Consider the following 60,948-nt stretch of genomic DNA (forward strand, 5'->3'; position numbering starts at 1 on the left):
TTTTTATTGCGATATTTTTGTAACCCATCCTAGGGCCATGCACTGAAGGGCAGGCTGTAACTACAAATCATAAATGAATTGAGAGGACTCGGTGGGCTAGCCATGTAGGAAGCTACTCATCTAGCCCCAGACTGGATTATCTCGAGGAGGAGGAGGAGGCGGCGACGAGGAGGGTTAATGTGCTTCCCACACAATGCCTGGCAGAATTTTTGAAGGCTGGGGATGGAATTGCCTGCGTGTTGCTTTGGCAACTCTCAGAACCCAAGAACCACACTGGATTAGACCAATATCTGACTGGTAGGTATCTATCTGGTGGGGCGGAGCTATTCTTCAGACACTGGTGTCACTGCAGCTTTTTTAGGTGGGGGGAAGGAGATGGAACAGGTTTGCTCAAACCAGTGCGCTCATACAGCCCTGAAGAAGAAGAATAAGAATAAGAAGAATAAGAAGACACTGGTGTCACTGCAGCTTTTTTAGGTGGGGGGAAGGAGATGGAACAGGTTTGCTCAAACCAGTGCGCTCATACAGCCCTGAAGAAGAAGAATAAGAATAAGAAGAAGAAGAAGAAGAAGAAGAGTTTGGATTTGATATCCCGCCTTTCACTCCTCTTCAGGAGTCTCAAAGTAGGCTAACAATCTCCTTTCCCTTCCTCCCCCACAACAAACACTCTGTGAGGTGAGTGGGGCTGAGAGACTTCAAAGAAGCGTGACTAGCCCAAGGTCACCCAGCAGCTGCATGTGGAGGAGCGGAGACACGAACCCGGTTCCCCAGATTACGAGTCTACCGCTCTTAACCACTACACCACATTGACCTTACTGCTCCCTCCCCACAGTTCATCTGGGTAACTTGCAGCGATGTCAATGTCAGGAGAGTGGCTCCACCACACCATACACGCTGCTACTGGTAATGGTTTATCTAGCCCAGCATCTTCTCCCAGAAGACCAGAAGTAGGAGGTGGAGGCCATAGCCCTACTACTGCAGCCCAGCAGATGGTACTCAGTGTTCTACAGCCTCTAAACCCAAAGATGCCACAATGATCATGATTTGTAGCCACTTGTAGACCTCTATCTTCCTTGAATTCATCGGATGCCCTTCTGGAGCCATCTAAGCTTGTGACCAGCACTGCATCTTGTGCAGCAGCAAGGTTCATCAATCCATCATGTGCTACATGAAGCACATCAGCTGGTTTCTTATAGGCAAATTGTTGGATCCATCCAACAACCTCTGATGGGTTATTTAGGAGGGTTGGGTCCGGCATCACTTTCACGGTTCATGTGTGCCAGTATCCATACTCAGCAGTTACATCTAAACACAGCTCCTTTCGTGGAAGCGTCTTTGGGGTTGAAGGTACACACAGTAGGCAATAAACACTCATGGACGCCATAAAGATTCAGTCAAGTGTAGAAGTTTTACTTGACAGGCATAAAAGCATATTGGTAGCGAATATATACAGACATTCACCACTGCAGTGATCAAGGCATGCTTAGAGTCCAACGAGAGACGAAGACTCTCTCTCTGCTTCTCTCACCACAAGGCGCAAGCAAGAGAGAGAGTCTCCTACTCTTGTCGGACTCTAAGCATGCCTTGATCCCAGCAGTGGTGAATGTCTATATATATTTGCTACTACAACACCAAGGAAACACCATACTAGACACTGACTCCCAGTCAGGCAAGTTGGACCAGTCACTATATACAAGCAGTGCTTGCAAAAAAGGTTGTGTGTGTTCACCTCTACATTTATCTGCATATGTAGGTAAAAAAGTAAATGACCCCTGGACGGTTACATCCAGTCAAAGGCGACTGTGGGGTTGCTCATCTCGCTTCCAGGCCAAGAGAGCCGGAGTTTGTCCAGAGACAGCTTTCCAGGTCATGTGGCCAGCATGACTAAACCGCTTCTGGTGCAATGGAACACCATGATGGAAACCAGAGCACATGGAAATGGCGTTTACCTTCCTGCCGCAGTGGTACCTATTTATCTACTTGCACTGGCGTGTTTTCCAACTGCTAGGTTGGCAGAAGCTGGGGCAGAATAATGGGAGCTCACCCCATCATGGGGATTCGAACCACCAACTTTCTGATCGGCAAGTCCAAGAGGCTCAGTGGTTTAGACCACAGCACCACCCGCATATGTAGAGGATTTTTTTCAGTATGCTGAATTCCTGCCTTGTCTCTTGGTGGCCCCCTAACATTAGCCCGGGCTGCCACAGTGGAAACTGCAAGAAGCGAGAATGCTGTTGGGCTCAAGTCCTGTTTGGGGGTTTCCCAGAGACATCTGGTTGGGCACCGTTGTAGCAAGATGTTGGACTAGATGGGCCATTGGCCTGATCCAACAGGTTCTCATGTTCTTATGCCCATTTGCTGTTAGAGCAGGGAACTAGCCATCTCCTTGGGGGCTAATGTGGTCCTCCAAGGAAATTTTTCCAGGTCCCAGTGAATTTGCTTGCGGCAGCAAAAAAAAGACAGCACCCCTTCTTAGCGGGCCTGCATGTGTTGTGGGTGGGTGCATGTGAGAGGGTGGTGTGGCAATAGCCACAACTTATATGTGGCCCCTGGATGATTGGCAAAGGCTGAATGTGGCTCCTGGGCCAAAATAGTTTAGCCAGCCCTGGCCTCAAAGGAAGGGTAGCGGTTGCCAGTTAGGGATTGCAGAGGGATTGCCAATCATCCATGTCTTAAGACCCACCAACAAACTTAGCCAGGTTGACCAGTAGAAAACAGGACACATTGCGAAAGAAACAGAGTTCAGGACAAGAAACAGAGTTAATTCAGAGCCCTTTGCACTAACAAAGCAACCGGCATTATCTTCCCTTTTGGACAACTCTTGGAGAGAGATGCCATAAAGGATGGAGATATTAGCCTCCCACTCCACTGAGTGCAATATATGAAAGGCGTAATACGAATCTATTCAAGCAAAGACCTTCATATGCTTCACAGTTCTGAAAATTTGTGATTTTAATGCTTTTTTCAAAAAAAAATGGCTATAAAACACACCCACACAAGCAATATAAGATTATCAGGGCCAAAATTCTGATTACAGCTTTGGGAGGCTGAAAAGGCAAATTACTTTCCCCTCTAAAAATAAAGTGCATTTGGCAGCTCACTCTGGCTGTTTTTCAAACTTCCTGTCCTTAAAGCTCAATAAATATTGATTTCAGAGGCTTCTCAGTAGACTGGGTTTTTAATTTGTTCCCTTAAGGTTTACTGTAGATAAATGTAGACATTTGCTTTCCAGTAGTTCTGTAGTCTTGACTCTGCTTTTGTCTTGTTATTGCTCTGTTGAGGCCAGTCATTTCAACACATGCATTCCACACAAACACAAATGCAGTAGTATTTATACAAGGCTTGTGGTAAACGGATCAGATACATCACACCTGTAAATGTGATGCTACGCTAATGGTAACTCACTCATGCTACCACCCAGGCGATTAATACCTTGAAAGCTAACTGAAATTTCATTTCTACCTACCTAATGCTTTTGCCATCGATTTTGTTTTATTACACAAACTATATAAAATTACTGTTTAGAAACCGAATAACAACACATATCCATCATAATGCATAGAGAGGTACACCCACCCCAATTAAATTAACTTGTCTATTAGTGTGTTGAGGAAAACCTGCCATAGCTTGGAAACTTGAAAGAATAAAAATCCCTGACCTGATACGCTGAGGTGTCAGTCATCTTGGTAAGCTAACCAATTATCTTCCAGCAAAGGCACCCCACACTCCAATAACTAACCAGTAAATATTGAAGAACTTAAGAAGAGCCCTGCTCTTTCAAGCTGACTGCTCAGCTATAGTCCAACCTCCTGTTCTCACAGTAGCCAGCCAAGATGCCCATGGGAAGCTGACAAGGATGACCTGGGCTCAACAGCTCTCTCACGGTTTGTGATAGACAGCAACTGGCATTCAGAAGCAAAATGCCTCCAACACTGGAGGCATCATCATGATGAGTAGCCACTGGTAGCCTAATCCTCTTTGAATTTGCCTGATCCTCTTTAAAGCCATCCAAGTTGGCAGCTTTCACTACATCTTCTGGGAGCTAATTCCTTAGTTTAACTCTGTTCTGGAGGTAGATCATAGCTAGTGTGGCTAGTAGCTAGCAGTGGCATGTGGTGAGTGGACTAGCGGGACTAAGCTAGTCCCCTAAATGTTCCATTGGCTCCTCCTGGGAAGCTTCTACCCAAGTTAGGGAAGGAGGCACAATGCACATTTGTGAGATATCAGGACCTTGTGATGTCACATGAGCAATGTTTCCCCCCCCCGCCGCCCCCGCCCCCGCCGCGGCCCATCGCCCTCGCCTCTGGCCCTATCTGCTCCCCTATGAACAATTTCATTGCACAATACTGGGTATTAATACCAATAATTTGCAAAGCTTGTGTTTATATTTTTCAGCGGCTACATTGCAGCTCATTCTTAAGCTCTAGTTATGTCCCGCTTGGACTACTGCAATGTGCTCTACGTGGGGCTACCTTTGAAGGTGACCCGGAAACTACAACTAATCCAGATTGCGGCAGCTAGACTGGTGACTGGGAGTGGCTGCCAAGACCACATAACACCAGTCTTGAAAGACCTACATTGGCTCCCAGTACGTTTCCGAGCACAATTCAAAGTGTTGGTGCTGACCTTTAAAGCCCTAAACGACCTCGGTCCAGTATACCTGAAAGAGCGTCTCCACCCCCATCATTCTGCCCGGACACTGAGGTCCAGCGCTAAGGGCCTTCTGGCAGTTCCCTCACTGTGAGAAGCGAAGTTACAGGGAACCAGGCAGAGGGCCTTTTCAGTAGTGGCACCCGCCCTGTGGAACGCCCTCCCACCAGATGTCAAAGGAAAAAACAACTCTCAGACTTTTAGAAGACATCTGAAGGCAGCTCTGTTTAGGGAAGCTTTTAATATCTGAAGGACTATTGCATTTTAATATTTTGTTGGAAGCTGCCCAGAGTGGCTGGGGAAACCCACCAGATGGGCGGGGTATAAATAATAAATTGTTGTTGTTGTTGTTGTTGTTGTTATCGCTTAGGTGCACCGATTGCTGCAAAACTCTTCTAGTCAACTACTAAGGCATGAGGTGAAGGAAGCTTGGCTAAAACTCTGAATTCCTGTTTGCAGCTGAGGACGTGGGACAATGTTCTGATGCAGGCACTGCATATTAAGAAGCTAACATTATTTACCACACCTCTGCCACAGCACCATTCTGAAAAGTAGTGTTGGTATTTCCCTTGAAGGCCAGAGGAAATGAGCTCCAAATGCAATAGCAGCTAGAGGGAGACACAAAGCACTGCAAAGAATTTGCTTCCTGCACAAAAGTTTTTTTAAAAATAAATAAATAAATAAGTGCAAATATTTGCTATCATGCAAATCCAGTCCATTAAGTCACACAAGTCATCTCATTAACTTCTGTGTGCTAGTGCAAGCCTCTACCTAGAACCTTTAAGAAGATTCCTCCTGGATCAAACCAATGGCCCATCTAGTCCAGCTTCCTGTTCTCACAGTGGCGATCAAGATGCCTGTGGGAAGCCTGCAAGCAGGACCTGGGTACAACTCTGCACTTGTGATTCCCAGCAACTGGAATCCAGAAGAATGCTGCCTCCAACAGTGGAGGCAGAATTTAGCCATCATAGCTAAGAGCCATTGGTAGCCATATCCTCACTGACAATTTCATTTCCCAGAAGGTGGAAGAAGCAACAAGGGGATCATCTGTCTTGGACCTAGTCCTCACCAACAGGGAAAAGGTGGTCAATGAAGCAAAAGTACTGTGAACCTTAGGAGGAAGTGATCATGTCCTCTTGGGTTTCATGATTCAGAGGCAAGGGAAAGCTGATTGTGGTCGGACATGCACTCTGGACTTTAAGAAGGCTGATTTCAAAAAGCTTGAGGAACTACTGGGTGAGATCCCATACTCAATGAGAAGGAAGCCCAAGATGGATGGGAGCTTCTTAATGGTGAAATACTGAAGACACCAATTCCAACAAGAAATAAGAGTAGGAGGCATAAGGCGCTTCAAATATCTCAAGGGCTGTCACATGAGAAGATGGAGCAACCTTGTTTTCTCCTGCCCTGGAGGGTAGGGGTCAAACCAATGGCTTCAAGTTACAAGAAAGGAGATTCCAACTAAACATCAGAAAGAACTTTCTGACAGTAAGAGCTGTTCGACAGCAGAACAGACTTCCTCAGAAGGCTGTGGACTCTCCTTTATTGGAGGTTTTTAAGCTGAGGTTAGATGGCCATCTGCCATGGATACTTTAGTTGAGATTCCTGCATTGCAGGGGGTTGGACAAGACGGACCTCGGGGTCTCTTCCAACTCTTCAATTCTATTATTCCCCCACAGATATGACTTGTCTCCTTTTAAAGCCACCCAAGCTGGTGGCCATCACTTCATACTGTGAGAGCAAATTCCATACTTTAGCTACACGTGTGCTGTGTGAAGGTATCGGGTGCCTTCTGCTTTGATTATGGTTGCTTTATTAAACACGCAGCTGGGAGGAGTAGTGATGACATTAACTCAGGACATGAAAGCAATACCAGATATATACGAAGAGTGAGGCGGGCTTGAGGGTCACTCCGAGCTTGGAGACCAATGGAACATGGCGGTACCCTAGAAACAAACCAAGAAGGAAGAAGATTTTTTTTCCCAAAAAATGTGCTAAATATAAAATACACATCCAATAATATATGATGAAGGAAGAAGGAGCTTAAAAAAAAAATACCATGCCAATGTTTTTTAAAGTAAATCCACGCATGTGATGCATACAGACCATGCTTTTAAAGCACATTGCTTCCTTTCCCCCAAATCCCCAGTTCTGTGGTTTGTTAAGGATGGAAGGAATCGTAATCCTGGGAGGGTTAAACTACAGTTCTCAGGATTCTTGGGGAAGGGGCAGTTATGCGCTTTCAATGTGTTTCAAATGCATGTTGTGGTTGCAGCCATGTTCATACAATCCTTGGGGAACTACCTACGTGGAAAAGCAAGAGACCAGGTTCTTCCAGAGAGTTAATGCAGCCTGCTCAAAGAAATTGGGTATGCCCAGTGGAGAATTTGCTTTTTTTCTTTCTGCCAACCCATGGCATGCCCCATTTTCTGGCCCTGTGGATCACTGCCAGATGAGAAATGTCAGTGGAGAGCTCTGAGAGGCCTCCATGTACGGGCCTCCTACTCTGCCACACTAGAGAGGCCTCCACCCATGGACCTCCTGCTCTGCCCGTGGCAGGGGTGTGGACCCTCAGCATCCTACAGCCCCTTGGCCTATGCTCTACGTGGGGCTACCTTTGAAGGTGACTCGGAAACTGCAATTAATGCAGAATGCAGCAGCTAGACTGTTGAGTAGGAGTGGCTGCCGAGACCATATAACACCGGTCCTGAAAGATCTTCATTGGCTCCCGGTATGTTTCTGAGCACGATTCAAAGTGTTGGTGCTGAGCTTTAAAGCCCTAAATGGCCTCAGCCCAGTATACCTGAAGGAGCATCTCCACCCCCATCATTCTGCCCGGACACTGAGGTCCAGTGCCGAGGGCCTTCTGGTAGTTCCCTCACTGCAAGAAGTGAGGTTACAAGGAACTAGGCAGAGGGCCTTCTCGGTAGTGGCGCCTGCCCTGTGGAACGCCCTCCCAGCAGATGTCAAGGCAATAAACAACTATTTTACTTTTAAAAGACCCTGTTTAGGAAAGTCTATAATGTCTGACACCGTATTGTTTTTGATATTTGGTTGGAAGCCACCCAGAGTGGCCGGGGAGACCCAGTCAGATGGACGGGGTATAAATAATAAATTATTATTATTCTTATTGGCCACCCTCCCAGCAACTATGATTGCTCCTTAAGAGACCTATGTGTCCCCTGCAGAACACACAGAGTATTGCATAATATGGAGATCTGGCCCTCCAATTCTCCCCAGGCCACACACGCTCTGCAGATACAGCTCCTAGTGGCCCTGTTTTGTAACCCCATTGAATGGTTGAAATGTATCTTCTGAAGGTGCCTTCTGCTTGCCTGAGTGAAGGAGAGAGAGAGAGGTGAGTGTATGGTTCTGGGGTGGGGAACATCACAAGGGCCAAAGCTGACCCTCCAGGTCTCTCTGTCTGGTCCTCGGGACTCTCCCCAATCCACACCTCTAATAATAATAATAATAATAATAATAATAATAATAATAATAATAATAATAACAACAACAACAACAACAACAACAACAACAATAATTTATTATTTATACCCCGCCCATCTGGCTGGGCTTCCCCAGCCACTCTGGGCGGCTTCCAAAAAAATATTAAAATACTATAATACATCAAACATTAAAAGCTTCCCTAAACAGGGCTGCCTTCAGACGTCTTCTAAAAGTGCCTCCCAGGTGCTTTTGCCTGGCTGCAATGTGTTCTTAAACACTCACAATGCCTCTTGCTTGTCTGAATGGACAAGGTCCATTGTAGAAATTAGCTGACCATATAAGGTAAAATTTGCATCCATGTGGCCCCTGGAAGGTTGCCCAGGAGGGAATATGGCCCTCAAGATGAAAAATGTTCACTGCTTCTGTCATAGAAGGAAAATTTGTTTTGATCTTGCAAAATAAAAAAGAAAGTTGTCTATTTTGCTTCTTCGTTTCTTTTGGCACTCTTGACAGTAGAAATTTACTTTAGCTTTCCCAGAAAATCATACTTGTATGCCATTTAAAGTAATAATCTCTCTTTATTTTGTACTGCTAACTTCATACTGGTAGATTTGAATGCATTTTTATTTGTGGTTTTCCTGTGCCTTGATATTGATAAATAGACCTCTTCCACTTCCATAATAGCATTGCTAGATTGAGTCTGACAGCACATAGACTTTGTTGTCTTGTCAGAGACTAAATATTTCAAGACGGTTCATGTAGCCTGAAATACAGCTTAATAATTCTATGGATATTTCATTGGGTTGTGGATATAATATTAAACTCAAAGAAATATTTTATAAACTGATTTTATGTGGGAATTTTTTAAATAAATAAATATTGTAGCTACAAAACAAGTATGAACCAGTTTGATGGATTTCTATCGCACAAACTTTTAGATTCTCCTAAAATGACTATATTGATTTAAAGGCTGCCTTTGTCTATGGCTGATTTGGCTAATTTAATTCCTCTGTAGAAGACTGTAATCAAGTTATTTCGCCACAATCTAGCGCTCTGCAGGCACTACAGCAATAGGGCAGCTGTATCAGCGCAGAGGGACCACATGTGCAAAATTGTCTCAAACTCCACAATGAACAGGGAGACCCATGCATGCACAAATATTGTGTGTGTGCATACTGACTCCTCCCATCCCTGCTTAATCTTACCTTTATTCAGGCTCATAACTGGCAAAGTAAATTGACCGAGGAAGTCATTTGCAGTTAGTGCCATCTGATCTTCTAAAACAAAGCGTATTAAGGCAAGATCGGGAACATTGATGTTAAACGTGAATGTTTCGTTCCATCTAGGATTCAAAGCTGCAAGAAACAGGAGGGGAAATCTAGTTGTTGGACATGCGTTTTTGAACAGAGCTCCGCTGAACATCTTACCCAAGTTCATGGTGTGTTAGACTTACCATTGTTCTTTATGACAGAAGTCTGCTGTTTATTCATATCTCCAGGAACTCCATGAATCTCTATCTTGACTACAGGATCAGCCTTGTTACTCTTGGATAGGTTGCTTGGTGGCAGCTGGCAACCACTGATAATCTGCATAAAGGAAATCAACCACCAGCATGAATGAATTGCTCAAATTACAGAGAGACGTTCCCACAAGAATCCACTTTGAGACTTCTCCTTTCACTGTTGGAAGATCTGAAGTGGCGCTGGTGCCTCTGGAGATGCTGAACTCAAGGTGCCTGCTTGTCTGCCCACTCCCCTTTTTCTGTCTACACATGTTCACTCCACACACTTAAAGAGAACTAGTGTGGAATGGCAGCACGCTCCGTGTCGTCTGAATAAAAGATGACACGGTCCAGGCTGCTAGGGCTTTGGTGGTGAGCACCAGGGCTAGGCGTCCCCACCCCCCCAAAAAAAAACCCACGGGCGAGTGGGGACTCCAGGGATTGCCAATCAGAAGGTCAGCAGTTCGAATCCCCATGACGGGGTGAGCTCCCGTTGATGGGTCCCAGCTCCTGCCCACCTAGCAGTTCGAAAGCACATCAAAGGGCAAGTAGATAAATAGGTACCGCTCCGGCGGGAAGGTAAACGGCATTTCCGTGCACTGCTCTGGTTCTCCAGAAGTGGCTTAGTCATGCTGGCCACATGACCCGGAAGCTGTCTGCGGACAAACGCCGGCTCCCTCGGCCTATAGAGTGAGATGAGCGTGCAACCTCAGAGTCATCTGCGACTGGACCTAACAGTCAGTGGTACCTTTATCTTTACCTTTTACTGCGCTGAAATTGATTCACTCTACCTTTTTCTGTTTTTGCTCTTGTTGCAACAACAACATGGGATTGTATCCAGGTAAGAATTACTCAGAATAACTCTTTTTTTAAAAAAAAAAAAATATTAAAGTTTTAAGGGGTACAAAAAGAAAAAGTAAAAAAACATCATTTTAAACAAAAAACAATACAACACATCACAATAAGGTAAAGAAAAAAGGATAAAATACAAAGAAAAAAAACAGAAAAATAAAATCCATTAAACAATAAAGAAAAAACAAAGAAAAATACAACAAATCTTCCCATTACTTATCTTTCATTAGCTTATTTCCTTGACCTCCTCACACCTCCCTTTTTTGTATTCTAGATCGATTATCTATTTCAGCAAATCCTTTCCATCTTTTCAAATTTTAGTCCTGTAATTTATCTTAGTATAATGTAGCTTTACTTTCCCTCCTTTCACCAATTAACAGTCAGTTTTTCCCAAATCCTTTATATTCTTCCTGCTAAAGTCACATAACATCATTCCAACGTCCTTCTAACATTCATTAATTTTACAATGTTTCTGTAAATAGTCTTTAAATTTATTCCAATCTTCCTCCACCGACTCTTCTCCTTGGTCTCGGATTCTGCCAGTCATTTCCGCCAGTTCCATGTAGTCCATCACCTGCATCTGCCATTCTTCCCGGGTGGGTAGATCTTGTGTCTTCCAGTACTTTGCAATAAGTATTCTTGCTGCTGTTGTGGCATACATAAAGAAAGTTCTGTCCTTCTTTGGCACCAATTGGCCGACCATGCCCAGGAGAAAGGCCTCTGGTTTCTTCAGAAAGGTATATTTAAATACATTTTTCATTTCATTATAGATCATCTCCCAGAAAGTCTTAATCCTTGGGCATGTCCACCAAAGGTGAAAGAATGTACCTTCGGTCTCTTTACATTTCCAACATTTGTTATCGGGCAAATGATAGATTTTTGCAAGCTTGACTGGTGTCATGTACCACCTGTATATCATTTTCATTATATTCTCTCTTAAGGCATTGCATGCCGTGAACTTCATACCTGTGGTCCATAACTGTTCCCAGTCAACCATCATAATATTATGTCCAACATCTTGTGCCCATTTTATCATAGCAGATTTCACCGTTTCATCCTGAGTATTCCATTTCAACAGCAAGTTATACATTCTTGACAAATTCTTAATTTTAGGATCTAGCAGTTCTGTTTCCAATTTTGATTTTTCCACCTGGAAGCCAATTTTTTTATCCAAGTTATATGCCTCCATTATCTGGTAATAATGAAGCCAATCTCACACTCTATTTTTTAATTTTTCAAAACTCTGCAGTTTTAATCTGTCTCCCTCTTGTTCCAAAATTTCCCAATATTTTGGCCATTTGGCCTCCATATTGAGCTTTTTCTGAGCCTTCACTTCCATTGGTGACAACCACCTTGGGGTTTTATTTTCAAGCAAGTCTTTATATCTTATCCAAACATTAAACAGTGCTTTTCTGACAATATGGTTTTAAAACGCTTTATGTGCTTTGACCTTATCATACCACAAATATGCATGCCATCCAAAATCATTGTTGAAGCCTTCTAAATCCAGCACGTCAGTGTTCTCAAGAAGCATCCATTCTCTCAGCCAGCAAAAAGCGGCTGATTCATAATAAAGTTTTAAGTCTGGCAGGGCAAATCCACCTCTTTCTTTAGCATCAGTTAATATCTTGAATTTTATTCGAGGCTTCTTGCCCTGCCAGACAAATCTAGAAATATCTCTCTGCCACTTCTTGAAACACTCCATTTTATCCAAAATTTGCAATGTTTGAAACAAAAACAGCATCCTTGGCAATACATTCATTTTTATCGCAGCAATTCGGCCTAGCAATGATAGCTTCAGGTTTGACCATATTCCTAAATCCTTTTTCACTTCCATCCAACATTTTTCATAGTTATCCTTAAATAAATTCACATTCTTAGCAGTCATGTTAACCCCTAGGTATTTCACTTTCTTAACCAGTGTTAATCCTGTCTCCTTCTGAAACCTTTCTCTCTCCGTCACTGTTAATTTTTTCTCTAAAACCTTAGTTTTCATCTTATTCAACTTAAATCCCGCTACTTGTCCAAATTCTTGGATCAGTTCTAGTACTCTTTTGGTACTAGATTCTGGCTCCTGTAATGTCAATACCAAATCGTCAGCAAATGCTTTCAGTTTGTACTGTTTAGCTCCAACTTGAATACCTTTAACTGTTTGGTCCCTTCTAATCATGTTTAAAAGAACCTCCAGGACCGATATAGAAAGCAATGGAGAGATTGGGCAACCTTGTCGTGTTCCTTTCTCTATCTTAAATTCTTCCATCACTACATTGTTCACAATTAATTTAGCCTTTTGTTCTGAATAAATTGCACCTATACCATTTTCAAAACCTTGACCAACCCCCATCCCCTGTAAATTTTTCTTCATAAAACTCCAAGAAATATTGTCAAAGGCTTTCTCCGCGTCCACAAATATCAAAACTGCTTTAGTATTAATATTCACTTGTAACTTTTCTAGAATGTTAATTGTGTTCCTTGTGTTGTCAGAGAAGTGTCTGCCCCGGAGAAAACCAGCTTGGTCTTTATGAATTTATTCTACTAATACCTTTTTAAATCTTTTAGCCAAAATGTCTGCAAAAATTTTGTAGTCCACATTAAGCAGAGATATGGGGCGGTAATTCTTAAGCTGTGTCTTCTCAGATTTTCGGTATAAGTGTAATATAAGCTTCTTTCCACGACTCTGGTGCCCTTTTTCCTTCCAATATCCCATTACAAACTTCCTTTAATGGCTGTATTATCCATTCTTTCAGGGATCTATAGTATCTTGAAGTCAAACCATCCGGTCCTGGAGATTTACCCAATTGCATATTCTGGATGGCCCCTTCTATCTCTTGCTCCATTATTTTGTAATTCAACATTAGCTTATTTTCTTGAGAGATTTTTTGTAATCCATTTGTTTTCAAGAAACGATCAATGTCCATTTGTTTCTGGGTTTCCTGTGTATATAGTTGTTTAAAATACCTCTGAAAACACTTTCTAATCTCCACTGGATTCTGTATATTTTTTCCTTCTACTTCCAAATTTGTGATAGTGTTAAGTTTTTGTCTTTTTTTCATTTGCCAAGCCAGCAGTTTTCCACATTTATTTGCCGATTCAAATGTCTTTTGTCTCATCTGTTTAATTTTCCATTCTATTTCCTGGTTCATCATTTTCATATACTGTACTTGATGTAATTTTATCTCTTTCAGAATCTCCTGCATCTTTGGTTTCACTCTCAGTTTCTTCTCTCCTTCCTTTATTTTCTCCAATATCTTATCTTTTTTCTCATTTTGGACTCTCTTTTGAATCGCATTCTGTTGTATCAAAAATCCTCTCATAACCGCTTTGCTTGCGTCCCAAATTACTCTTTTTTCTACAGTGGTGTTCATATTTATCTCAAAATAGTCTCTCAGAGTTTTTTTGGCCTTCTTAGTCACTTCTTCATTCCTAAACAATGTGTCATTCATCCTCCATCTGAAGGAGCCAGTTGGTGTTAGTTTCAATTCCATCTTTACAGCATTATGGTCGGAGCAGGTTTTAGGGCATATTTCCACCTTTCTAGTCTTCGGAGCCAGCCCTCTAGTTACCCAAATTTGGTCAATTCTTGTCCATGTCATTTTGGCCTCAGAGAAGAAGGTTCCCTCTCTTCCCAGAGGGTTTTTTATTCTCCAAATGTCAACTAAATCCATATTGTCAGACATATCAAAGAAAGTCTTTGGTAGTCTGCCATCCTTAGCGACTACCTGTCTCTGTGCCTTGTCCATATTTGTAGACACCACTCCATTCATATCCCCCATCAAAATCATATTATAATCCATATAGTCCATCAGAGTCTCATGTAACTTCTTGAAAAATTCCGATTTTCCCTCATTTGGTGCGTAAATGCCTAATATCAAACATTTCTCTCCTTGTGATTGGATTTCAATTGCCACAAATCTTCCTTGGTCATCTTTGAAAAGAAATTTCGGTGATAGGCTCTCCTTTGCGTAAAGTACTACTCCTCTTTTTTAAACTTTGTCTGATGAAATAAATTCATGTCCCAATCTTTTATTTGTCAATATTTTCCTATGTAGCCTTATCACATGTGACTTCCACAGTAGCAACTTTTTCCTTGGTTTCCTCTGCAATCTGACAGGTCGAAGCAGATTCCTGTATCAATTTCTGTATGGCTTCTATGTTGGTATTCACCTTTTGTCCCAAACTATTTATACTTTCTGTATTTATATCAATTTTGGTATTTGCAGCGTCCACCTTCGCATTTGACGCATCCACTTTTACATTTGTCGCATCTACCTTCCTGCTAAGTTTTTCCAAAGATTCATTTATCTTACCTAATGCAATCGCTAAAGCTTCTTCTGATGACATTCCTCTTGGTTTAGGTTGTGTTGGTACAGCTGCAGGTGAGGCAGAAGGACCAGATGCTGACGCTCTTCGCTGCCAAGACTTCCCAGATCTTGTTGTATTTTCTGGGAGTGACGAATCTACTTTTTCTTTCCCATCTGCCATAACACTCAGAAAGTCCAAGGTCAATCCCACAGTCAGGCAGTTTTATCTTTCTAGTGGAAAATTCCCCTGATCCAGCTCTTATAACAATTTCCAAAACTTCCTCTAGGGGGAAACAGTTACAATCCGTGCTTGTATTGATCCAAAATAACTTCTTTTAAAACATAACTCAAGCAGGAAATTTAGTTTCAATTTTCAGTTACTTTTTTCTCCCTTTTAAAGTCAGAGGGGGACAGTTAAAAACAGTTAAAAACAATGTATCTCTCTTTGACAGCTAGCAGTCAGAGCGCGTTTCAGATACGGCAGCCTTATTGTCCTATTTGCAGCCCATTCCCAGGTTCTGAGCAATGGAATTTTAGCTTCCTTCCCTCTCTCTCGCAGGTATATATAGTCCAACCCCCCCCCTTTCTCCTGCTTCCCAGGGGGGGAATTACTATTTTTTGAGGTTGAAATTAATCCTTTCCAATCGGCTTTCCAAGACTCTAGCTTGCAGCCTCTTTGCTTTGTTCTATTTACAAAAGCGGAAGGCGGACTTCCTGTTTATGCCTCCCCGCTACAATTCCGAATTGAATCTTTCTTCTTTTGTAAGTTTCCAATTTGTTCTACTCACGGGTAGTATCTTTTAGAGTCCAATTGTTCACAGGAAAAAGTCAGCGCTCTCCGGCAACGGCTGTGCGGCTTCACTCCGTGGAAAAAGCAGTCGATTCACAGCACCGCGCTGCTCACCCCACTTCGCTCCGGAGCCCCGAAAACGGGTTTCCCCGTGAGTAGGGGAGGCGCAAAGGGTGCCCGCCGAATCCCACGTTCACAGGCTTCACCCGCCTGTGATTTCTAAAGGGTCTCTGCCTTCGCCGTGACGGCTAGACCCGATTTTCAAGGAGTAAATTCCTCTTAGTCAGAGAAATTCCTCCATTACCGATGGCGCCAACCCGGAAGTCCAGAATTACTCAGAATAACTCTAAGTAGGTCTACTCTAAGTAGGACGAGCATGGGAGACAACCCATCATCATTATTTTATAACAACAATATTGCTAGTGTGGTTATAGTATGAGGGTAGACAGCCCCAGCATCAAATGATGGAGGGCACTCTGAATTTCTGAATTTACAAATTTCACATGATACAACCCCAGCCAACATGGCCAATGGTCAGAAGTGATGGGAGTTGTAGTCCAGCAACCTCTGGACTACAAACGGTGAAATTTCACAGTCCAATTCAACCCTGGGATGAGAGCTTTGAAAATGCCACATAAATAAATACTACAGCACTCCACGGTGTCATCCTCTTTAAGTCTCTTGAGATTTTCAGAATTACAACCATTAGCCCTACTAAGAAGATTGCTATAGCATGGATCCCTATATAGTGTTCAATCTTTCTCCCACTGTCAACAACAGGAGTCATCCATTATCTGCTGCGGAAGGAGGAAAAACATCCATAAGTATATATGATTTAAATGCTTTAGAAAAGATTCACTTTACCATAAATATAGAAATAAGATATTATAAAATCAGCAGAACACAGAGTCGTCCAGGACCAATATTGTATAACACAAAATGTATAGGCATAGACCCCCCCAGAGTGCTTGGGTGATACCTATATCTCAAACACTTTCTTGTTTCATATGATTTACTAACTTTCAAATTATACTTTGGAAAACTTCGGGAGTTTCTCAGAAGCTTGTCAGGGGTTTCTTAATCAGATGAATCATAATGGCAGATAAGCTTTCATTACCAAAACCTCAAAGTTTTTTTGTTTTTTTTAAAAAAAACAAACTATGATGCAATAATTCATTAATCCAATGAAGCTGAATGTTGGAAAATTCAGAATAGATAAAAGGAAGTGCTTTTTCACACAGTGTATAGTTAAACTGTGAAACTCAATCACACAGGAGGCACTGTAGGACACCAAATTGGCTGGCTTTAAAAGAGGCTTAGACAAATTCATGGAGGGCAAGGCTATTGATGTCTATCTTGTACTTCTACTTGTCAGGTGTATTATGCCTCTTAATGCATTAGGGTTGTCCTGCCTTTGAATATGGAGGTTCTTTTTCACCAATACTCTTTGATAGACCAATTCTCCACAAATTAGTCCAACCTCTTCTTACAAATCTCCAAGGAAGGAAAGTCCACCGTCTCTCGTGGAAGACTGTTCCACTGCTGAATCCTTCTTACTGTCGGAAAGGTCTTCCTGCTATTTAGTCAGAATCTCCTAACTTGAATTCATTGGTTGGGGCCCTAGCCTCTGGAGCAGGAGAAAACAAGCTTGCTTCATCCTCCATGTGACAGCCCTTGAGATGTTTGAAGATGGCTATCACATCTTCTCTTTACCCAGGCTAAACATACCAATTCCCTCAACCATTCCTTATGAAGGAGGGAGAAAAATATCTGGCCTTGTTTAACATGCATTTTTTAAAAAAATAACGGTGAACAAAATCTTTGTTAAAGGTTGGCAAGATGGGAAGAGAATGCTTATTCTGTAGCCAGACCACACACACCCCCCCCAAAAAACCCCACACACTGTACACCGCTGGTATTTAATAACCTGTCAAATGTCTTTGATAACTATTTGCAGCTTGCTGGCCACAGAATTTATAGTATTTGAGGTATTTTCAACAACAAGCATAGGAGAGTACCAGGAAATATTACAGATAATAAATCAAACCTGTTTGATTTATTTTTGTTCAAACAGGCAATTTTCCAGAACCATCTCTGTACATGAATATCACAGCTTGCCCTGAAAGGTTTAATTCAATTTGCCTCTCTCTATTTTCAACATGCTACAGTAATGTTCTAAATTGCAGCTGAAGAATGACCTAGGTGTACTGAGAACGAGATCCTTGTAAATAACAGTATTTAATGAGGCTGCCTTGTAAGCAGAATGCCAGAATTTTTGGAAAGTTCAGTTTCGTTCTTGGATGCTGCAAATTAGATTTAATCCCAATCCGGGGATATATTGTAGCTAGGGGGCTAGAGAGGGTAAACTGTAACTATACCCCTGCATTCCTATCCTAGCCCTATTGAATTCGGTGGGACTTACTTCAGAGTTGGGATCTAATAAGGTATCATTTTCCATGCTGCTCTGAGTTCTTTGCATGCGGAATTGTTTCTGTTCTGCTGCAGTCGGTTTTCTGCCAAAAACTACATTATTTGTCTCGCTATGCATGGTGGCAAAATTTACATAAGTTACGTAATTAATTAGATAAATCGCATCAGTTATGTTGATGTTATTCCGCCCCCTTCATTTCCGTGCAAAGGAAATACAAAACCGATGGGGGGAACATAAGCAATTGTGTATCATTTACAGACTGGCAGCAAAAACAGCAGCTAATACCAATTGTACTTGCTGAATTGGTTTCTCTTCCAGACATGGAATAAGTAAGTGAACAATGGTCATTTCTGCTCCTGTTTCTGAATTCTCTGACATCCCTCGTTTTGAGTAGGCATGATTAGGGTTGCCCACAGAAAACTCTGCCTCCAGGAAGGGTTTCCCAGTTCAGAACTACCCTGCTGGATCAGACCAAAGATCCATCTAGCATTCTGCTTCCAAACATGGCCAACTGCATGTTTCTGTGAAGATCACAAGTTGGCCGTGAAGCGAGTGCTGGGTCATGGGCAACAGCCTGGAGAAATTCAGGAGCTGGGAAATGAGAGGCTGGAGTAAAAATCTGCAACAGAGCAGAGGGCCAAAGAACAAGCTAGGAGACCAAAGAATTATCAGGATGCAAGAGAAAGAATTCTGAAGGCAGGGATCCAGATGAAGAGGGATACAGGTGGTGCTCAGGCAGATCTTGTTGCTCAAGCAAGGTTTAGCTTGAGGAAAGAGGCTCTCTAAACTCTCTTCTGTTCAGAAAGATCTAGCGATCAGCCTGGGTGGGCAGAGTCAACCCAGAAGGTCAATCTGAGATGGTTGCCAACTGCAGTTCAACAGTTCACCACATGGGGCAGCCACATGGATTCCAGCAGTTCCTGGCATTGTACCGCCATCACCTTTTTTTGGTTTCAGTCTCTGGTACATACCCTGAACATAAAGTCTGCACTTTAGCTGTCATGATTAAGGCTGTTCCTAACATTTATTGCATTCTTCTTAGTTCAAAGTCTGCTGTTTAAATCCATGGGTTGTGTTACTCTTATTACTATTACTGTTACTCATGAGTATACCCATTGAAATTAATGGATACAACTAATTTAGGTCTATTAATTTCAGTGGATCTGTTCTGAGCATAGATGGAAGGATCTGTCAATTCTGGTTTTCCCCATTTGTAACTGTACCAGTCTTACATTCAGTTCTCCACATTTCTACAGCAATCAGGGGAAATTCATCTGCTTTTTTCTCCCCGTAAACACAGTTTTGTATGCAGTTTTGCAAGCAATTTCCCCTAATACGGTGTGTTTTGTATGTTATTCTCCCTAATGTGTTTATTTTCATGCACATTCTCCCCAAATATGTGAATTCTGTACACATTGTCTGATTGCACAACTACACTGAAAATTGAGATAAGTGACAATTTTGAGGAATAGGTTTGCATCTTTAGGAAGGGCTGGGAAAATCTGTCTGAAACTCTGGATGCTATCAGTGCAGACCTTGCATGGGGAACCTGTGGCCTTCCAAATGTTGCTGGCCTACAACTGTCATCAACCTTGATGAACTGGGGCCATAGGCACCAACTTCAGGGGGCCTTGGGGGCCTGGGCACCCACAAAAAAACCCCTGTGGTTGCATGGCCCTGTCCCTGCCACCACTGAACCACCCACTGCCTGCCACTGAACAGGACTGAGCCAATGGGGAAGTCCAATGTGAGCTGTCCAGGGTGCTGATCACTGCTTAGAAAGAGATGCATTGCACTGCCTTTGCTAGTTGGATTTGAAAGGACTTAACCATGCTTGACTAGACTTACGCAGCTTCCCTCAGCAGGACAGGGTAGGGATTTTACCCATGGGCATGTGGGCCAAGAGTCACCAGAGATATACAACTGAAATGTTTAACCAATAATGAATTTCTGAATATATGTGTGTGTGTCCTTGCTTAGGAGAAGTAAGGTAAAGGTAAAAGATAAAGGACTCCTGTACGGTTAAGTCCAGTCAAAGGCGACTATGAGGTTGCGGTGCTCATCTCGCTTTTAGGCCAAGGGAGCCGACGTTTGTCCACAGGCAGCTTTCCAGGTCATGTGGCCAGCATGACTAAACCACTTCTGGCACAACAGGACACTGTGATGGAAACTAGAAATGCCATTTACCTTCCCGCTGCAGCAGTACCCATTTATCTGCTTGCTCTGGTATGCTTTCTTTTATTATTATTTTTTATTAATAGTAATATTTTTATTAAAGTTTTATAATTACAAATATCATGTACCATAATCCAGTCCTACCCTTACAAACCCCACCCTCCCCCTGGTGTCCCTCATTTTCCTCCTCTGGTTTGTTACATTGTTTGTTGTATTCTACATGTATATATACTATTAAATGTTGTTACATTGTCATCCTCCATTTTGAAATTCAATAAAGTTGTGAAAGTTTATTCAAATCTTGACATTGAGTGCATTTCTTTTTGTTATTTCTGCAAATATCTTGTAAAAAAATTCCCATTCCTTTTTAAAGTCACTGTTGTCTTTTTCGCTCTGGTATGCTTTCGAACTGCCAGGTGGGCAGAAGCTGGGACAGAGCAATGGGAGCTCACCCCATCTCACAGATTCAAACTGCTAACCTTCCGATCAGCAAGCCCAAGAGGCTCAGTGGTTTATAAAACATAGCATAAGTATCATATATGAATGATAAGTAAAAGGTGGAATGAAACCTTCTTACCCTTACTGTAAGTGTAAGCGCTCTGAATTTCATGTTTACGTCATGTGGGTTGTAGTCTGTGTCTCTCTTTCTCAGGAATTCTGGTTTTAAGATATAACCAGAGCCACCATTGTCCAAATACTTTCCATTCAGTAGATCCATCTGTACTCCGGGTGTCTGGAAGTTTAAGGCCACTGCAAGCGGGGAAGAGATATTTTCAGTTGCATACAAGGTATTGGGTGAGCAGTTGTTGTTTTTAAATGCAACTGAAGTAATGACTGATTTTCAGAAATATTTTCCCCCTAGACACACACACACACACACACACACACACACACACACCAGGATCTGATGAAACACACACATACAGAGACATTGAAAAAACAAATGGGAGTGATGAAACTGCAAGGGCTGGGCCTCTGAATTTCTGGTGCATGCAATGATCACATACCACAACACTTGCACATTTTGCTCTATGCACCTATATCAGCACGTGCTTGTAACCTCTTCTCCTGCCAGCTGAGGTGTGGGACTCTGGCTCCTGTGCACATCTCATGGGGATCGTGGGATACCATACCTCCCCACTCTTTAAAATGCAGTTCAGAAAACCTCTTGGTGGTTTTATAATCTATCCTATGCAACTGCTCCATGGGGCACAGAGCTAGGGACAGCTTCCTAGAGGCTAGAAGGGTGTTTGCATGTGTATCCAGAGCACTGTGGGAGTTGCTGTAAGTGCATGTTTTTGTCAATAAAGAATTAACTATCAGATGTGTACCTTCCTTGGCTGGGGGTGTCTAGGGCAGAACGGGGTGGAGCAACAATTCTAAATTTCATCTTTGTAAATTTCTAAATTTCTACACATGTGGATGGCTCAGTTGGTTAGAGCGTGATGCTGATAATGCCAAAGTTGCAGGTTTGATCCCTGTCTGGGACAGCTGCATATTCCTGCATTGCAGGGTGTTGGACTAGATTAGCCTCAGATGAACCCTGCAATTCTATGAGCCTATGATTCCTCTCTAACCTCCATCCAGAGAACCAAGTGTCATTATCAGTGTTCAAGGGCATGTTCCTGCAAGGCACTTGGAGTGTGAAGCAGGGCTGGCGTGGGATAGGGTCAGGGGAGGGTTTTGAGGACCAGATAATGGAGAACCATATTTGGCCCCTGGGCATGAGGCTACCCATCCCTGTCCATTAGTTTGGCAGCCACTGCAGAAAGAGCATTCCTAGTGGTACCACCTGGACTAGGTAACACCTTAAGTCGGAAGATTGACCCTTTCAAATGGGATTTAAAGACCTGTTGTGCTCAAAAGGTGCACAGAAGCAGCCTTGTGCCAAGTCAAACCATTTGTCCATCTAGCCTAGTACCGTCCATTTTTTCTGCCCTCGGCAGTCCAATATCTTAAGCAGAGAAAGCTATTTTCCATTGCCTGCTATAAGAACCTTTTAGCTGGAGATGCCAAAGTTGGAACCTAAAGATTTTCTGTCTGTTTAGACAATCGTCTGATCTTTAATTTGCCTAATTGATTTCATCTAGATTTACTGACTGCTGTTTAGCTTCTCTCTGCTTGGCATTCTTTTTGGTAGTTTTATTGTTCTGTTTAGGTTGTGTTTCGTTTCATTGGGTGTTCTGTTGCTGGAGAACACTTCAAAGCGAGGTCATGAATTAAATAAAACTAGATAGGTAAGGTAGATATTTCCACCACAACCTCCTCATCTATCCTGTAAATCAGTCTTCACTAACCTGACGCTCTCCAGCTGTTTTGGATTGCAACTCATTTCAACCTCAGCCAGCATGACCATGCAGGCTGAAGCTGATGGGAGTTCAAGTTGAAAACATCTGGTGGGCACCAGGTGGGTAAAACTTTCATCTGTTAGGCATTTAAATGGAACAGAGATTATAATAAATACAGGTGACAGTTTGATAAGGAAGCCTGTAGACCTTAAGGCTGCAGTCTTGTTGCAGTTTTGCTTGGGAGGAAGATCACATCTATGCTATGCATTTAAAGAACACTTAACACACATGGCTTCCTCCAGTAATCCCAGGAACAGTTGTTTATCCCCTCACAGAGATACTATTGCCAAACATCTTACAAACCTACAGTTTCCATGGGGTTGTTTTTTCAGCCATGTGCTTCAATTGTGTTTTAGACAGCAGGTGTAGATGCGGCCAAAGTCTCATTGAGCTTGATGGAACATACTTCCAACTCAACATACATGCATAGCTTCAACATTCACAAGGGACTGACACTCTCTCTCTCTCTCTCTCTCTGAGACTGTATTGCTATTCCCATCATACAAATCTGATGATTGGCAGCATGCGGACAAGCTCAAAATAGTTATATCTCAAAGGGCAAAACTCTTTGGTTCAGAACCTGTTTAATTTCATAGAAATGAAGTCACTCCTTCCTCATGTCACCCATTCAGTTCTGGGTGCTGCAGTGACATTTACAAATCATCCAATTTCCTGCAATGCAGGCTGCCTGAGTCCTGAGTGGCACTCAATAAATGATCCTTTCATGCCAGGAAACTGTCCACTGCCAACAATGCACCCAGTCAAAGCTTTTAGAGGCAAGGAGTTAATATCACCAAAGAGATCACTTTATCTTTTGTTTTGCATTACACACATGCCATTAAAGAGGAGCGAAAAATGAAAGCAATGAGCAGGAAGAGATGTAATTAGTATTTTTGTTCTTCCCCCCAACTGCCGCAGGATGAAACAAAGTACAAGGCTTCATATAATGAATTTGTTGTTACATTTCCCATTGCAATGACAAACAAGTTAAGACATAAACATTAGGCAGTGTGCTACAGGAAGAGGACTTAGACATCTGTTTAGGAGGCCAGCACAGCATATTTTTGAGCATGAGGGATTGCAATTTTGACTCAGCCATATGTCCGCTATCATTAAGGCTGCATTCAGGTCAGGGCCGGGGAACCTTCCACTCTCCGTAATTATTGGACTACAACTCCCATCAGGCCCAGCCAGCATGATGATGGCAGTTGCAGTCTACCACATCTCCGCCTCTTTCCAGCCTCCTCTTTCAAGCAGATTGGATGCTTTCATTTCTGATTTTAAACCGTGTACAGCCTTCCATGACATCCAAATTGAGGCAACTGCCCTTTGTTTATGAGTAATGCTCCTATCATGGCTTCAGAACCTGGCTTGTGCTGGAACCATAGTTTACACAAACCATGGTTTCCTGAGTTCAAATGTCACAGGGAACTGTGGTTAGTCTGTTACAAAAAGATACTTTGCATATCCCCCGGTGCACAAAGAGAGGAGGAGGACCACATGATCCACCCTGCCCCGACTCTCCACTATGGTTCTCCATTACATCTCAGACTGGCCAATGTGTTTGATGCTTCTTTGCTTTACTGTCTCCAGATGTGTAGAATCTTTGGCTCTCCTAATGCTGCTGAAATATCACTCCCATCAACTCTGGCCATTGGCTACACTTTCTGGAGCTGATCAGAGTTCTAGTTTAGCAATATCTGAAGGCACAGAAGTTCCACACACCTACCTTAACCTCATTGCCCTCCTCAGCCCTCTGGCCTGTGACTGCAACCCAAAAGCACTCTAGAGTCCAATATATGTCAGCCCCCAACCCACTTTCATCCATGTGAGACATTATCAAATCTAAGCCATATATCTAAACCTATTTTGGTGTTTCATGCATGCAAACACATCACATAAAATTAGATGGAAAAGCCTACCCATTTGGCACCCAACGTTCCAGAATTCTTGTGGATCATAATTTGAAGAGTCTGTCCTGGTTCCTTTGGGGTAGATTCTTGTAATGAAGTTTGTTGTGTGCGCAATGAAGTCAGGAGCTGCAAAGAGGGATGGTGCACATATTTTATTAAAAAGTACAAAATTTTAATATTTCAAAGGTAGGATAATTTGATGTGTGTTTGTGGCAAAGTCACCATGCAATATTCATGCCCACAATGCTACGCAATATTTCCTTTCATCTCGTCTATGAACTCACATTCAAAAGTAACACTTTTTTAAAAAACAAAAAAATAAACCTAAACCTAGCCATGGACCCTGGAAATCAACATAACCATGAACCAGTTTTAGATGGGATATCAAGGATAGAGTCCACTGGAAGAAATCTCAACTCTGGTTTAAAAAAAAGGCTGTAGTCCATATGGTCACAGGGAGAACATGTAAAAATGTGCTTGTTGTTCAAAACAAACAAAGAGAAAGCATAGGTTCAAGCGAAAGCATATGTTCAGTTCTTTTGATTTCAAAAGGGAGGGTAAGTATGCACTAAACTCTCTCCCACTGGAAATGATGTGATTTATTATTGTTTATATTATTCATTTATCACTGCATTTATACCCCACTTTTCCTCCAAGCAGTTCAAGGTTATCCCCCTCACCATTTTATCCTCAAAACAATACTGTGAGAGGATGGTGAGGCATTCCTGCTCCTTCCAGCTCTCATCTCCTGCAGCCCAACTTATGATGTAACTTCCTGGCCCTCCAGCTGCTGCCATGATGGCAACCAAGCTACCCAGCAGGCTGCTCCCTTGTGCAGAAGTGGGCACTTCTACATTCTAGTCCCCAGCATAGCTCTATTCTGGAAGAAGTCTCGAGAGCCATAGAAATGGACTAGAATGTGAACAGAGTTTCTGTACCCCATAAATGGACATAAATCTGATATCAGGAAGCACAAGACAGAGAAACCAGTAGGAGAACACTTCAATCTCCCAGGACATTCTATACAAGATCTCAAAGTAGCTGTCTTATTACAAAAGAATTTCAGAAATAGACTGGAAAGAGAAGTTGCTGAATTGCAACTTATTACCAAACTTAAAACCATGGAGAGACCTGGTCTGAACAGAGACATTGGATTCTTATCTCATTATACATGATATAGCTATTTTTAGCCATCTCTCCCCTTGAATTTTCCTGTAAGACCAGTTGGCAGTCGTTAACAGTTGTCAACAGGTTTACCACACCTATCAGCCAATCACCCATTCCCACCACCCTTCTGAGTAATACCCCTCCCCACCCTCTCACTATATATAAGGGTCTGGTGACTTCTGTTTCAGTGTATCTGAAGAAGTGTGCATGCACACGAAAGCTCATACCAATAACAAACTTAGTTGGTCTCTAAGGTGCTTGGGACGCGGGTGGCGCTGTGGGTTAAACCACAGAGCCTAGGACTTGCTGATCAGAAGGTCGGCGGTTCGAATCCCCGTGATGGGGTGAGCTCCCGTCGCTCAGTCCCTGCTCCTGCCAACCTAGCAGTTTGAAAGCACGTCAAAGTGCAAGTAGATAAATAGGTACCACTCTGGCGGGAAGGTAAACAGCATTTCCGTGCGCTGTTCTGGTTTGCCAGAAGCGGTTTAGTCATGCTGGCCACATGACCCGGAAGCTGTACACAGGCTCCCTCGGCCAATAAAGCAACATGAGCGCCGCAACCCCAGAGTCGGTCACGACTGGACCTAATGGTCAGGGGTCCCTTTACCTTTACCTTAAGGTGCTACTGGAAGGATTTTTAAAATTTTGTTTCAACTACGGCAGACCAACACGGCTACCTACCTGTAACTGTATCCCATAGAGAGCTCTCTCACTACAGCCATACCTATAGGAAAGTGAGGCCTACAACTGGCCAGAAATATATTCCTTACTGAAGAAGGCTCTTGCCTTTCTCCTGCTTCTTTGCACTTTGCAGCACGCATGGAAGTGGATACAGTGAGTATCTCATCAGATCAATGTGTGCAAGAGCCCGGACACCCCTGTAAGTGCCCTTTCCATTTGGTCAACCTTAGCTGGAATCCAACATGGCGGCAACAGCTTGGCCGCGAACCACCTGGGATGGCCTCGCAACCCACCTGTGGGTCCCAACCCACTGGCTGAAGATCTATAATGTAAACCTTTCAACCACCAGACTATTAGAGAAATGAACTAAGGATAAATTCTGAATTCCATTATAGCTCCCACTCCACAAAACAAATGTTGTGATTATGCAAACTGCAGGAGGCCCAATTTGCATCATTTATTCCAGTTCGGGGGAGGGGTTGTTTAAGTGGGTGATTTGAGAAGCCCCGAGAATCGTAATTTTTGCTACAATTTCTAGGCAATCCATCTCTCTCTGCTTCCAGTGCTGTGCTATGTCTCAGCCAGGAACTCTTGATATGAAATGGGAATCCCTATGCGATGCAGCAGCAACCAACATATGAGCCTGTGCTATTTTTTGTACTCATTTGAAATATTTATACGCTGCGCTTCTGATTAAAAGCCTCCAAGGTGGCTTGCAACAACCACTAAATAAATCCTGCACAATATTAAAATGAAAAGGATACAATTATGTCAAATGGCAACAGCAGAAGTTATGAGAATAAATGAAGCAGGAAACAGGGGTGGGCAGATGAGTCCATTTCACATATATTCATTATTTACAAGTCTTTTCCATCCAGTTTCGGCCTCAGTCAAAGAGTGCTTAGAAATGTGTGTTTTGTTAGGAAAGGCATTCCAGAATATATATGTTGTTGTTGTTGTTTAGTCGTGTCCGACTCTTCATGACCCCGTGGACCAGAGCACGCCAGGCACTCCTGTCTTCCACTGCCTCCCGCAGTTTGGTCAAACTCATGCTGGTAGCTTCGAGAACACTGTCCAACCATCTCGTCCTCTGTCATCCACTTCTCCTTGTACCCTCAATCTTTCCCAACATCAGGATCTTCTCTTCGCATGAGGTGGCCAAAGTATTGGAGCCTCAGCTTCAGGATCTGTCCTTCCAGTGAGCACTCAGTGCTGATTTCCTTCAGAATGGATACGTTTGATCTTCTTGCAGTCCATGGGACTCTCAAGAGTCTCCTCCAGCACCATAATTCAAAAGCATCAATTCTTCAGCAATGAGCCTTCTTTATGGTCCAGCTTTCACTTCCATACATCACTACTGGGAAAACCATAGCTTTATATACATTCCAGAATATATATATATATAAACATATACTGTTCTTTTTTTCTTTAAAAAAATGTTTAGGGGTACTCTCATTTTCCTACTCATATTGAAATACTGTCCCTCAATGAGGCCAAACTTAGATTCACAAAATGTTTAGGTGTATGCGTACCCCTGTGTCCTACCAGAAAAAAGCACTCTGTGTTTGTGTGTTTGTGTGTGTGTGTGTGTGTGTGTGTGTGTGTGTAGGGAGAGGGAGAGAGATAAAGATAAAGAGCGAGACAGAGACAGATAATGATAGAGATAGAGATAGAGATGATAGAGATATTCTTGCCCACACCCCTTACCATAAATGTCCCAGGGCAGGTTATAACAAAGTAGTATAGATTTAAAAGCTTTACAGTTATAACACGGGTGTGGGGACATTCTAAATGTAAAAGAACAGTATACATTCAATAAAAAAGGGGTTTGACCGTAAAACAAAAATGCTTCAATTGCCAGAGGCCAAGGTAAAAAGGTGCATCTTAACTCAAAAGCTGTATAATGGAGACAGAAAGTCAACACACTTCGGCAGAGGGGAAGTTCCACAATTCAGGTGGAAATTTAGGTGCAAACCTTCATGCAGATTTTTAAAATCCCTATTTGAACATTTGCACTTAAAGGCATATACCCAAAAACTATCTCTCGCAAAAATAAGCATTTCTAAAGAGGTTTTTATACTTTTTTTGAGCTGACAAGTTCACCCCAAGCTTCAGAGAAGTGTAAAATCAAGAGGGTGAACTGCAAGGTTCTTATCTGCATTTTAGTTCAGGAAGTGCAGAACAAGTCAGGTCATATCAGAATTCACAAAGATCAAAATCCTCAAGCGCCGTCCCTGGCGGTGAAACAGATCGTCCTCCAAGTACATGAGCAAACAACATCAACCCAATGTCTGAAGGACAGCAAGGTTAGCAGCCTCTGAGGATGTTCCAGGATGTTCGCACCAAGGGGAATGAATGAGCTGTCGCCTCCTGCCTAATCTCAGAAGGTGGGGAGAGACATCCTTAGAATGATCTCTGAAGCAGATCTTATAATATGGCCGAGCTTCTGTGGGAGAAGGCAAATCCTCCGATAGCTCCTGGCCCTAAGTTTCTGGAGACGGTAGTACCCAAATAATGGTTCACGTTATTTTGCTCTTTATAGAGAGATCCACACAAAGAGTTAATCACTCCATTATTTCTGTCTCAGCTGGGGTACCCAGCTAATTATTACAATGACTTTTCTCCTTGCAGATCAATATAAGCTGCTGACAGCAGGAAGGGGGAAAAAAACCTGCAAAATTCATAGCAACCTCCATTAAAATAAGGGCTGCCAAAGTGCCCAGAGTTTTAAATTGTATCATTTTAAAATTCTAATTGATTTTAGTAATTTTACCCACTCAGTAGTATTTATACTTGTCTATATTTCTATTATGCTTAGATCTGGAAGCAAATGACTGGTGTCTCAGTTGAGTTTGGTAATTTTCCCTGCTTAGTTGCTCACATATGTGTGCATTTTATGTTTTGTGCAGATTGCAAAGGCCAGTGGCTGAAACAAATAAATATCTATTTATTTAGAGTTTTATTCCATAGACAGCACTTCGACTTCTTTGCAGAAGCAAACAGTAAACCAGTAAAGACCTCTTGATTGGATTTGGCTCTTGATGCAGTAGAGTACGGCAAAGATCAGTAATACCACAAAGATGCAATCTTATGCTCACCTGTCTGGAGGTAAATCCCACTGAATGATGTTCAAATGATGTCTACAAGAGGGTCCTTAGGCCTGATTCTCTTGCATGTTGCAAGTTTAAGCCTACTTACTTGGAAATAAGTTCCAGTCAAATCAGTATGACTTATTCCCAAGCACAGAGGCTTACAATCTGGTTGCAAAAGGTATTCTGGAAACTGCACTGACTGTGAAACACATTGGGGTATTATTATTATTATTATTATTATTATTATTATTATTATTATTATTATTATTGCTTTTTCCCCACTGGGACTCAATGTGCATCCATCTAGTCCCGTTGAAGTTAATGGACATGACTAACTCAAGAGTCATTAATTTCAATAAGTCTACTCTAAGTGGGACTTAGTTAAATACCATTCTGTATTGTGCCATGCATAAAGTTTAGTTCTTCCAATAGTTTAAAGAAGCAAATAGCAGCAAGCGTCGATTTTAGAATCTTGTAAATTACCTCTCTTGCTTATAAGTTTTTGTCCTTTCACCTCCCCGATGGAATTATTTTGATAAAACTTCTGCTTCTCCTTTGAATCTTCAAAGCTGACAAAAGACCGGGAAGCTGTGTATATCACAAGTTCTGACAGCAACATGGCGACTTTAACCTTATGAGTCTGTGAATAAAAAGTTTAAAAGCATTACAGCCTTGCAGAGTGAGAAATATGAGGTGATTCTCTCCTGGGGCTTTTGTATAACTGAATAGCTAAGATGCCCTGTTCATTGAACACCAACCATCAGTTAATAGTCACTGAGACAGGCAACATGGCTGCTGATTTTGCAAAACTCTGGTGTGCTGGAGGTTAAGGATAGAGGAATCTATCAATTTCAGTTCTCTTCCTTTCTCATTTTCCCAGTCTTAAATTTTGTTCTCCGCATTTTTACAAGCAATTTGCGATAAAAAAACACCTCTGATTAATACATTTTGTGTATATCTTTTACTAATATGCACATTTTTACAAGCAATTTGCACTAATGCAATGCATTTAAATGTTGTTTTCACTGCTGCACACATCTTTCCCTCAATATATGCACATTTCCCTCAATATATGCATTTTAGTACACAATGTTTGATTAGAAAACTGCACTGCAGAAATCAGAGAAGTGTGCATTTCAAAGGATAGCTGGGTTTCTGTTCATGTTTTGGTTCAAGAAGTGTGAGTTAGCTACTTTCTCACTGAAATGCAAGCAAAATCTTATTCCTCCCCCACCTCTAACTGAAGGTATGTTTACCTTCTTGTCCTTCTTATCCTTCTTGGGTGCTGAGGCCAATCGAGCAAGCGGCTTCTTGATCAACTGTGCTTTAGGGTCTTCATCAAGAAGGTCATCCTCTGACTCCATGACCTCCTCGAGCTCTGCTATTTGGCCCAGGCACCTCTGGCCTCTGCGTTGCAGGGTTTCTTCCAGAGTTCCGACTTTCTTATTTTTTATCAAGATTTTGAATTTCAGTTGCTGCGGGAAGAAATTTGAGGGCATTCAGCACAGTAAACCACACAACCGTACAGGAACAAAAACCCTTTTTGTTCAGGTGTCCACTCTGGGGAAACATTATGCAAACCAAACCAGCAGACACCATGAAAAGGAAACCATGGCTTTCCCTTTCAAACCCCAGAAGCCATTCATTTGTTCACCTCCAAGTCATCGACCAGCATTATGTCATGGAGATTCGACTTGCATGTAGGGATTAGCTTTTGGGCTAATGAAAAGGAAACCATGGTTATCCATTCCACCCCTTTCTGCAAATTAAAGAAAGAAGCTGTGCTATGACCACTGCTTGCGGTGAGCCCCACCCTTGAGACTTGTTGGATAAATTCTCCTTCTCCTAGAGAAGCCTGGTGCCATTTCTCCACCCACAATCTGAGTGCAATTTAATAATAATAATAATAATAATAATAATAATAATAATAATAATAATAATATTTATACCCCGCCCATCTGGCTGGGCTTCCCCAGCCACTCCGGGCAGCTTCCAAAAAAATATTAAACTACTATAATACATCAAACATTAAAAGCTTCCCTAAACAGGGCTGCCTTCAGATGTCTTCTAAAAGTCTGGTAGTTGTTGTTCTCTTTGACATCTGGTGGGAGGGCGTTCCACAGGGAATTTTGAGAAGCATATAGCTCTAGGAACAATTCAGCAAGCAAGGGAGCCATAGTTATGAGTCAGTTTACACAAGTGTGTTCCTTTCTTCAGGACTGCAGCACCGTGCATGTGTGAAGAAACTCAGGCAGCACAACTCAAGTGTTGCACACCAACACTGCAGGTAGCCTCATGTTGTCATCTCAAGGACAATGTGTTGTTCCTGAGATATCAGCATGGCTTGTCTATAGCTTGGAATGTCTCACATCTGACTATTTGTTTTACCTGGAAAACAATCATATTTCAATTTGTTTGAAGAAGGGGGGTGGGCAATGTGTAGCCTATACAGGAAGCAGTCCATCAATCAATGCAACACAGGCTTCCTCTGCCCTCTCATACTTGCAATATTTATATCCTTCCAAGAAGCTAAAGATGGCATAAGTGGTTCTTCCCCTTCCCCATTTTTATCCTCACAACTAGCCTGTGAAATTGTGACCATCACAAGGCCATCCCTCATCTTCATGGCCAGGTGAGGATCTGATCCTGGGTCTCCTCAGTCTAATCCATGGTGGCTAACCTGCGACACCCCAGATGTTGATAAACCCCAACCACTAGACATGCTGGCTGGGACTGATGGGAGCTGCAGTCTTCCAACATCTGGAGGGCCATGGCTTCCCAATCCCTTGTCTAACCACTGTACCACACTACTTCATTTCACTCACAGTTTTAAAGGCTCCGGAATGAGCTATGGTGAGAGGAGGGGTGGAAGTGGAAGAATGGGCTGGAACAAGAATGATATTGATCACAAGCCCTCTGAGCACCATCTCATTTCCCCCTGCCCAATCTCATTTTTTATGACGAAGATATTCCAAACTCTGAATAATCCATTATGCTGCAAATGTGCACAACAGTTGCAGAGCTTGCACACAAACACACACAAACTGACACACAACAAAACACCCCAAAACACCATATTTTACAATAATAATAATAATAATAATAATAATAATAATAATAATAATAATAATAATGTTGGGTTTGGGGGGTGGGATGTTACCTCTGGAGAGGGTAGTTCAGATGGCATGCTGTCATCCAGTGTTGAAATACAGAGGGTATCCCTGAGAATGTCTAGCAAATGGCCAGCCATCTTCTCCTGTTGTGGAGCACTGCAGTGATTCTCCAAAGATAGTGTAAGGGGATAATCTGATGCCTGAAAATTTAACATAAAGACTGTTGGTATCCCTCCCCTTTTTGAAACTGAGGAAGTCCATTAACAGAAGAATCCAAACCTCAACCCATGTAAGCGCAAGGGTAGTTGAATGTGTCATGGACATCTTAGCAAAGTATTGGAAGACACAAGAACTACCCATGCTGGAAGAGTGGCAGACGAAGGTGATAGACTATATGGGACTGGCCGAGATGACTGGCAGAATCCGCAACCAAGGAAAAGAGACGGTGGAAGAAGATTGGAAGAAATTTAAAGTTTATCTTAAGAACTGTTGTAAAATTAATGAGTGCTAAAATGTCATGGGTAATGTAAAACAGAATTGCAGCGATAAATGATTGGGTAAGAGAAAAAGGATTAAAGAAAGTGAATCATAAGTAATTGAAATTAGGGGTTGCTGAAAAAGTTTAAAACAGGGATGCAGAAAAGGGAGGTATGGGGAAGTCGTTGAAATAAGGCTTAAGAAAAAGAGGTTATGAAATTATACGTGTTTATATGTTTGTTTGTCTATGTTTTGTTAGTTGTAATGTGTTTTAATTTATGTTGGAAAATCAATAAAAATTTATATATATAAAAAAAAAAGAATGTGTCATGGGCATCCCACCACCCAGAACTGCCTGGCTGTTTTGGCCTCTACCAGTGGGGAGAATCCACAACTGTCATAGGAGAAGTGTGGGTGGAAGGAAGCTACTGCTGGCAATGGTCAGTGTAAACCCTAAACGGGGTGTTTCAGGGGTAATTTAGGAGCAGATCTGAGCTAGCCAAGGATCCTCTAGATCAGTCTTTCTCAACCTGTGGGTCCCCAGATGTTGTTGAACTACAGCTCCCATCACCCCTAGCTAGCAAGGCCAGAGCTCAGGGATTATGGGAGTTGTAGTCCAACAACATCTGGGGACCCACAGGTTGAGAATCGCTGCTCTAGACACTAAGCCATTGGCAAATTGTTGCTACTTCAGCCTTTCTTCAACACTGCTGTTGCCACTGGTGGTGCAAGCAGCAGGAATACAGCTGCACTGTCCCACTGCTGCTCACCAGGGGTAAGGATTGCTCCCTGAATCACTTTCGTGAGGGGGAAATACATGCTCAGTCGCAGATAATGATCAGGAGCAAAGTTGAACTATGGAATTTGCTCCCACAGGAGGCAGTGATGGCCACCACCCTAGAATGCTTCAGAAGAAGGTTAGACCAATTCATGGAGGAGAGGTCTATCAATGGCTAGTAGTCATGATAGCAATGCTTCTGAAAACCAGTTACTGGAAACCACTGGAAGGGAGAGTGTTTATGTGCTTGAATCCTGCTCGTGGGTTTCCCACAGGCATCTGGTTGGCCACTGTGAGAACAAGATGCTGGACTTGATGGTTCAGAAGGATCTTCTTATGTTCTTAGGAGGATTCCAAGGGCCACGTTAGGCATGACCAAGAGCTCGTCCATGCCCATCTGGGATTTGTGACTCTGTTTCCTTTTTAAATGCTTGCAGCTGCCACATATTAAAGGTAAAGGGACCCCTGACCAATTAGGTCCAGTCGTGGCCGACTCTGGGGTTGCAGCGCTCATCTCACTTTATTGGCCGAGGGAGCCAGCGTCCAGCTTCCGGGTCATGTGGCCTGCATGACTAAGCCGCTTCTGGTGAACCAGAGCAGCGCACAGAAACGCTGTTTAGCTTCCCGCCGGAGTGGTACCTATTTATCTACTTGCACTTTGACGTACTTTCGAACTGCTAGGTTGGCAGGAGCAGGGACCGAGCAATGGGAGCTCAACCCCTCGCGGGGATTTGAACCGCCGACCTTCTGATCGGCAAGTCCTAGGCTCTGTGGTTTAACCCATAGCGCCACCCACGTATTAGGAAGTGGCTTTTACAAAGAATGGGGATTGCTGATAGCGGACAGAACATAACAGTGGAATGCTGGGCTGCTTTGCCCCTGAATTTCAAGGATGGTTTCTTGGAGAGACGCTCCCCAGTTTTGGAATGTGAATTTGATCTCTGGTGGCTTTGACACTATGAAAGTGGGAATTGGCTGTGTTTGAACTGGGGGCTCAATGTAATATTGCTTTAATAAATATTGGTGAACAACTTAGTTCTCTTTCACGATTGAGAAATCTTCAGATAAGCAAATAAATAAACAGCAGTCACACAAATGCAGCCAAAATTGTTACAACAAGCAGCCGTTCTCGAAACATAGCAAGGTTTTCCTCACTGCACAGTGCTGTTCTGCCCACAGTAATTTTCACAAAGGAATTACAGTGGTACCTTGGTTTAAGAACAGCTTAGTTTATGAACAACTTGGATTAAGAACGCTGCAAACCCAGAACTAGGTGTTTTGGTTTGTGAACTTTGCCTTGGAAGCAGAACATGTTCCGCTTCCTGTTGAGTGTGTTCCATTTGTAAACTGAGTCCCCCACTGCTATGGGAAAGCATGCCTTGGTTTAAGAATGCTTTCGTTTAAGAACGGACCTCCGGATGGATTAAGTTCATAAACCAAGGTACCACTGTATTTTTGTTTCTGTTATCCAGCCCTGCCATGTGTCACATCTAAGATCTGTTTTATGCTTTCTGTAGGTCAGCTGACAGCATCGTATAAGGCTCTCATAGGTCAGCAGACCACCCACCCTCAGAGTCATCTGATACTGCTGTGGGACAAGTAGGTACCCTACGGTGCCCTGTGAACATTTTTCAGAGCTTTTGACCAACTACATGCACCTACCTCAAAGGCATGCTTGTGGACCACATCGATGACATTCTTGAAGGTAATTTTGCTCGTCAAGGTATGTCCATGATAAACCACAGGCTCATTATTTGGACCATCCCAACAATCAATTTCTACGCAGCGGCATCCCTTCTTTAGGGAACTTTAAATTGATGAAGAAGAAGAAGAAGAAGAAGAGAAGACAATAAAAAGATCTGTGTCCCATTCATCAGCACTCATATTGCTTTCTGCTTTCCAAATAATTCTTGTTTAGCTACGGAGTTGCACTCTGCTAGAAGCTCAGATAGGGTAGCACACATTTTGATGATCCGCAGTTTTTAAGAAAACAGATCTTCTCCGAAGCAGTTTGCACTGCCATAGAGATATGAAAATATTAGAGAGCCACAGTCTTATTTACAGTTCTGAATTGGACCCACCCTTGGCCATCACTCTGTGTATTCAGATAGAGGTATAACTCTGTGCTGGAAGCCCCTATTTACCTGACTGACAATTTCAACCAATTCCATTTAACACCAAAAATAACATCGAAGGTCATGTTGTGACTGTACCTACATCTGAGTTATAGGCTAAGATGTAATTCTTTATTTAATCATCATATTGATCTATCCATATCCTGCCTTTCATCCAAGGAGCTCGAAGGCAGCTTAGGGGAATCCCATTTGATCTTCACAACAGTCCTGTGAGGTAGGATTGTGACTTATCCAAAGCCACACAATAAGCAAGGATTTGGATGCAAAAATTCATTGGGCAGCATGATATTCCCAAGCCCCCAAAGTCTTGAGAGGACCATCTTTTGTCATTGCAAGACCCAGATGATATTTTGGGACATTTAGGATCCTGGGAGGCAATTTCAGAAGAATTATTCCTGCTTATGAAATCCACAAACTTCAGATGACTCTGAATTCCAAACTCTGGCTGTGTACAAACCTTTCCGGAGCAGGAACTGGGTGCACCATCTACCTCTTGCCTGGAGGTTTCCTTGCAACTGTGAAGGGCTAACTTAATAACTGACTTGGATTGCCATTCTTAAATCTGTGGGCCCAATTCTGAGTAACCAATCCTGCTAAAGCAATGTGAGCTAAGGGAACCTACTCCTGCAAGCTGAGGTTTCCCAGCCACACTTTCTTCCAATGAAGCAGCAAGGCAACCTTGCTGCAAAACAGATGGAGGGGGAGAGAGACAAGGACCGGGCGCAATTATTGCCTGGGACAAATCACATGGTTTTGCCAATGGTGCCACAGTGATCTGCCATGATGCCACGGGTACTCATGGTAAAAAGCCATGGGATTTGTGTTTGCCACTCACAATACAAAATGCTAGCACCAAAAGGATTGGCAAATGGAGGAACAGAAAGGCCACCAGCCACAAGATTGCACACAAGATTTCCCACGCGTTTGGCCATAGGGCACACTGTAGGCACTGGGTGGGACGCCAAAAGGGGTTCAAAAGAGTCCCAAAGTTCAGAAAGCACTAAATCAGAACAAAAGAATAATTCTGCCATTGTCCTATACAGCTGCAAATAAAAATTTTAAGGGTGTTTTAAAAGCAATATACAATGTGACATTAGATGGCGATGGCCAGCCTTATGGAAAATGCAATGTATTTTTTTTATTTTTAAGAAAACCATTTTTGAAGCAGTTTTTATATGTATCTATATTCCACCCCTATTTCAGTTCTAGCTCAGCCACAGACTTGCTTCCAATGAAGTCATTATTGCACCAGCAGGATGATGTCCATACATGCAATGGAACTTTCCTCCTTTGTACCCCCTCAATCCCACCAACTCTCCAGGGCAGATTTGTTGGGGGGGAGTAACAGACGTTCCATTGCCTGAGCGGAAATCATTCAATGAGCGCAATAATACAACCCATAGGTATTTTTCCAAGTTATTTTTTCTTCAACGGCTGGAAACATTTGTGTTTATTTTAAATATGGAGAAAGAACACCATTAGGAAACGCAACACACTTCTGCACAGTTTTGTTACTCCACACCCTATTGGCCTCACCTCTCCCCTGCCCTACCCCACAAATAAATGTACATACTTGGCGTAGCCCCACAGGTGACTTGGCCCTACAAGCTGGTCTTGTATCAGGTAGGTATTGTGTGACGATGATATAAAGTAGTCACACAATGGGAAGTTCATATCTTGGTAAACCGTCCTGTGCTTTTGTTTAAAGATGCTGCACTCTTCCGAAAGCATGTACCGTATAAAGCCTTCGAAGGTCATCTCCCTTTGGCTTCTTGCTAAAGTGGGAACATTAAAGGGGGGGGTAAAATTAAAATTGCTCAGATACCTCCACCGTGTTGTTTTTTTAATGCTGGAATTAAACAGATGTTGGAAATACTCACACTACGAATGTGTGCCCCTGAATTTCACCTGGTGCTTGGCTATGATCTGAAGCTGAACATCCATAAGCTGAATGCTTATTCATGCCTTTATTTAATGACACAACAATCACCAGAAGCTAGCGTAATGTGCACAAGCCAGGAACCAGACCTTAGCCATGTTAGTTCATGTGCTTAGTCATAATAAGCTCTGCTATTGTAATGCTCATTCTGGGGGAACCCGGTGGTTCGTCCAGAAGCACATCAGAAGATGAGGAGATCAGTCATGGCAGATCAGCGGTTCTGCCCCATTTGAAAAACGTTTTGGTCACCTTGACTAATCTTGCACTGCTAAGCCACAGGGAAGCACTTGGTACATTTGAGCGTAGTGGTAATCACTGGATGATTTGCAGTAGATCAGCAAAGGTTTCTGGTTCCCAGTTGCTTATCAATACCAGCAGCAAAAAGAATCCTTGATTTGACTCAGGTTTAAGATTTGTATCGGTACATGCAGGTCAATGGAGAGCCTAATTTCAACACGCTGCATTTAGATGTGCAGCAGAGAGCTTTTCCTACATTAAAGAAAATAATACTAAGCATGAGGTGGTCTCCAATCAGGAACACAGCATGCAGGAAACAGAAGTTTAGCCCTTCCCACCCGATGAAAATCTTTGGCCTGCCAATTAGTCCAGTTGTCCCAATGGGAGCTTTTTCTAACCTCTGGGGCAAGATGAGGGTCCATTTCTGTGAGGATCGCAGCTGGGAAGACAAGAGTTAAGCCTACCCTCTCTCTCCACTCTGCAGTCTTAATTAAAATCTCCCCCTCCCCTCCTAGCACAGAGTGTTAAAATAATACTAAATGCAGATGAATTTGCACCCTGTGCACTTAACATTATGGGAAGTTAAGCCCCACCCAGCCACCCAGAGTAATGGCACATGGGATTCAGTAAGCAGTTAGCTCCACCCCTTGAGCTGCCATTTTGCATGTGGCTCAGGTAGGTTCAAGTCAAAACCAGAGCAGATTCCCCAACAGAAGTCTGTTCATTCCTGTTCCAGGGTGCTTCCACACAGATTGACCGTGTGCTTAGAGATAGACCCATATGTCAAGTTCAGTTTCTTTCACTTTCTCATTCTATCAGTCTTAAGCTCAAATCTCCACATTTCCACATCAGTTTGCAATTTTATCTTAGTTTTCAAAAAAAAAAAAAAAAAGGAAAATTCACCAGCCTTTTAATGCATATTTTTCCTAACATACACGATTGCAATTTTGCCTAACGTACGCATTTTTGCAAAGCCATTTCCCCGAATGTAACACATATTTGTATGTTATATTTTGCTAATACATGCATTTTCATGCACATGTTATCCAAGTGTATGTATTATTATTATTATTTTACACATTACATGGCTGGAGAAGTACCTTGCAAAAATCAGAAAGTGTGAATTTTGAAGGATGTTCTGGTTTGTGTGTTGTTTTGGAAAGTTTGTTATTAGGTATATTTAAATGCAAACTGAATCAAATTTATCCCACATCTCTAGATGTGACTCTACTGGTCTGACCTTAGCACCAAGAATGAACTGATAAACATGCTGCAATATGCCCCACCCCAGAATCCTCCACAAACAAGGATTAGCCAATTCTGTTTCTAATACATGTGGTGGTTCCTTGGCAGACCACTGAACATATAAAGGATTGTTGTAAAAAAGAACATATGAAAGTCACTGCTGTATTAATGCAATCCTTGAAGTCTACACCAGGTTAATACTGCTACCATGTATTTGTCATATCGCTGCTTAGAAACCGATGACACAATTTTTGTCCTATTTCCATTACAAAAATAAAAGCCTTTTCAATTGGATTTCTTATAACTAAATTGTATTAATGCTGTGTTTTCTGGTCTTTCCCCTCATCTTAAAACTTTTGCAGAAGCCCAACTTCTTTGTTAATGCGCAAAAGCAATATTATTTATTCATTTGTTATGCATACACTCTTAATAAGCTATTATTATCTATCCACTCTTAATAAACTATTATTTTCTATCTATCCGTTACAAATCTTCAGAATACTCACAGCTGAAACTTCTCCTCCCCATGACTCTTTCCCTAAACTCCCATTTCAGCTCAGTTTCTTTATATGTGCTACCAGTTTTCATACTTACCATTAAGTCTCTCAATACTTTTGGATATTACCTTTTCTTGGTGATTTCTTGTCTCATTCCAGTCTGGGCATTTTATTTATCTTCCTGTCTTCTCTTTGGTATGCATAAGAACTCTTCTTTTGTCAAACATCTCCAGCTTTTTACTCTATACTTCAGGGATGGGGAACCTGGGGCCTTCCAGATATAGCCAGACTACAACTCCCATCATCCCTGATCATTGACCATCCTTGCAGGGGCTGATGGGAGTTGGCATCCAACAGGTTCCCCACCCCCGCTTTACTCCCCTGAGCCGATTTGGCACCTCCATCACTTTCTTTAGAAAGAAACTAGCAGTCTTGTGCCCGGCGTTGCTCAGGAATTCTAAGAAACCAGAAAAATCATTGCAGTTTTGAAATCAGTGGTTAAAATCTGTGCAGTTTTGAAAGGCTCAGGGCACAATAGCAGGACACAAAATTGTGTCCTGCTGTAGTCAAAACCCTGCACCTTCATTTCAAGAACCACCATGCAAACTTTGGTTAAAATCAGTGCAGTTTTGAAAGGTTCAGTCTGCCTTCAGGATCCAAAATGGCACCCAACTGTATCCAGGCACAGATGAAAACCTCCTCCTTGACCTCGGGAACAATAATTTGGTACTGATATCTTAAGAGGTGTACAAATGCCTAGCAAACATACAAACAACTTTTTGAAATATATCGTAGATGCTTCAACTTGTATCCTTTTGCCGCATAACTCGCATGTGAAGGTGGTTATGACAGTGTTGCATCACACTCTACTAAAAATCAGGAATACAGTGGTACCTCGGGTTACATACGCTTCAGGTTACAGACTCTGCTAACCCAGAAATAGTACCTCAGGTTAAGAACTTTGCTTCAGGATGAGAACAGAAATCGTTATCCGGTGGCAAGGCGGCAGCAGGAGGCCCCATTAGCTAAAGTGGTGCTTCAGGTTAGGAACAGTTTCAGGTTAAGAACAGACCTCCAGAACGAATTAAGTTCTTAACCCAAGGTACCTAAGACATCAATATTAAACATACTTGCTTGGAAAGAAACCCCATTGAAATCAGTGGGCCATTCTTCCATGTAACTATGATTAGGATCAGGCAGTTCACTGATGTGTGTGTCCTTTCCTCTTTGTTGACTCCCTATATTGCAAAGCTTAATGATAAAACTACATTTTTGTAACCCAAACTGTGCTTTTCACTGTATTAAATGTGCTATTATTTTTATGATTCCCGCTCCCTCCTTTCCACCCCTGTGCCCCACACAAATTCTTTTATGATTCATGTCTATTGAAGCTGCTTTAGGCAGGGACCTGTTTATCCGACCCTTTTGTAAAGAGCTTAGTATATTTTTGGTGCTATAAAAGTAAGCAATAATAATAGCACATGTCATATGGAGCTATGAGTGTTCAAGGCTATTATCCAGGGTTCCGCCCACTACACCAATTGCAATGATTTATTTAAACGATAAATATCACTCAAATACAGAGGAAAGGGAATTGCTTCTAACACTATTAGACAAATAGAGAGCAGTTAACTAGAGTCTGCGAGTCACAATCAGCTCAGGATGCAAACAGTTAGTATACAGGTATACTAGAATTTGGGGGGCATTCTGTGGGATTTTTTTTTTTCTTTGAAGGACAAACCTACTTACTCTTACTATATATCAAGCAACAAAGAGACATGAGGGGGGGTGTGTTCTATTCAAGAAGCCTGTTTTATTTGTCCATGGATGCCGAATAATTGGTGCTTTTGAATTATGGTGCTGGAGGAGACTCTTGAGAGTCCCATGGACTGCAAGAAGATCAAACCTATCCATTCTGAAGGAAATCACCCCTGAGTGCTTACTGGAAGGACAGATCCTGAAGCTGAGGCTCCAATACTTTGGCCACCTCATGAGAAGAGAAGACTCCCTGGAAAAGACCCTGATGTTGGGAAAGATGGAGGGCACAAGGAGAAGGGGACGACAGAGGACGAGATGGTTGGACAGTGTTCTCGAAGCTACCAGCATGAGTTTGACCAAACTGCGGGAGGCAGCGGAAGAGAGGAGTGCCTGGCATGCTCTGGTCCATGGGGTCACAAAGAGTCGGACACGACTAAACAACTAAACAACAACAACATTCAAGAAACAGCCATTGTGATCATATAAAGGTGTTTCTGAGGGGGCACTGGGCTGTAGACCTCCTCAGAATCACTGTTCACCATAAGCACAGGAGAAAACCTAATGCTCAAATAATTAAATGTAACAAACACAATGTCCGTACAAATCCAATAATGGGAGAGGGGGGAGCAGACACATATCAATGCTGGATACACTCTAGAAACTTAGGTGTCTGGTTATTGCATATATGTCAGTCAGCAGTGGGTGGACCTTGGTGTGGTCGAAGTGTTCCCTCAGAAACTACCGTGGGCTGGCCAAATCAGGCCAATGGAGGACCCACGGGAGGGCTCCCATGGGATGTAGGAGTCTCTCCCAGGTGTGGGGCAGCCTGATAGTGAGGATCTGGTGTGGGGTTCCATCAACCTATGATCTCATCTCATCCATCTCTGCAACAAGAGCTGCAAGCCCCATCTCCCTCTGTGTCCCCCACCTGCCTCTCCACAGCTGTTGGAGCCTCTGACTGACACTTTCATAGTGCTGGCCGCACCACCCACCCCAGCACCATCAAACACTGGGAGCAGCTCTGCCTTTCCAGGTGGGAATGTTTTGCCGGTCCCTGCCACCTTTCAGACAGCATAGACACCTCCCCTGTCACCCAGATCTAGGAGGTGCCAAATAAGAAGGGAACAGAGAGTTTCACCAACTAGGACTAGTGAGAGACTGCGGGAACACTTACTGAACTAAGTTGTGCCCCATTCCTACATATAGGATAACAAGGATCAGTGTCGGGTCAACATTTATAGCTTTGGGAGTTAGAGCACTTGCCTTTTTGTAGCTCTGTTTTGGATTGACTTTGTGTATTTCCTGAGGTGCCTTAAACTAGCAATGCGCACATGTACCGCAGTAATCTAAACATCAAAGCCTTTAGAAACATAGCTGTCAACTTACAGATTTGAAAATAGGGGACTAGCAGCCTCGAAAATAAGGGATCAGCAGCCAAAATAAGGGATTTTCCGGGCACAGGTATGTTCAACTTCTGAGCCCCTCCGAGCCAAAGGCAAAAAGCCCAGCCAGCAGCCAAATGAAGCCTCATCAATAAGGGACAGCAGCGGGACATGGCGCTGGGACTGTCCCGCCAAATAAGGGATGCTTGACAGCTATGTTTAGAAAGAATCCTCCTTCAAATCTTTGTTCTTCAGCAACTAGGGGCCGGGACAGAAACACCTTTCAGCTGAGGACAATGGTCCTTTCTTCGACAGCACTCCAAGGTGGAGTCAGAGATTCACTGGAGTGGTGTTTTCCTTCCTTCAAGCAACAGAAGGACTACAGCCTACTTGATGTTGTCCTAGTGCCTGCTCGAGAAACTTCTCTTCTGCATCAGGAGATGGGGGAATCTTTTTCAGCCTGAATGCCATGTTACTTCATTGGCAACCTTGGGGGGGGCACATGACATTGGCGGTGTGACCAGTAGGCAGAGCAAATACATGTGACTCTTGTACAGTAGGCTATATTCCACCCATGCAAATACTAGAGGTTACTATGCATACACACAAACATACACTTAATCGAAGCAGGCAAGAGGCATTATCACAGCTCGTAGAAACAGTCAACTAGGTAAAAATACTTGAGGAAGGTGGAGAGCAGGACCAGTCAGAGGTGTGGCCTGGGGTGGAGACAGAGTCTGAAAAGAGTCGCAAGGGCCAGATAGCACTGTGAGGGGGTCACATGATCATTGGGCTTGAATGATCATTTCCCGGGGAGCAATAATAGATTTCAATTGTATTTAGCAACTACATTGGCTCCCAGTACGTTTCCGAGCACAATTCAAAGTGTTGGTGCTGACCTTTAAAGCCCTAAACGGCCTCAGGCCAGCATACCTGAAGGAGCGTCTCCACCTCTGTTGTTCTGCCCAGACACTGAGGTCCAGCGCCGAGGGCCTTCTGGCGGTTCCCTCACTGCAAGAAGCAAAGTTACAGGGAACCAGACAGAGGGCCTTCTCGGTAGTGGTACCCACCCTGTGGGACGCCCTCCCACCAGATGTCAAATAGAAAAATAACTACCAAACTTTTAGAAGACATCTGAAGGCAGCCCTGTTTAGGGAAGCTTTTAACGTGTAATAGGTTGTGGTATTTTAGTGTTTTGTTGGAAGCCACCCAGTGTGGCTGGGGAAACCCAGCTAGATGGGTGGGGTATAAATAAATTATTATTATTATTATTATTATTATTATTATTATTATTATTATTATTATTATTACTAAGCCTATAACCAAGGCTGAGCACATGCAATTGAAACAATTGTATATATTTTTTCCTTCTGCATCCTTGCCTCTTCCTCCCCTTCTTCCTCTTTGCTGAATTTTAGACTGGAAGCTCATCAGAATGAGGACCTGTCCTCTTAAAGCAGTGTGCCTCCCAGATGTTTTGGACTGGGATGCCTACCGGTCGCAGCCAGCATGGGGCCTGAAGCTGATGGGATCTGAAATCCAAAACACCTAGAGAGCACCAGCCAGGTTAGGTAAGGCTGTCTCATTGTCAGCACACTGATCAAACTAGATGGGGGGGGGAATGAATAAAAATACATTTTAGAGCACTTTGATATTTTATCACCTTTCGCACTGACAAAGCTTGAAAGCACAACTGCAGCGTACTAAAGGGTACCGAACAATAACAATTTAGATCCCTCAAGTCATCCTGTTATAGGGTGGGGAAAAGACAGTTCAAGTTAAACTCATTAGAGTTTTTGAACATCGGAGGTCAGCAACCTATGTATTCCACAGGGCTCTTTCTCACGGTAGAGACCGTTCTAGCCTTTGGTGTGCTGCTGTTATCAAAACTGCTTTTGAGACAGAAGGAAAAATATGTGTCTTCTCAGCACAAGGCGGAAAGTAGCTACTTCCTAATCCCCATGGTAATCATGATTCTAATCTCTGAACCTGGATTAGCATTCACGCAAAAAACAAAACAAAAACTGCCCCAGAAAACCAAAAAAGATGATTTTCAAGTTCTGCGCAGTGTACTAATATCACATGAATAGGGAATTTGGCACCTGGGATACTATGTAGTTCTGAAATGATCTTTTCTACTTAAAATGTTTCAAGCAAACATCAAAACAAGGTTTTAAGGCCTGGGGCTGCAATCCCATGCAAATTAGCTGCCCTACAGTCCAATCCTAGGTATGTGTAGTCTGAATTAAGTCACAGTGTGTTCAGTGGGTCTTCCTCCTAAGTCAATGTGCATAGGAATGCTGCAAGCCAGTTAGATATTATTATAGAGTAGGGGAAAGAAACCTCTGGCCCTTCAGATGTTGTTGGAATTCAGCTTCCATCAACCCCCCAACCAGCACAGCCAAGAATGATAGGAGCTACAGCCCAGCAAGATTTGGAGGGACACAAGTTCCCCACGCCTGCTACAGAGAACGAATCTCTTAGGCAGCAAACCTATGTACACTCATCCAGGAGAAAGTTCCATTAAATAAGACCTACACTAATGTGTCCAGTTCTGGGTACCACAGTTTAAGAAGGATATTGACTAGTTGGAAAGTGTGCAGAGGCTTCAAATATCCCTCCATGATCATGTTGCTAGTAGTACTGAATAGTTTCAAGTGTCTTTAAAATGAGTTGAAGAACAGAAGAAATCTCCTCTAATATAACTGTTACCAGTTTAGCAACTCAGGTAAGCAATATTCAGTGCAATATCTGTTTGTGCTGTTTTGCAAAAACAAACTCGCCCACTATTCCTCAAAGTGCTGTAAATGCACAAATGCCATCCCAATTAATGAGGTCTTCAACAATGAAGAGGTAAGAAATTCAGAGCGTTAAAAATGTGTTTATTTGTGGGCAGTGTTGCTTTTTGAAAATCACACGGTAAAGTTATGCTGTAACTAGAACACTATAAACTAATATTTTAAAAGCTGAGAATTGTAACAGAGAAATTGTTTAATGCACTCATTATACAAGGCAAGACATCAAATGTATTTCATACAAGATCAGTAGACTATTTAGCTAAATCCCATCAACCAACATTTAGCTGTTTTGTGCTTTTGTTTCCAGTGTTTTATCAAGTTGCATTTGTTACAATCTAAACAGATTCTAAAAGGTAAAATTATCAGTCAGCAGGCTAATGTAGGAAGAACAGTTCAAATAAGGTTATCTTCATCATTTATCATTAACTGAAACAACACATGCATGATCTCACTTAGTATCTGAACGGAACATTTACTCACATGATGCATACAAATTAGTCCTGGTTTATTCAAATTATAAACAACTTATCTATTTTAAGACTATCCAAAGAATATAAGAATAATGCAAAAAGAACTACAAACAATAATAAAGCAGAAGCAATACAAACAATTATTCACATAGTCTAAGAAAATAGGAGAATGCTTAGACAGTTGTACAAATTGATCTCATGTTATACAAACAGCAATAATCTTTTGCTTATGTTTCAATAAAGAAATATAAATGTACATTTTTTCCTTGTTTTTTTAGGTTGCGCTTTTCTTTCTTCCAGAAAGCAACAATGAAGAATGTGATATATTGCCACCATAATCTGATGAATTAACACCATCTGCGTTCATACAAACATGCATAAGAAAATACAGTAGGTACAGTTTTGAAGGCTTTACACTTAATTGCCACACTCAGAGAAACAACACCACAGCAGAAGACTCCATGCCTGTTAGCCAGGTGGGGGGCGGGGAGCTGGATTTCCCTAAAATTCCTCAGCCCTCCCTATTTATCTATCTATTTATTTATTTATTTATTTATTTATTTAATTATACAGGAACATTTCTGCTTTTTTTCTTACAGGTACAGGTGCTATTATTTCGGGGGTACTGCTGCAGTGAAATCCGCTTACCACAAAAAATCATGTTACGAGATCCAGGAGGGAGACTTTTTTAAAGGAGGAAAAGAAGCTTGACAGGTCAATTTGTTCTGAGGTATCTAAATTCACCAACCGCAAACTCAGAAGGTAGGCGGAATTTTCCAATCTGACAAATGAGGTTAAAGGTGCCACCACATTGCCTCTAAATAGGAGTTGCTGTTCTCTCCCCGCTCTCTGGCTAGTATATCCAATCAAGAGCAAAGGCTAAAGCAGGGAGGTGGGATTCAGGTGTCTCTGCTTGCTAGGCCAAAAAGGAGTCAATTAATGGAAGCGGCAGGATTAAAGGGATTGCATGCTAAGCAAATGGTCTCTTGGTTGGTTGGTTGGTTGGTTGGTTGGTTGGTTGGTTTACGTGCTCTGCTGAGAGGTGTGGTGAAATTAAGTTATGCTTTCCCTTGATTGAGGAAAATACAAATCCCCTGGTCTAAACCACTGAGCCTCTTGGGCTTGCCAATCAGAAGGTCGGCGGTTTGAATCCCTGCGACAGGGTGAGCTCCTGTTGCTCTGTCCCAGCTTCTGCTAACCTAGCAGTTTAAAAGGACACCAGTGCAAGTAGATAAATAGGTACCACTGTGGCAGGAAGGTAAACAGTGTTTCTGTACACTCTGGTTTCTGTCATGGTGTTCCATTGCGCCAGAAGCATGCTGGCCACATGACCTGGAAAACTGTCTGTGGACAAATGTTGGCTCCCTTGGCCTGAAAGTGAGATGAACGCTGCAACCCCATAGTCAACTTTGACTGGACTTAATCGTCCAGGGGTCCTTTACCTATTCTCATCGTGACCTCAAAGCAAGCATTTGTAAGCTGCTTTGCTGGAAATAAATCTGAAACAGCAACTCCTGTTACAGGTAACATGGTGGCACCTTTGCCATAGCACTCGTGAATTAGAAAGTATATTCAAGGAGAGAGGCTAGTTAGCTATTACATTTATATCCCAGATTTTCTCCAAGGAGCTCAAGGTGGTAAGCATAGTTTTCACCTGCCTCATTTCATCGCACAACAACCCTGTGAGGTAGGTTATGCTGAGAGGCAAGAACTGGCCGAAGGCTACACACAGTGAGCTTCATCCCCACGTAAGGATTTGAACCATGGTCTCTTGGGTCTTAGCCCAACACTCTAACAGCTACAGTACACTGGTTAATTATAGCTATAGCTTACAAGAGTTTGTCCCAGCCTGGAAATGAGGACAATTTGAATCCACTATGTAAAATATTAAAACATCACTTGGACAACTGTAAAAAGCTAGAAAACTAAAAATTGGAACCTGAGTCGGCAAAATTCCTTATTAAAGAACGACCATCATTAGCACAGTTTGCAGATGGGCTCAAAAATTATGGGCCTGCATTTCCCAGAGCTGGCCTTTTGGATGAAGCAGCACCAATAATTTCAAGCAGAACTGCAATGCATCTCATTAACATCAGTTTTTAGGTCGGCAGCAATTGTTAATGTTACAGTGAACATAAAGCCGATCTTGTTCTTAGGGTAATAACATGGACATGACTAAAGCATTGCTTTTGGATGAACCTGTTCTACCTTTGCAGCTTCGAAGACAAGAAAACTTTTGTTATATACTATAAGAACACTCCCATTGTAGCTTATTCCTAATAGTAATGGGTTGTTGTTCTTGAATTATTATTATTTTTTACCTTTTTTTGCAAAGTGGTGGCAAGAAAAGCAACAATTGTTGTTTGCTTAGGAATTTTTTTTAATGTAAGTAAGTTGCAATGTAAGTAATATAAGTAAGTAATGTAAGTAAGCTGCAAAAATCAGGATTAAATAAAAAGAGTTTTTAGTTTGATTGTGAAAAGGCCTGCAGACCAGATAAACTGCCCAACCTCTACTTTTCTGATGTCCTCACCAAAACTTTTAGGCTGGCTAAGGGCCTGGGAAACTCCGTTCTCGTGGAATCCTGAATGATGCAATAAGCATGGGTAACACTTATGATTGGATGTAGAGGGCAAGCCTCATCCACCACTGCTCCCCCATTCTCCACCAAAAGATAGTGGCTGCAGAAATAGATGTCAGCCCTGGTCTTCATTCGATGTGCTCATAACGGTGCATGACTCACAATCTCAGGCCAGCTATCATTGGAGCTGGCTGAATGTCCAAGGCAGACAATAAATTTAGAAAACTGACAAGCTTTCTGCATAAAAACAACATTTTCTCTTGGGAAAATAAAGGCTACATTGCGACTGTCTACATACTCATTATTACTCATATGTTCAATATCATTATCAACACACTAAAAGCTATGATTCCAAACTAATTAAACTGTAACATTAAAACTTTAGTGTACCTTCGTCAATGGGTTCAAACTTATTAATGAGTGACACAGCTCTTGCCTCATTAACATCAAGTTCAAACTGTTCCTTTCTAAGAAAGTCACACAGATTTGATACTGTTAGAACTTTTTTGTTTGGCGAGTAGCTGCTGAAGAGTTCGTGAAGTTCCGGTCGGTGCAGAAGCGTTCGATAAATTGCCCTAAAATCTTCCATGGTAATAAGTCCAGACTTCTGTTTGTCATTTTTCTATGTTAAAAAAAAGAAGAGTTGGCAATAAATATAAATAAAGCACTATGTGGCAGTATTCACACCAAAACGATGAGCACTTTGACATAGTTCGAAGCTTTTCTAAGAAACACTCACTAATAATAATAATAATAATAATAATAATAATAATAATAATAAAATTTATTTATATCCCGCCCTCCCCAGCCAAAGCCGGGCTCAGGGCGGCTAACAAAAATAAAATAGTACAACATTCTAAAATCATTTCATTATAAAATTAATTCACTAGAGTCAGTCTGTGAGCCTTCGTGATTGTGAGGGCAAGCCAGTAGGGGAGTGAAGTGAAAAGGGAACGGGCACTGTTAGGTAATAATAATAATAATAATAATAATAATAATAATAATAATAATAATAATTTATTTATACCCTGCCCTCCCTGGCCAGAGCCGGGCTCAGGGCAGCTAACACCAGTAAAATTACAATAAAAACATAATGGGGGGGGGGGGAGAAAAGAAAGAAAAAAACCCAATTTAAATTATGGGCTAAAATACAATTTAAAATGCAGCCTCATTTTAATAGTAGCCCATAGATCAAAACCATAAGGGGAGGGAAACATAAGGGTCAGACTGAGTCCAAACCAAAGGCCAGGTGGAACAGTTCTGTCTTGCAGCTCTGTCCTGCGGAAAGATGTCAAGTCCCGCAGGGCCCATGTCTCTTGTGACAGAGCGTTCCACCAAGTTGGGGCCAGTACTGAAAAGGCCCTGGGCCCTAGTTGAGACCAATCTAACCACCTTGCAACTTGGGACCTCTAAAGTGTTGTCATTTGTGGACCTTAAGGTCCCTTGCAGGGCATACCAGGAGAGGCGGTCCCGTAGGTACCCGTAGGTTACATGCTGCACCTTAAATTAAAATCTGGGACCTAATTTAGTTACGTTCACATAGCTGAAAAGCAGATCTAGAAGCATAAGTCTTCAGTTTGACCTCTTCATCTCCCATCCTATATGCCAATTACTGGCTTAATCAGAATAATTAATGGAGAGAGGAGCCCAGCCAATTCATCCACTTCAAACTCATGTTGTAGGGCTCATCATCTAACCAAGTCTCTCTCCTCTCAGCTCTCCACCCTCCTGTCACAGCCATTGGAATATAAGACTCCACTGGAATATAAGGACAGCCATAACTGGAAGGGAAACAGTATTGAGTGTGTGTTTTAAGCTTCCAAACATCTCTGTTTCTAAGACCATTAAGGGCACTGGAAGGCAAATGTACCTCTCATGTAACTCCACTGTATACGAGGTTCAACAGGTGAGACAGATGTTACCAACCCATCCCAAATGATCAATAATTGGTTTCTGAAAAGGAAACACTACCCAAGAAAGAAAGAAAAACCAAGGGCGCTTGCTCATGGGTGAAAAGATAGGTCCTTAATTACACAGTAATAACGCAACTTGCCTAGAAGCAATACATTTTCTGCTCTTAAAGAACTTTAGTCTGGAAGTCCTGTTGGCATGTAGTAAGTTTACTTAGACAGCTATGGTCCACTGACTACCGATACTACTATATATTCTTAATACAAACATGCTTTTCTCACCTTAAACACCTTTTTCACATGAACGTAGTCGTAACTGACGTCAAACTTATTTAGCAGTTTCAAGGTCTTATCTAGATTGATCTTGCCATCTCTAAATTCATCAAAGATGAGGTCCATGAACCATGTAGAGAAAAGCAAATTAAGGAATTTTCCAGCTAATTTTGGCATTCTCTCTTTTTTTCCAGTTCAAAAAAAAGTGACTGATGTTGGCAAGGAGCCACTATACGCTTTTTTCCCCTTCTTTTTTTTTGCAAATGGCCCAGTCCATTTCCCACTTGTGAAGCAGGAGCTGGGGGCAGAATTAATTAGATCCAAGTATTTTATTTAAACATTGTTGTGGATCAGGTTCTAAAGATGTCTGTGGAATAGCAGCATTCCAGGCAAAGGATCCCTGCAAGAGGAAATTGTTCCTTTCATGGGAGAGGTGACAAATTCTCCCCTTCTATAAACATAGTGTGGCATGTGCGTTGAAACAGGGAACCTTTCCGTAGACTAGAAACAACACATTTCTGTACAAGTAGATGAGACTTCAGTGTATGAAAGAAGAGAACTCTACAACAGAAAGCTGGTAATAAGGGAAAGCTGGCGAAGGAGGGGAGGTCATTTTGGAGAGTCACTTCGCTTTGTGGCTGGCATTGTCCCCCGAAAGGGAACTGGGCTCAAGTGCTTACTGTGTACTTGCATCTGGGCGTCTTAGTAATGTAACTGTGGATAAGGAACTCTCAGCTTTGGTTCTCCCTTTGTTTAAAGAAAACGTGGGAGGAAGATGTCTGTGAGTCACTTACCTGCATGTGATTGGAAATTTATAAAGAGATTGGGTTATTTACCTACCCTTCACCCTAAAGTCGTAGGTGGCTTCTTCTTATTATTATTATTGTTGTTGTTAATGTTATTGTTATTACTCCACCTTATTCCCATTCTAGGACTCAAGGTGGCTTAATTCAAATGCCAAGTTAAAAAATGGTATAAAACAATTTACCATATTTTTCGCTCTATAAGACGCACCAGACCACAAGACGCACCTAGTTTTTGGAGGAGGAAAACAAGAAAAAAAATATTCTGAATCTCAGAAGCCAGAACAGCAAGAGGGATCGCTGCGCAGTGAAAGCAGCAATCCCTCTTGCTGTTCTGGCTTCTGGGATAGCTGCCCAGCCTGCATTCGCTCCATAAGACGCACACACATTTCCCCTTACTTTTTAGGAGGGAAAAAGTGAGTCTTATAGAGCAAAAAATATGGTACATTTTACAATCGCAGAAAAAACGTGGATCCTAAAAATTTACCAGGTTAAAGGGAACTGCTACTAGGATTCCACTGCATGCTTGTGGAATCTCTCCCACTGGAGACATCCTCCTTTGGGTACCCGTCATAGTCTTCAACATTAATATACTATATTATCATTCTGCTGACCAGGCAACTTATTAAATGCCATGTGCGGGAGGAAGTTCTGGGGAAGGGGCACATTATCTGTTTGAAGGAAGCAGGGAGTGGGCTTTACTGAGGAAGCAGGGAGCAGCATCCCTCAGGCAGGCACCCCCAAACTTGGCCCTCCTGATGTTTTGGGACTACAGTTCCCATCCTCCCTGACCACTGGTCCTGTTAGCTAGGGATGATGGGAGTTGTAGTCCCAAAACATCTGGAGGGCCGAATTTGGGGGTGCTTGCCTCAAGGTCTCATGGCAGGGGTGCAGTGGCGTAGCGTGGGTTGTCAGCACCCGGGGCAAGGCAAGTAATTTGCGCCCCCTAACCCGTGGATTTGCGCCTCCTAACCCGTGGATTTGCGCCCCCTAACCCCCAGATGTTGCGCCCGGTGCGGCCGGCCCCCCCTGCACCCCCCATGCTACGCCACTGCAGGGGTGTATGGACAGCTAATCCTACTTGTGTTCTCCCATAAATTGTGCATTTATGCTTGTTCTTTTTTAAAGGAAAAAAAATGCACAGAGTGATTGACATGTTTCCCAGGTGCTCCAAGAGAGGTGGAAAGCAGGGTGCAAAGCTCATGGTGATCTACAGTAAGCCTGCAACTTACCCCCAGGGATCGCGCCAAAAGCCAAAATCGTGTCTCGTCAAAGACATGCTGGGTGCAATGGCGGGTGGCATCACCAAAGTCTTTTAAAAAAATTTAAAAATTCTACTCCGCGCCTAAAGCTGAACGCACCCAAGTTGAATGTGCATAAAGTTGCTGGCTTACTGAATTTATTCTCTGTTTATGTCTGGGGAGCAGGGTGCCAACTTGAGTAAAATATTGGGGGGGGGGAGGTAAACCCTAGCCTGCATAGCTGACCGCATGAAGCAGCAGATGCACACTATTTGAATAATGTTCCGTCAAAGATTTGGGGGGGGGGGTGTCAAAGGAACCTCAGACCCTAGGAGTTGGTTCCTATGCTGGGGGGCGTCTGCTGAGGACCCCAAGGAGAACCTCTTCCCTCATCTCTCCATGGGAGCTTCTCGCCCCCTGATTCCACGACGGAGTGGGCGAAGTGGCTCCCTTCCCGCGCCCCTGAAGGAAGGATATTTATTCTCCATGGTGCTGCTGCTGGTGGTCCTGTCTCCTCCGCCTACTCTTCGCGCCTGTTCCTTACTGCGATGGTCTCAGCAGCTCCCAGCGCGGCATAGCCCGCCTACCCGCCCGCCCGAAGGTCTTCCAGGCTCCTGCCCGGAGGCGCGACCGCCCTCGCCGGTGTCCGCGAGGCGATGGAGGCGCCGGGGCGGGCGCGGTGCCTCCCCACGGGCGCGCAGCTGGGGAGCTCCCTGACGTCACACAATGGGCCGCGTCACACTCGGCTCCCGACGTCACCGACGTCATAACAGCGCAGGCCGTTGCCAACGAAACGCCGCGGCTTGCATTTTCTTTCTCTCCCGCGTTTGGCCCTTTCCGGACCCCCCCCCCCCCCCGTAGCGCACATACAAACCAAAGTGTCAGTCTCCTCCTCAGGGAGCAGCTGAAAAGCAAGCCAGAAAACAGACAAACACGTTGGATACAGTTTTCTCGTATACCATTCGCGCTTTGCCAATCTGGAGCTTACAATACATTGCATGGAGGGGGGTGTCTGAGCACATGCAGAGTGCCTTTCCTTCAGATGCTTTGATTTTTGCATCTTTGTTGCATTTTGATATTTTGTCTCCAGTACCCGTTTCCCTTCTCTCTCCTTTCAGTAGCCCTTTATTGCCATATCGTGTGCGTGTGTGTTTTGTTGTTGCTTTTTTGAGGGGGCAGGCAGCAAAAAAGGTATGGAAATAAATATTAATCATAACCAATTCCTGCATACAACCTGGTGATGCCCACAGGCTTGGGCACAGGAGACCAGCTTGCAGTCCCAAAGCACAGAATGTGATGTGAGCTAACCTAGATATGATCTCATATTTTTAGCACGTTTTGAAAAGATTCCACTTCTCTTCTTCCCTTCACCCCATTTTGTCGTCACAAGAAACCTTCAATGCATGTTAGGCTGAGAAGTGGCCTCTTGTGCAGGGTCACCTAGCCAGCGTTGCAGCTGAGTGGAGGATTTGAAACCAGGTTTCCCTCCAACAAGTGCTAACATAGACCACTTACATAAACCATACTGGCTCTCAAATATTTATGCCTACAAGTCAGTCTTCTCTCAGTCCCTTCTCCAAGTAGGGCATAATTTCATAAATCTGTACTATGTCTCACCACAAGTCTTTTTTTTCCCCTTCAAGCTGAAAAGTTCCATGTTTGTTAGATTTTTCCTCTATGAAAAATTCTATGACAATATCATTTTTTTGGTACGCTGTCTGCTGATAATGTTTTTCTGGCATTTTTTTTTTAAATGCGGCTATTTATTTGCCTAGTTGTTTAATTTGTTGTGACATTTATAAGCTAGTATGATTATGATTTACCATGGAAATACAGGGTATTCATTTTGAAAAAAAGATAGAGAGATGCCCCAATTCCTTTACTATTTTGGCGACCCTTCTAATGTAGTTTGCAAAAGCAGGATTTTCGTAAGCACTTTGATACCTGTGAAATAGGCAGCAAGTCACATGAATTGCTAATCCTGCCAGATAAACTGTAAGAACACTGTATTCACCAGACGCAAATTAAATGGTTTTAGCCAGGATTAAAAGCTCTTGATAATAATAATCATCATCATTATTCGAATACACCAATTGCTTTGCTACCTTTATTGCATTTGTCCTCACAACAGCCCAAGCATTTTACAGATCAGACTATAAAGAAGTTTGCTCAAGACACTAAGGTGTCCATGGAGGAACAGGATTTAAACTCGGCGCTAAGAAAAATACTCCATCTACTTTTCTGTGCAAACTTTGTTACCCTCTTGCTTCAGAGACACAGAATTCCAGGGACCCTTAACAAACTACAGTTCCCAAGGATTCTCCATGGCTGTTAAAGTCAGGCATAGGCAAACTTGGCCCTCCATATGTTTTGGGACTACAACTCCCATCATCCCTAGCTAACAGGACCAGTGGTCAGGGATGATGGGAGTTGTAGTCCCAAAACATCTGGAGGGCCAAGTTTGCCTATGCCTGGTTAAAGTGATATAAAACACAGTGCTGTAGACTATGTAAACTAGCTGCTTCCCCCTGTGACCTCTATGTTGCTGACATCACAATAGAGGTGGCCAAATTTTGACTTTCGGGGCAGGATCAGGTGATAGTTGCATGGAAGACCCAGACCAGGACAAAAACGTAATGCTTGTGAACTCCACCTTCTCCCAGAATTTAGTCTGTTACCTGACCACAATTGTCAGTATGGTACTAATATTACTCCCAATCTTTGGATACAGGGGGCAGGTGGAAAATAAGACTATGGTCCAAAAGTCAACCACTGGTCAGTTTCCAGGGCTGGTTTTTCCATTTCCTGAACTGCTTGGATTCTTTTGAGAAATGTTGGGTTAAGCAGAACCAAGTGAGACATGCAATGTAAAGTTGCAAAGTGCATTGCTCCTGTTCAGTATTCCAGCCAGCCATGACTTCTTTTGGGGTATTCCATTTCCTTCCCTCCCTGCTGCAGTTTCCATTTCTCTTTTTCAACCAAGAGTCAGCCTTCTGTGGCGACTGAATATAGTCGATCCTTTTTGTTTGTTTTGCTGTTTTAGGGAGTTGCCTCCTTAGGATATTTCCCCCTAAATATATATTTTCCCCACATCTGAAAAACTTGGGATTCCCCTAAAGATGCTGATACCTCCCTGTTGTTTTTCAGTAACCTCTTTTTAGTTACATACCTGTCATAAGTTAGCACCCAAGTTTGCTGTTCATTATTTATTATCATTATTTATTACATTTATACAGTGGTACCTCGGGTTAAGTACTTAATTCATTCCGGAGGTCCGTTCTTAACCTGAAACTGTTCTTAACCTGAAGCGCCACTTTAGCTAATGGGGCCTTCTGCTGCTGCTGTGCCGCCGGAGCACAATTTCTGTTCTCATCCTGAAGCAAAGTTGTTAACCCGAGGTACTATTTCTGGGTTAGCGGAGTCTGTAACCTGAAGCGTATGCAACCTGAAGCGTATGTAACCCGAGGTACCACTGTATACCACCTTTTCCTCCAAGGGGCTCAGGGTGGTGTACATGGTTTAGATGTACTTCACAACAAAAGTACATACTCTGGGCATCTTAACAATTAAGGTATAATCTCTGTTAAATGATCCTGAGCATGTAGGTAAATTTAAAACACATCGGGGAACGCTTGTTTAATAGTTGTTCGCTGAGCAAACTTCTTTTGAACTTGAGTGCTGCAGAGCACCATTATAGGAACAGCCTGGGGCAGATGCCTCTGAACGGTTTGTTAATCCAATTTCTATATAAATGGGAGTACTTTTGTAAGAGGTAACAAACTTTGACCAGTTTCCGGCCCAATCCTATGCTCCAGGAGTGTGAAACCTGTGGCCCTTCAGGTGCTACTGGACTGCAACTCCCATCATCCCTGACAAATGTCTATGTTGGCTTGGACTGATGGAGTTGGAATCCAAAAACATTTGAAGGCCACAGGTTCCACCTATACATGTTTATGCAGGAAAAGAAGTTCCACTGAGTTCAATGTTAAGTGTACATAGCATTGTGATCTATAGTGTCCACTCTGAATTCAGATGGTCAGGAGATCTGGATAACCTACATTCAGCCACTGTAGTTAGAATTTCACTGTCAAGTTGAATGATCTGTCAAATTATGCTTCACGGCACTGTACAACAGTGAAAACTGCATAAGCAATATGTTACAGTAGAACAGCCTAAAACGTTTTAAGGATCTAGCGCAATAGACCATAATATCAATGGCATAGCAGCAACACTACTGCTATCAGATAGGATGGTGTCACTACACTGTGATTGCATGCATCTCTTTCCTGAACCCTAACACATCACAGAACCGGGAAAATCCAGGGCTTGTCCACAGGAGAGCTTTCTTTAGCTGTTGATCCACTTCCCTTCCATTTGAATTAGACAGGAGTAGTCCAAAATCACATGCATTTGAATATGCATATGTGGAGCAACCAGTGCCGGATTTACATATAAGCTAAACAAGCTATAGCTTAGGGCCCCACTCTCTTGGGGGTCCCCCCAAAAATGAAAAAAATGGATATACATTTCCAAAATATAAGATAAAGCCTACATACAGCAACAGTGTTTTGTGTTGTGTAGGCTCCTATGATGTAAGAAATGGGCCCCACCTGCTACCCGGCTCCCTAAAATATCACTGGTTTGCTCATTTCTAACAGTGACAATTTGTTGTTGACAATGGACAACTGGACCTATAAAGAGCCCCATTACCTTCAGTAGCTTAGGGCCTCACCAAACCCAATTCCGGCCCTAGGAGCAACTTTGGTTTTTCCTGTTCATACCAGTAGGCATTTCCTTTTGTGTTGGTCCCTGATGGGACATGCCCACAAATAACTGCACACACACCTTGGGAGAGAGAACAACCCTCTCAGGAAGTGTACAAAAGCACACAGTCATACAATTGTAAATTTCCACCACTCATTTTTGCAGTTTTCTCGTTTTGTGCAAATATGAGATAATTTAAAAAATCTATTCAAGCTTTACTAGGGTGTGCACTGAGCCCAACTGTATAAGAATTGAAAGCCACTGTCAATTCTCAGCATGCACTTTTCAGATAGCTGTGCAATATCTAGTGCAGAAATTTGTTATGTGGTTTGCTTGTGTAGTTTTCTAATTTTGTGCAAATGTGAGGGATCAAAACAAATATATTCAGGAGCACACTGAAAACCGTTATGAGCACAGGCTGAAAAGAAAAGAGAGCACTAAGGAAGTAGCAGACATGGAAAAGGGATTAGCAGAAAGTGATCATTGATCCACGCACCCCAAAACACCTAAAACAAATAATCTGCAACCATGAGTGGAGCATCTTGGAACCTAATTCCCCCCAAATTATTGGATTATACCCGTATGCTGTAAACCCAATTTTACAAAGGGAAAGCATAAAATCTCTGGTGTGGGCAAGTCCCCAGAGTGTAATTGTTGATAAGCCCATATATATATGACAGGCCAAAGATGAGATGGAGTAGAATGAAATGGCTCACTTAAGACAGAACATTAATGCCACTGAAGCACCAAAGAGACAGCAGCATTGGGCCCAGTAACTTGTAGTTAGTAGACTGTTGGGATGTGATTGCAATTGACATCAGACATAGTAGACTGGAACTGCCTCACCTTACTTGAGTAAGATATCCTTAGGAACAGGGTGGCAAGTTCAAAAATCCTATTCAGTCTTGTAGCCAAATATTCTCCAATGTGAGTAGAAAGCAATGACTGTTTAATATATTCAATGGTTTGTATGTTTTATTAATAGTATATCTATGTATGTATATCTATTAGTTATTTCATTACTTTTTAATACTTTAGCAGTAGATTCCAGACTTCTAGATCAGGCATAGGCAAAGTCGGCCCTCCAGATGCTTTGGGACTACAACTCCCATCATCCCTAGCTAACAGGACCAGGGATCAGGGATGAAGGGAATTGTAGTCCCAAAACATCTGGAGGGCCAACTTTGCCTATGCCTGTTCTAGATCTTTTCATTATCATAGTTCCAGTTACAGATAGGTAGCCGTGTTGGTCTGCCATAGTCAAAACAAAACAAAATTTTTTTTCCTTCCAGTAGCACCTTAAAGACCAACTAAGTTAGTTCTTGGTATGAGCTTTCGTGTGCATGCACACTTCTTCAGATACACAGCGTATCTGAAGAAGTGTGCATGCACACGAAAGCTCATACCAAGAACTAACTTAGTTGGTCTTTAAGGTGCAACTGGAAGGGAAAAAAATTTTTGTTTTGTTTTCATTATCATAGTTGTTGTGTTCAGAACAAATTGCTCTGATTTTCACAGCGACTATTTTAGGCTGAAAATTCTGTATTAAACCAAAGCCCTCAGCTGGTTCTAGTTTGTGTTTAGATAAAGCTTTGAAGATGAAGATTAGAAAAAGCTCAGGAGCACAAATGTTTGGTACTATTTTGCCAATGATATTAAGCCAACATTTTAGTGCTTTCTTTTTTTTCCTGAAGAGCAAACAATATTTTTCTTTAGACATTTAAAAGAGCTGGTGTTTATTCTCCCCTCCCTCTCCTCTCATTTTGATTGCATAGGTAGCTTTATCACTCCAAAGGCAAACCGTGATGTCTAATGAATGTGAATTATCTGAGGAGGAGAAAACAAATGTCATCTGCAGCTTGCTTCAACAGGCTCCCCCAGGCGAATACAGGAATGTTTTTGAAGACCTCCGCATTCTGGCTCACGACGATCATCTCATGAGGTATGAGGCCGCTCAGGTGTGTGCCAATCACACCAGGAAAAACTTCACAGCTGTGCGTGTAAAGGGGGAGAATGCTCTCGTGACTCGCTACAACGATCTTGGAGGAAACCGCTTCTTTGATCCACAGATCAAACTTTCCTTCAGGTTTGATCACCTGACCAAAAGAGTTGATAAAGTTTTGCTTTATCACAGCATCAGGAAAGATCGTGCAGAGTTATGGAGGGAAACACTCAACATCATTTTGGAGTCCTACATGAGGAGACACTTCCTTTCAGGAGACTGCCGTGTCTACAAAAAAATGATCGGGAGCAACCCCTTCTTCGTGGTCTGCCTTGAAGGCCATCGGCATGACGATATCTGCAATGCCGTTTGGAAATCTGAGTGGACTATCGCTTTCGCACCGCCAACAGCACAGGTCGCAGGGAAAATTGATCTGCAGGCGCACTATTTCAAAAAAGCTAACCTCCACTGGACAGCAAGCAAAGATGTTAGAGAGTCCATATACATAACTGGCCGTGTCCAGTTTGCTATAGAGTTTGTGAAATTAGTTGAAGCCGAAGAGAGCAAATTCCAGACTGATTTGGTGGAAAGGCTCCAGAAGTTGTCAGATAAAATATGGAGAGCACTGCGCAGACCGCTCCCAGTCACTCGTACTGTCATCAACTGGGATAAACTGCTGACTAGTTAGAGGAGAGAGGTGAAGGCATCCTGAAGTGATGTCCCATTATGCTTGCCGAAGTGTCTTGTGTGAATGAAATATTGGCCAAATAAAACAACAATCGCTGAGTACATTCACATTGATTCCCTTGATTTATTGCCTGATAGTTCATGGGAATGCAGAGTCCTTTGGCAGAATGAATAGTACGCAGGTCAGTAGTGTCTCGCCAGGAGTTATTTCATTTCATTCCTCGTGTACTGGGCAAAATACCAGCATCCGCTGCAAAATAAGGTTTTGTCCTTTAATATGGAAAGGAAGATGAAGAGTGGAACGACGAAACAGAGAGAAATCCTCTACTGCATATGTACGTCTCAAAATATTATTTCTCTTTAAACAACCAACCGTTTGCGAGCCTCAGCTGGTTCTTTGGAGAAAACTAGGGAGCTAGATTCGATTCTTGCTCCCATATTTCTGAATACACTTGGATAGTTGGTCATCCTAAGAACATCCCCCTTTCTCTTTTTCCATATGATGCAGAGTGGCTTGCTTGAGCTGACTGCATTATTTGGGTTTTGCATTATTTCCGCTCTATGTACCAA

At 42.6% G+C, this 60,948-nt stretch overlaps 2 protein-coding genes across 4 annotated transcripts; one reads left to right on the plus strand and one right to left on the minus strand.

Annotated features, from left to right (window-relative positions):
* Positions 1 to 6,446: 6,446 nt before the first annotated feature.
* Positions 6,447 to 53,648, minus strand: LOC310742930 (1-phosphatidylinositol 4,5-bisphosphate phosphodiesterase zeta-1-like). The gene is made up of 13 exons (XM_083572787.1): positions 53,461 to 53,648; positions 50,951 to 51,072; positions 49,149 to 49,380; positions 37,425 to 37,626; positions 35,379 to 35,523; positions 32,509 to 32,661; positions 30,605 to 30,823; positions 29,832 to 29,988; positions 24,418 to 24,534; positions 20,725 to 20,897; positions 9,551 to 9,683; positions 9,303 to 9,452; positions 6,447 to 6,596 (listed from the first exon to the last, which is right to left on the minus strand). Exons 1-13 carry the CDS (start codon positions 53,471 to 53,473, stop codon positions 6,499 to 6,501), a joined length of 1,914 nt encoding a protein of 637 aa, XP_083428913.1. The 5' UTR covers positions 53,474 to 53,648; the 3' UTR covers positions 6,447 to 6,498.
* A 1,884-nt stretch (positions 53,649 to 55,532) lies between these two features.
* CAPZA3 (capping actin protein of muscle Z-line subunit alpha 3) lies at positions 55,533 to 60,486 on the plus strand. Of its 3 annotated transcripts, none has more exons than XM_083573135.1 (2): positions 55,533 to 55,618; positions 59,525 to 60,486. In XM_083573135.1, exons 1-2 carry the CDS (start codon positions 55,592 to 55,594, stop codon positions 60,377 to 60,379), a joined length of 882 nt encoding a protein of 293 aa, XP_083429261.1. In that variant the 5' UTR covers positions 55,533 to 55,591; the 3' UTR covers positions 60,380 to 60,486. The 3 variants fall into 3 exon arrangements, with proteins under 3 accessions (XP_083429261.1, XP_083429260.1, XP_083429262.1); XM_083573134.1 differs by having other exon boundaries at positions 55,577 to 55,684; XM_083573136.1 differs by lacking the exon at positions 55,533 to 55,618 and adding an exon at positions 55,625 to 55,760.
* Positions 60,487 to 60,948: the final 462 nt, after the last annotated feature.

Source organism: Podarcis filfolensis (assembly GCF_964270895.1).
Source record: "Podarcis filfolensis genome assembly, chromosome: 10".
Lineage (NCBI taxonomy): Eukaryota > Metazoa > Chordata > Lepidosauria > Squamata > Lacertidae > Podarcis > Podarcis filfolensis.

Bases quoted from the DNA above. Each gene is read 5' to 3' on its own strand.
- CAPZA3 (XM_083573134.1), top strand. From the start codon at position 55,592: ATGGAAGACCCAGACCAGGACAAAAACGTAATGCTTGTGAACTCCACC. The intron at 55,685-59,524 runs GTACTAATATTA...TTGATTGCATAG, and splicing joins TGACCACAATTGTCAGTATG to GTAGCTTTATCACTCCAAAG.
- LOC310742930 (XM_083572787.1), bottom strand. The intron at 24,535-29,831 runs GTAATTTACAAG...CCCTCTTTGCAG, and splicing joins AAAACTTATAAGCAAGAGAG to CTCCTGACTTCATTGCGCAC. The intron at 9,684-20,724 runs GTAAGAAGGTTT...TCCTTTATGCAG, and splicing joins CGCTTACACTTACAGTAAGG to ATTATCAGTGGTTGCCAGCT.